Source organism: Saccopteryx leptura, chromosome 4 (assembly GCF_036850995.1).
Source record: "Saccopteryx leptura isolate mSacLep1 chromosome 4, mSacLep1_pri_phased_curated, whole genome shotgun sequence".
In the NCBI taxonomy this organism is placed as follows: domain Eukaryota; kingdom Metazoa; phylum Chordata; class Mammalia; order Chiroptera; family Emballonuridae; genus Saccopteryx; species Saccopteryx leptura.
The window spans coordinates 92,085,934-92,158,022 of record NC_089506.1 but is presented as its reverse complement, the minus strand read 5'-3'; the positions used below and the strand labels follow the sequence as shown (position 1 = coordinate 92,158,022).

The window sequence follows — 72,089 nt, the reverse complement described above, 5'->3', positions numbered from 1 at the left end:
GAGGGCTCATCTGGTTTGAGCACAGCTCACCAGCTTGAACCCAAAGTCTCTGGCTTAAGCAAGGGGTCACTCGGTCTGTTATGGCCCTGGGTCAAGGCACATATGAGAAAGCAGTCAATGAATAACTAAGGTGCTGCAATGAAGAATTGATGCTTCTCATCTCTCTCCCTTCCTGTCTGTCCCTCTCTCTGTTTCTCTCCCTGTCTCTGCCAGACACACACAAAAAGTAATGAATTCCAACTCATTCTAGTAAGGAGGGGAGTGATGAATTGTCTCACATGGCTAAAAGATCCAGGTGTATAGTCTTTAGGCATTGCTTGATTCAGGGTCTCAAATAATATCATCAAGGTTCAAACATTTCCCCTTTCTCTGTTCTACTTCTCATTGGAGGGCTTGATTTTCATGCCACCTCTGTCTACAATTGTGATCCCTAGTAGCTCCCTGCTTACATCATCTTAAGAATTCTGTTAGAAAGAAAATGTCTCTTTATTTTAAGCTCAAAAGTAAGTTCCAGAATTGAGCCTTAGTAGCCAGGTTTGGGGCATGTATTTATCTCTGGACCATTATGTCTAGTGGCAAATATGCCAACTGGCCCCAACTGGATCATTTTCCCACAGCAAGTGCTAGCAGACAATACAGGTCAGCCCACTGAAATGGGAGGGGCTCCCAACAAGAAGTCAGGCTCTGATTGAAGGACGAATGAACCCTGGGATGGCAGTATGAACAGCTATCCATCACAGAGTCTTACCACAAAAATAATCAGGTTGGAAGAAGAAGGAAACGTGCCTATATGTTGTGTTTGTGTATGCAGTAGGCATGCACAGCCACAGTGAAAATAGTCCATAGCATCTTACTTCCTCACACCGAACAGGTTAAAAAACTGGAGATAATCTTCACAGGGTCCAAGCTCTCAGTAATAATATAATATTAGCTCTTTAAAAGAAATCTCTGGGTAACTTCAATCCTGTCCTTCCCTGCACTGTTCCAATATCTCACCTTGGAGCTGCATATTCAAAGCAAATAGGACCCTATTACATTTAGTAGCAGAGAATCTTGAAATAACTCTTTGTCTCTACATCCACTCCCCAAATTGGATGTTTGGCACAATGCAAGGAAATTTACACATGACAGCTCATCAAAAGTATGGGGGAAAAGGTCAGGAACATTAATATGATCAAGATAATCTAAAATTTAAAACCTTAAAAAACATTTTTTTATTGATTGATCAATTGATTTCAGAGAGGAAGGGAGAGAAAGAGAACAACATTAATTTGTTGTTCCACTTATTTATGCATTCATTGGTTGATTTTTGTATGTGACCCGACCAGGGATCAAACCTAAAACCTTGGCATATGGGGATGATTCTCTAATCAACTGAACTAACCGGCCGGGGCCTGTAAAACGTTTTCACTGTGGCTTTCTTTCCTTTACAAAGTCAATAAACCCATTTGTTTCACTGCTTGCTTCATTTCCTTGCTGTCAGCTCCTTCTCTCATTATAGTAACACAGAGACAGTTATCAATCGTGCACAATGCGAGGCCAGTGGCCTGCAGACTGGCGGTGGTGTGCTTGCTGCCCCTCTATACACTGCTGGGGGCCAGAAGGAGTGTGGGGCTGAAACTCTGTCCAGAACTGGGAAGACAGTACTGATGTTATATATATATATATATATATATATATATTTTTTTTTTTTTTTTGTATTTTTCTGAAGCTGGAAACGGGGAGAGACAGTCAGACAGACTCCCGCATGCGCCCGACCGGGATCCACCCGGCACGCCCACCAGGGGCGACGCTCTGCCCACCAGGGGGCGATGCTGTGCCCCTCCGGGGCGTCGCTCTGCGCGACCAGAGCCACTCTAGCGCCTGGGGCAGAGGCCAAGGAGCCATCCCCAGCACCCGGGCCATCTTTGCTCCAATGGAGCCTTGGCTGCGGGAGGGGAAGAGAGAGACAGAGAGGAAGGGGGGGGGGTGGAGAAGCAAATGGGCGCTTCTCCTATGTGCCCTGGCTGGGAGTCGAACCCAGGTCCCCCGCACGCCAGGCCGACGCTCTACCGCTGAGCCAACCGGCCAGGGCCAATATGTTAATTGTATTTTAGTGCAAACATACACTATGTCAGTTAAATTATATAAAATACATCTTAAATATTTAATGATTTTTAAAAATTTAAAATTTATAAAATTAAACTGATTATATTATTAAATATCAAAATTCCAAACAACTTACTTTTTAAACAGTACTTTTATAAGAAAGAAAGAGCTATTTATTTTTCTAGGTTGGACAGTTTCATATAACCCTTTAATAAGTTAGGAAAGACCTGGCTCTGTGGAGGCTCCACACTGGCCACTCAACGAGGATGCATTTTCGAATAGTTGTGCATAGCGTAATTATGATAAACAGAGAAAATAAATGCATCTCTGTAAAGACATTTACTTTCATATCTGCTCTGAGCTCTGTATCCAGTTCATTATCCGACACATAGTAGGCATTGCCTAAATGCAAGAAGCATTTTGAATAAGCAAATGAAAATGAATTCCAATTTATAAGACGTGAAAGTACCAACTGCAAGTAGAGTAACTGCTGCAAAAGTTCTTTGAAGATAACAAAACAAAACAAAAAAAGAGGGAAATCATCATACTGAGCGTCAGCTACACCAATCTCAGTTAATAATCAAGGTTCTGTATAACTCAAGTGAAAATTTTTGAGAGAAAAGGTAGATTGCTTCCTGAGAGCTTCTGTAGTGCTCATTGAATCTTCAGACCTCATTGTCATACTGATGATTCCCTGGGAAAAGCAAGCAGGCTTTTTGGGCCTTCATTATCAGCCCATGTCTGGCCGGATTTGCTTTATATGATTCAGACTCTGCTGCACCTGAACTGTGACTTTCCATGTCAGAAAAGGCAATAAAAAAATCAACAAAGACGGAGACTGGGTAGGAGGGGACATAAGAGCTATGAAAATACTCCATCTCAACATCCTGCCCACTCTCTGTGCTTTAGGTGGAAATTTTCAAATGGTTATAGGATTTCTCCCAACCTCTGCTTTCCAAAAACCTTCTATTGTCTTACCAAAGAATGCTCTCTTGTGTGTGAAGCAAAACCTGTTTTTTGTTTTGTTTTGTTTTCAAGCTGTCTGCCCTCTGTGGCAAGAGTCAGAAATCCATACACTCTGCAGTACTTTTTGTTGGCATTCTTCTCTGAAACCACACATTGGGGCAACAGTTACCATCTCTCAGTTAAAGCAGTGAGCACATTTCTTAACCATTATGGGCCCACTTTGATAACTTTTGAATAATATTAAATCATTTCATTGCCTCGGAAAGTCGGAAAGAAAACACAAGCCAAGCTCTCATTTGACTGTTTAACTAACTACCACTTCTGTAAGTGCAATTAGGCATAAATGAAGTTGTGATTAACCTGTGGTCTGAATGTGAATTCAGAACCAACCAGAACATTTCTTTCCAAAAAGAAAATGCACTCACAGTTATTTTACCCAGTGATAAGATCAGATACAGTGTTTTTTTTGTAAACCTCAGTGTTTAGAATATTTATGTGTGAGTTCCTACTCAAACAAATGTAATCATCATTTTTAAGATTTGTATTGAGAAATAGACTATGAATTAATATAAATATTATTACAGAAGAGGTGACAATGGAAACCTCATATTGATGTGCATCAGTGTCATTTTTTTATTGTTTTCTTCTTGAGAAACCTAAGTTTGTGACATTAGACACAAAATGACAAGATGGTAGCCTAGCTGATCCAACCATATTGGATTATATGCAGAAAACTATACACTTAGTTGCTATGTCAATGCAATAAAAATGTTAAAATTCATGCATTCAATAGTTTAGATCAGACTCAACAAAGGATCACACTAAATTTCCAGTTTGAAAGCATTAACACTTTCTTGAGTATTTCTTACTTCCTACACTTTTAAGTGTACAATAAATTGCACAGTATTCCTGCATTTCTGAGAAAGCCTTATTTTCTTCCCTTTCCTAGGTTATCTGGCCTGGCTATATGGATCTGTAATATATATAGAGCATTTTGTTGTGTGGAAGCTTTCTGGCAATGTTGGAAAAACAAAATCCTTCTTTCATTTAAATGTTTGTTAAATGTATGTGCCCAGTTTTCCTCCCATGGAGAAAGAACCTAAAAAAATCTCTGTAGAAATATGAATTTTAATAGGAATAAAACTAACTGAAATAATCAAAAACTTCTGAGAGTAGGCTACATTTTAAAAATCCATCAGAAAGCCATCATTTCCTTTAATGCATTAGATTTTATGAATTAAAGCTGCTTTCCTGGCCCTTCTGCACATTAGCACTTTTTGATTGCTGGTTAGTAAACATAAACATTCTAATGGGTTTTTAAAATGGTTTTTAAAAATCTTTATAAAGCTTCTTTGGCTTATTTATATTCATACAGATAAAATTATCACACCTGCAAAATTGTACTATCTGTAAGGCAGTTAAAAGCCAGTGTTGTCACCATTTTGTCCAAAAATAAGTGGAGGATAATAAAAAATAAAGTTCACTTTGTTGGTTTAAGATATATCTACTTAGCAAATTTCAATGATACAATACACTATTGTTAATTCTCATCACAATGCTGTACATTATATCTCCAGAACTTTTTTATCTTGCTTAACTGAAACTGTTCCCTCTAACCAATAACTCCTCATTTTACCTATCCCTTGCACCCCTGACAAACACCATTCCATCCTCAGCTTCTATGAGTGACTATTTCCTTTTCTTTTACTTTATTATACTGAGTTATATTTGACATATGCTGCTGTATTAGTTTTAGGTGTACAACATAATTATTTGATATATGTATATATTGTGAAGTAATCATCATAATAAGTTTAGTTAACATCCATCACCACATGTAGTTAAAATATTTTTCTTGTGATAAAAAATATTAAGATATACTCATTCAGAAACTTTCACATATACAATAATGTTAACTATTGTCAACATTCTGCACATTATATCCTTAAAACTCTTTTGTTTTAGAATTAGACCTTTGTACCTTTTGACCACCTTCATGAATTTTGCACACCCCTCCGTCCCCACTTCTAGAACTCTGGCAACCACCAACCTGTTCCATGTATCTCTGAGTTACTTATTATTTTTAGATTCCACACATAAGCAAGACCATATAAGTATCCGTCTTTCTTTCTCAGTTTGACTTATTTCACTTAGCATAATGTCTGTCCTCAGGGTCCATTTATGTAGCAAATAAGATTTCTTTATGTGGTTTCTAAGAGCCTGGTACTGTGTAAGTATGCAGTCAATAAAATATAACTAGCATCAAACAATGTAACAATAATAACAAAAAAATCCTCTTTCTTGAGTATTTCTTTCTTCCTACATTTTTAAGTGTACAATAAATTGCACAGTATGATCTGTAAAAGAAATAGTCTATGAAGAAAGAGTTATTATGAATTGTTCATTGATACTTTCACTCACTTCAGCCCAAAGAGTTGCATGCTATGCTTCTTTCTTTGTCTTTGCAGCTGCCAAAGTATGAAGTTGATAACAAGTTTATATTCTGAAGGACACAAAATATTTTCATGTAGAAAAATTGCTTTACTTGTTAAGATTTCTATCTATAAATCATTTGATATTTTCTATCCTGAGTTATTCTTTATTTCTGATATCTCTATCAGAATTTAAAAGATAGGAGTAAATCTAGAAACAAAGATAAACCCACTGAAATAATACAGTCAGTGGTCAGTTCAGGGTATTATGTCCAAATTCTATAACTGCATGCTGTCAAGAACTAATCAAGTAAAATTAAGACAAAACAACAACAACAAAAACTTTGTAACTAACATGATCAAGAGTTATGAAATAACATAAGAAACAAGAAGGTACTTTTGTATTCACTTGGCCAAGAGAAAGTGAAAAATGTGCTAACTGGCTGGAAGAATCTCATTATTATAAAAAGATAAGGCTAGGTTTTAAAAGTCATCCAGCACATCACATATTCTCCCAACTCTTACCTTACGTGAAGTTAGTCTTTCAATTCATAAAAATGATAGCCTTATTATCTCTTAAAATAAAATTTTAAGCTCTACAAAGCACATGAAGAGACAGAGAGTACATTATTTATTCTGTCTCAAGAGAGCAGCATGGATTAACTAAACCATTTTCGGCAAATGTGTTTTTATGTTATGCCCAACCCAAATAATCCTCTGCTGTTGACAATACTGGTATTCCTTTGACTGAGTGAGTAATAATGAATGCATCATTATATATTCCACAGCCCCAATGTCCTCATCTACATACTGAGGAAATAAAATATGTGTACTTGCCAAAGAGAATTGTAACAAGAATCAAAGGCAAAACATTTCATTAAGTTAGCAAACTGGTTAAATGTAAAACTCTGGATTGACTTGCTTTGATTCATATATATATATATATATATATTTTTTTTTTCTTTATTTACACTGTAATATTAGGTTCAAGTGTACAACCCCATGATTAGACATTTATAGAACTTATGAAGTGATTGCCTCAGTAAATCTATTACACATCTGACATCATATATATTTATTACAATATTACTGACTATACTCCCTATGCTGTATTTTACATCCCTATGACTATTCTGTAACTATCAATTTGTACTTCTCAAGCTCTTCACTATTTTTATCCATCCCCCCAAAACTTCTTCCAGTTGCATCAGTTCTTATCCAGGCTCTATGCTTACATGTTGTAAGCATAGGACTAGTTATTTAATCTTCTTCTTCTTCAGTTTCTACATCACTAAAATGAGGATAATAATATTGCTTACCTCATATAAATGTTATCAGGACTAAAATATTTTACTTAGGTAAAGATTTAGTGTCTAAAATGTAGTACTGTTTAAACATTTGCTATTATTATTGATGTGATGTTAAAAAAAATCTGACAAGAGTTTTTCCTCCTACACAGCATAAAACCTTTATACTGTAGTTAAAGTACATATTCTAGTTGGTGGAAAAAGATCTGGAAGAAAATGATTCTGTACATCAAAGGTAAAAATGATCACCCCAAATCTATATCAATCATCAAAAATTTTCCAACCTTTCATTACCCAAAGCTGTCAATTTATTGTATTACAAGTTCCCCATAATGACAGTGGTCATTATGTTTTGCTAAAAAAGTAACTGCATTTCAATAAACACCTCTCAAAGTATATGTAAAAGTATAGTTATTAACAAGAATCTAAATCACACACACATATATATAGATATATAGACTTAGAGTAAATATTTAGATTCAAAATACTTCTACATCTTTCTCCATAAAATAAAAAAAGAGAACTGGTTAAAAAGATGATAAGTAAATAGATATATAGTCAGCTCTAACAGATAGATGATTGACAATTCTGGACTAATGTGCATTTTTATCTTAATGATCACTTGTCAGTTTGTATAGAACACCAAAGAAAAATAAAGATTTATCCAAAAACTAACTTTTAATGGCTCAAGCAGAAGTAGCTTTGCAGGGGAAAAAAATGCATAAAAGAAGAAACAGGCCAAGTGATTTTAAGGAGGCCTGCAATCATTTCCTACTATAAAACAGGAAAATTGAAAAGCAACAGGCTGTTCAGATTTACAAAAGAAAAAAAAATTGCATATGGATATTTTCATACATATTTAAAATGTTTTATGCATCCACAACAACACACAACACAAATTCATTTCACACATAAAGAGTATGAAATATGAAATGTCAGGGTGTCATTTAATTCATGGTTATATATATGTATGACAAGGAGGTTCACTTTCTTTCTCTTCTAATAAGAAGGACACCACATTAGAAAATATGGAAATGTCTAACACAGCATATTCATACGAGAGTATTTTATAAGGAGGCAAGCTTTCCTTGCTTTTGCGGTCATCGTAAAACTCAGTGACCTGTGAAGGTAAGAAATTACGATTCTGTTACTCTTGGGGCCATGAATCTGGTTGAATTTCTGTGATATCATAAGGCACAAAGTATATATATTTTTTAAAGTGAACACTCAAGACATCTTCTATAATCATATTTTCACTGTGTCAACCAACACAATTGTTTTTACCATAATAATAAAGTCATGGAAAAAGATGAATTTGATGTATTAAAGACTTTGCTATAAAATACAAATGAAATATTTATGCCAGTTGACTCAAAATAATCAACACTTAAGTAGTAAATTTAGGGTGAATTTTAGAAAGAAGAAATTTGTTTTTGATACTTTGGGAATAGCTACATACAAAGGGCAGGCAGGTCATTGAGTGAGCCACTCACATTAAGCTTTGAAAGGTATCTTTCTCATTACTCTAGCAACTACATTCAGAAATATAAAAAACAGAAAGTAGGTAATCCTTAAGGACGTTGAAAAAGCTTGACTTTATTTCTAGATAATTCTCAGTGTAGTGTAAATTGTCCTCATTGTTGGGGTTTAGATGAGAAATAAAGAGTTGTTGGGCGTTAGAATGCTGGTATCAGGTGTTCTCAGGAGACTGTACCCAACCATCTTTGAATGTGTATTCATTCTGTGAACACAAAACACCTTCACAAAATCTGATCATCACCCAGGTTTTGGGGGCAAACAAGGAACAGAAGGCAGAATATAGAAGTTGTGATGTTTTTGTCTCTTAATACATACAAAATTCATTTACTGGTCTGAAAGGTGTAACAGTTCTCTTTAACTTTCAAGCTAATCTGAAGCACTTTATATGAATAGGTTTGATTTCTTCATATATCTGTGGATATCTTATGCATAAAATAAATGGCAGTGAGATCCTAATGCCTTGTGTACTGAAAAGAGTTCTTTTCAGATACACTGCTAATAATTAACGCATCTCTTCCTACCCACTTTCTTTTACGGCCTGCCTGCATAAATTCCAATAATATTTTTGAAAGCAAATTTATTTGTAAAATTAATAATCTGAAAAGTCACCCTCATCCAGACTCAGATTTGCATTTTGTCTCATTTGGTAATGTTATGCGTCCCTCGCCAGTCTTACGGAATTAACAGAGGCAGAGACAGCGTTGTTAGTTTTTCAAATAACAGTGTGACTTAATTCTCCAGTAAAGAAGCTAAAATGGATTTTAAAAATAATGGTGGATGAAAAATTTTGCTGAGCTGATACTGAGCTCTCACTAAGGATAATTTCTGCACCGTTATGTATTAGTTTATTACTTAATTACTTTCCAAACACGTGTTTCTTTCCTTTTTTTTTAGACACAGATTTAGAGTCAGACACTCCATAATTGACTGCTTATGAATGTTTTATATTGAATCACTAACCTTGATGGTGTGTCACAACTTGAGAGTGAACTGCCAAACTCCCGTGCCACCACTGAAAGGTCGCAAGAAGACTTCATCTTCGTATCTGTGCTGAGAATGGCATTTGATGAATACAATCTTAAAAGATTGTTGGCTACATTTGCTATTCAGACTCAAACTGAGGTTTTTTTTTCTTTCCTTTCCTTTATTTTTTAATCCAGTACTCTGAAGAAAAGTTATTTTTACTTTCACAGACATTTAACATAGAATATAATGTATATGTTATTTTCCAGATGTAGTAAATGCTGAAGTCTGCTTTTTTATTTCATTTTTTTAAAGAAAACTGCTTTCATGTTAAGAATATTGTTATGTTACATTCTTAACATAAAGCAAAGCATTCTGAAATAGGTATTTATTCTTGATTTTAATATCAATAGAGAAAGCCCCTCCCCAAAGGTGATAATATATTTAATAATACTGAAATAGTTTGTTTTTTTTCTAGAGTTATTTTCCAGCCACATTCTCTCTATTTTCCCTTTGAACAATGCAGACATTTTTTAAGTTAAATTTTTTTTGGTGACATTGGTTAATAAAATTATATAGGTTTCAAGTATACAATTCTGTAATATGTCATCGGTATATTGTATTGTGTGTTCATCACCCCAAATCAAATCTCCTTCTATGACCATTTATCTCACTTTTACCCTCTTCTGCCTTTCCCCCTCTCCCATTCTCTCTGCTAACCACCATGCTGTTGTCTACGTCTATGAGTATTTTTCTTTACTGAACCCTTTACCCTTTTTCACAAATCTACCAAACACTTTCCCCTGTGACAGCTGCCAGTCTGTTCTCTGTATCCATGTGTCTGTTTCTATTTTGTTTGTTAGTTTGCTTTGCTCATTAGATCTACATAAGAGTGAAATCGTATGGTTCTTATCTTTCTCTGACTGGCTTATTTCACCTAACATAATGCTCTCCGTGTCTATCCATGCTGTCACAACGGTAAGATTTCCTTCTTTTTTATGGATAAGTAGTACTCCATTGAATGAATATACTACAGCTTTTTATCCACTCATCTACTGATGGACACTTGGGCTGCTTTCAAATCTTGGCTATTGTTAATAAAGCTGCAATGAATATAGGGGTGCATATATTCTTTCAAATTAGTGTTTTGGATTTCTTTGGATTTTTCCCAGAAGTGGAATTGCTGTCCCATTTTTAATTTTTTGTGGTTACTCCATAGGTGCTGCATAAATCTGCATTCCCACCAACAGTGCACGAGGGCTCCCTTTTCTCCACATCCTCGCCAACACTTGTTTGTTGATTTATTATGGTAGCTATTCCAATGAGTGTGAGGTAATATCCTATTGTGGTTTTAATTTGCATTTATCTGATAATTAGTAACATTGAGCACCTTTTTCATGTCTATTAGCTATCTGTGTGTCTTCTTTGGAGAAGTACATTTCTTAAGACCAGCTGCTGCATTATAGAAAAAAATACAGTAATGTCTACTTGTGTGGTCAAGATTTCCTGATTACTATTCATGATATTATATTCAGAAAATTTTGGTGACTGACTTGCCTAGAAAGGTGTTTTTTGTTGTTGTTGTTTTTGTATTTTTCTGAAGCTGGAAACAAGGAGAGACAGTCAGACAGACTCCCGCATGCGCCCGACTGGGATCCACCCGGCACGCCCACCAGGGGGTGACGCTCTGCCCCTCCGGGGCGTCGCTCTGCCGTGACCAGAGCCACTCTAGCACCTGGGGCAGAGGCCAAGGAGCCATCCCCAGTGCCTGGGCCATCTTTGCTCCAATGGAGCCTCGCTGCGGGAGGGGAAGAGAGAGACAGAGAGGAAGGAGAGGGGGAGGGGTGGAGAAGCAGATGGGCGCCTCTCCTGTGTGCCCTGGCCGGGAATTGAACCCAGGACTCCTGCACGCCAGGCCGACGCTCTACCACTGAGCCAACCGGCCAGGGCGAAAGCTGTTTTAAAAACTTTTACTAATTAACTCATCCTGTAGTTCTCTGCTATTGTTGAAATATGCTGATTACTTGACTCTGGCAGTAGGTTTATAACTGGATGTTTACATGTTCATTTGGTTTATATTTCATGTTCCCAGTATCACAAGCTCCATTTGACTCTCCTCTCATCTGTCCCTCCTTCTCTCTCTTCTTCTAGACTTCCAGCTAAGTATCCTATTCTAAGCATCAAATGGCATGCTCTTTTTTCTGTTTCTTTAGCTAAATAGGCTGATTCTCATCTTTACTTTGTATATGGGAAGACATTAAGAATGTACCTACCTTGATAGAATAAATAGAAAACCATCCCTGATTCTTACCTCCCCCTACGGACAACTTACACTGGAAGACAGTTTTCAACTCTGGTCATTTATCAACCTATTAACAGATCTCTGATGTGTCGATTTAAAGAATCCATGAAGACAGACCAGGAAATGCAAGCAGGAAACACTGTATAATTAGTAGCGCTATCCAAATAGATCCTTGGCACAGCACTTTTATATCCCTACAGTAGAAACAGGATCCACAAAGAGTAACAATATTTTAATGCACTTTTGCTTACTTAAAGTTATGTGTGCCAGGAGGTATTTGTGTATCAACAAGAAGAATGAATTTACTCACTGCACTGAGGAAAATGATTTGGCTCTAATTAATCAGTATTCATAGTTTTAAAATCAATGATTAGCTATTGAGATTCTACAGAGAATATGCAAATGTATATAGTCCTCTTTCAGTAGCATAAAAATGTAATCACCTGCCGACCTCAGAGTGATGGCTAAACTTTGAGACATGTGTGGAGCCCACCTCTCTTCACCACGGGCCTCACCTGGTCCAGGACTGTCCGTATCAGCGCTGATGCCCCGCCCCCAACCACTTTGCCTTTCATCACCTAAAGCTCTCAGCCTGAAAGTGGTGACACAGAGAGCCTGTGCTGTATGTCAAGAGATTATCAGGATAGTTAGTAATATTTCCTTTCTAGGAACCTTTTTAAATCTCTGCATTGGCAATCCTAAAGCTCTGTTGATTTTTGTTACTTGCTGATAAGGCTTTTAATGGCCAAAGCCTGCTATATTTTTAGATCTTTTGTCACCAAGGCTCTCTTGTCACTCCCTGAGGTTAAAATCAGCAGGCTGTTAGTTTGCCCAATGTATAATCCCCAAGTCCCACGGTACAAGGTCTTGCAGCAATAAAATAGGCCTCCTTATTCTGAAATTTATTTTTGATTTTCATTCATAGAGCACCATCATTTCCACCTTTAAAGCTAAAGTGAAAACATATCTGTGTTAGAACTTTCCTAAGGAAAACATATTTCAAAGCATCCTGTTATTTTTCATTAAAATGATACATATTTAATGTCTATTTGCTTAACACTTCAAAATATAATGCAAATATTTTTAAATTGCTGGTTAACTCCCTTCCCTCAAGAGAGGTCATTAGAATCTTTTTAAATTTAGATTGCAGCACTTCCTTAAGCTAGAGGGTAACAAATCAAATAGGGAAACCAGATGAACTATAGTGAGAAAACAAAACCTTCAGCATACCAAGAAACATTGGGTCATTGACCTATATTTTTTATAGAAACAAACCATGGGCTACCACTGGAGTGTTCTTTAACTGAAGGTTTTTGTTAATAAAAAAAAAAAAATTTTAAATAAATACCTATCTGTGGCTCCCTCTGCTATAGCAGAAGAATAAAACAAGAGCAGAAGGGGGCAAAAAGGGGATTTGAAAGGCCTCACGTGAGTAGTTGACTGGGAAGAAGCAACTATACACATTCAGGAAGAATAAAGAAAACATTCAGGAAGCAGACAGTCAGGCACGGTCAACATATTGTGAGTTTGACATAGGAAAAGAACTCGTGGCAAATCTCAGATTCCTTAAGAGTGAAAAACAAATACCCTGTTAAGTATGTAACTTTAGATTAAAAGGTATTTTTAACTTTTAAATTACAAAATATCATACTGAAGAAGAAAAAAAGAAAAAAAAAAACGTAAAATGGCACCACTCTCAATGGTCTGCTTTCAAAACAAATTTTAAAGACAGGCTTTCCCCAGGATGGCCTGTGACATAGTAGGCAAGGTGTGGTAGAGAAAAAAAGCACATTCTGTTAAAATGTAAGGAACAAACACCATGTAGAGAATAATGAGTTAAAAGAGGTTCAATAAGGTCTTAGAATAAATAACTCAGACGGATGAAAGAGCTCTTTAAATGAAATGTATGAACATGATTTGAAGACATTGAATACATTGATTATGAAATGTGATGAGGGTTATACACCAAAATTTCCTGGAAAAATAAGCCAGTATAACCTAAAATATATGATCTCATCCAACTGTTCATTTCTTCCACTATAAAAATAATATATATTTCCTTCACTAATCTTAGCTATGTTCTCCTACAAAACCTGCTACTTTTTCAAGGGACAGTTATCTCACTTCCAATGAATAAGTATTTCATCAAAGCCTGAAGAGTCAGAAAGGGAGAAAAGTACTATAGTAACTCCAGCACCCAGGAAGGTGCTGGCACAGGCAGTCCTCAAGGAGTGGCTTACTAACTGAAGAAAAACAGGGAGTCAGAGTGGCCAGCGACGAAAGAACCCATCCAGTGTGCTCACCGGGACCTAGATCTCTCCACTCAGTCTACTCTTATTTTCAAAGGAAGAAAATAACATGTGTGTTTGGAATGCTGCATGAACAGCACATTTTTTTCCCTGTCAGGACCTGCCTCTGAAGCCCAGCAATACCAATTTCCTGCTGGTTGTTTTCTCTTTAGCAACTCTACAGTGGTTTCTGTCATTCCCTAAATAGTAAAATTGCGCTTTCTAATGGTGACTTTGATATTGCCAATGCAAAGATTCATTTTTTGGAGTGTTGATTTTCTCTGACAAAGTAGAGTGTGATTATACAGAAAACCTTCCTTTGAGCAGCCACATACTGTTTGGTGTCATATCTCTTATTATACCTTCTCAGTATTTCATTTGCCGTAATTACTACAAGGAGAAGGGTTACAAAAGAAATACCAAGTAAAGAAATACTGAGAGAGTCACCAGAAAGGTAGAAGACAAAATATATTATATTATGTGAAACATGCATTATTTTAACATATTTTATATATATTTGCCCTTTAAATAACCCAGTGTGTGAAAAATGACCATTTTATATCTGACTACATGCTCTATAAAATGTATAATAAAACACATAGACATACCAATGAAATACTTGAAATTCATTATAAAAGAAAGCATAAACATGTAAAATAAGAACCATTACAAAGAGGATATTATGAGGTTCAAATATATAACACATAAATTGTGTGCTTCAGTATTTAAATGGGGTAATATTAGGACATCATGAAGACAGGATCCTGGATGAGGTAAAATATGAACCATACTTTCCTAGAAAAATCAGGTAGATAGATTGGTTAAGACAAGCAAGGGCTTTCTGTCAATGAAAATGGCTTGTGTAAAGGAAGTCAGTCGGACCGAAGTAGAAGCAGATTATTTAACAGCTCTCAAAGCCCATTAACGATTACTAAGTAAGATTTTTCAGTGTGTTAAATTTAACCAGATTGAACATTTTGAGTTTTATTCCACTGAACACCTTTTAATGATTTGCTTTTTAATAAGGCATTTGCATTTAATCATAAATTTGGAATACAACATCTTTATTTTAGTTATTTCTATTGCAATATATTCTTTTAGGGTTTAATGCTTACCCTATAGTAAAAACACAGATTCTTCAAAATAGATTTTAAATGCAAAAGATGAGAGAGATATTTATAAAGAAACATGGGATACATAGAACATACGATAGCAAAGCCAGAGTAGTGTAATACAAATTTTAAAAATGTTATTACTAAACCAACAACTCCAGAAGACTATTCTTAAAAGGAAGACAGAAACAGAAACTTTAGAAAAGTGATTCATAAGACAGCAGCTATTATTGATGGAGAAAAGCTGGAGTTCTAAGGAATAGATGAATCAGAAACAACTTTAGGAGTAGTACATCAAAGACTGTTTTAAAAATTCATCATCTGGGAGGAATGACAACTCATTCCAAGTATAACAAGCTAAAAGAGAAAAAGAAAGAAATGTATTTAATTACAATTAAACATACATTTACAAGAATCCTTAATAATTTTTAAAATTGCCTGCTTTTTCTTAGTAATAGCTTTATTGAGATAGAATTCACATATAATGTCACTCTTTTAAATTGTGCAATTCCGTGGCTTTTTGTATATTCAGTCATGTAACCTTTACTACTATCTAATATTAGACCATATTCATCAACCACAAAAGAAATCCCAGATCCATTAGCAGTCGCTTTCTATTTTCTCCTGATTCCCAAATCCCCTAAATTTATGCAACTGCTAATCTGCTTAAAATCTCTATGTAGTTTGATCATCTGAATATTTCACATGTATAGATAGAATCATATGATAGCTAATATTTTATGAATGGCTTTTTAAAATTTAGCATGTTTTCAAGGTTCATGCATATTGTAGCATGTATCAGTATCTTATTTCTTTTTTTATTGCCAAATCACATTCCGTTGGTGGGATTCAACCAGTTTGTACTGGTTCAGCAAAACCAATACCTAATTCTTTGTTTAATTTGAGGAATCGTTTGTTAAAATGGTACTTTCTGATCAGGGTTCTTTCTAAGGTGAGCACCTGGGCAGCTGCCCAATGTGAAAATCACAAATTTACATTCCTTATTTTTTTTTTTTTGTATTTTTCTTAAGCTGGAAATGGGAGAGACAGTCAGACAGACTCCCGCATGCGTCCAACCGGGATCCACCTGGCACGCCCACCAGGGGCGATGCTTTGCCCCTCTGGGTCGTCGCTCTGTTGTGACCAGAGCCACTCTAGCGCCTGGGGCAGAGGTCAAGGAGCCATCGCCAGTGCCCAGGCCATCTTCGCTCCAATGGAGCCTCGGCTGCGGGAGGGGAAGAGAGAGACAGAGAGGAAGGAGAGGGGGAGGGGTGGAGAAGCAGATGGGCGCTTCTCCTGTGTGCCCTGGCTGGGAATCGAACCCGGGATTTCTGCACGCCAGGCCGACGCTCTACCACTGAGCCAACCGGCCAGGGCCATTCCTTACTTTTTTTCTAACATTCATCTGCACAACAACGCATTCTAAGCACCCATAATAATGTTCATTCCATCCATAGGTGAAAAAAATTGCAAGGGAAGATGCCAATCAATAAGCAATATGGAAATATCTTAAATAACAGTTTAATTGCTTTTGTCAGGTATTATTTAATATTTTTTCATTAAGGCACAGCCAGATAAGACCATGACCAAAAGTCGACAGTACACAAAGTCTTAAATGAGCATCAGTTGGCTTTTTCGACTAGAATAGAAGCTCTGTGAGAGCAAGGGCTTATCTTATTCACCACCAAATCCTCAGGATTTGTACAACAAATGCCTGGCATACAGTCTTTTTTTTTTTTTAATAATTTTATTTTTAATGGGGCGACATCAATAAATCAGGATACATACATTCAAAGATAACAACTCCAGGTTATCTTGTCGTTCACTTATGTTGCATACCCATCACCCAAAGTCAGATTGTCCTCTGTCATCTTCTATCTAGTTTTCTTTGTGCCCCTCCCCCTCCCCCTTTCCCTCTCCCTCTCCCCCCTCCCCCCGTAACCACCACACTCTTATCAATGTCTCTTAGTTTCACTTTTATGTCCCACCTACGTATGGAATAATGCAGTTCCTGGTTTTTTTCTGATTTACTTATTTCACTTCGTATCATGTTATCAAGATCCCACCATTTTGCTGTAAATGATCCGATGTCATCATTTCTTATGGCTGAGTAGTATTCTATAGTGTATATGTGCCACATCTTCTTTATCCAGTCATCTATTGACGGGCTTTTTGGTTGTTTCCATGTCCTGGCCACTGTGAACAATGCCGCAATGAACATGGGGCTGCATGTATCTTTACGTATCAATGTTTCTGAGTTTTTGGGATATATACCCAGTAGAGGCATTGCTGGGTCATAAGGTAATTCTATTTTCAGTTTTTTGAGGAACCACCATACTTTCTTCCATAATAGTTGTACTACTTTACATTCCCACCAACAGTGGATGAGGGTTCCTTTTTCTCCACAGCCTCTCCAACATTTGTTATTACCTGTCTTGTTAATAATAGCTAATCTAACAGGTGTGAGGTGGTATCTCATTGCAGTTTTGATTTGCATTTCTCTAATAACTAACGAAGCTGAGCATCTTTTCATATATCTGTTGGCCATTTGTATTTCTTCCTGGGAGAAGTGTCTGTTCATGTCCTCTTCCCATTTTTTATTGGATTGTTTGTTTGTTTGTTGTTGAGTTTTATGAGTTCTTTGTATATTTTGGATATTAGGCCTTTATCTGAGCTGTTGTTTGAAAATATCATTTCCCATTTAGTTGGCTGTCTGTTTATTTTGTTATCAGTTTCTCTTGCTGAGCAAAAACTTCTTACTCTGATGTAGTCCCATTCATTAATTTTTGCCTTTACTTCTCTTGCCATTGGAGTCAAATTCATAAAATGCTCTTTAAAACCAGGTCCATGAGTTGAGTACCTATGTCTTCTTCTATACACTTAATTGTTTCAGGTCTTATGTTTAGATCTTTGATCCATTTTGAGTTAATTTTAGTACAGGGGGAGAGACTGTAGTCCAGTTTCATTCTTTTGCATGTGGCTTTCCAGTTTTCCCAGCACCATTTATTGAAGAGGCTTTCTTTTCTCCATTGTGTGTTGTTGGCCCCTTTATCAAAAATTATTTTACTATATATATGTGGTTTTATTTCTGGGTTTTCTTTTTTGTTCCATTGGTCTGAGTGTCTATTTTTCTGCCAATACCATGCTGTTTTGATTGTCGTGGCCCTATAATATAGTTTGAAGTCAGGTATTGTAATGCCACCAGCTTCATTCTTTTTCTTGAGGATTGCTTTGGCTATTCGGGGTTTTTTATAGTTACATATAAATCTGATGATTTTTTGCTCCATTTTTTAAAAAAATGTCATTGGAATTTTGATGGGAATTGCATTAAATTTGTATATTGCTTTGGGTAATATGGCCATCTTGATTATATTTATTCTATCAAGATGGATAAATTCCTAGAACAATACAACCTTCCTAGACTGAGTCAAGAAGAAGCAGAAAGCCTAAACAGACCTATTAGTAGAGAACAAATAGAAAAAAACATTAAAAACCTCCCCCAAAATAAAAGTCCAGGCCCTGATGGCTATACCAGCAAATTTTATCAAACATTCAAAGAAGACTTGGTTCCTATTCTACTGAAAGTCTTCCAAAAAATTGAAGAAGAAGCAATACTTCCAAACACATTTTATGAGGCCAACATAACCCTCATATCAAAACCAGGCAAGGACTGCACAAAAAAAGAAAACTACAGACCAATATCTCTAATGAATACAGATGCTAAAATACTAAACAAAATACTAGCAAATCGAATACAACAACATAATAAAAAAATAATACATCATGATCAAGTGGGATTCATCCCAGAATCTCAAGGATGGTTCAACATACGTAAAACGGTTAACGTAATACACCATATCAACAAAACAAAGAACAAAAACCACATGATCTTATCAATAGACGCAGAAAAGGCTTTTGATAAAATACAACACAATTTTATGTTTAAGACTCTCAACAAAATGGGTATAGAAGGAAAATATCTCAACATGATAAAGGCCATATATGATAAACCATCAGCTAACATCATATTAAATGGCACTAAACTGAAGGCTTTCCCCCTTAAATCAGGAACAAGACAGGGTTGTCCACTCTCTCCACTCTTATTTCATGTGGTACTAGAGGTTCTAGGCAGAGCAATCAGACAAGACAAAGAAATAAAAGGCGTCCATATCGGAAAAGAAGAAGTAAAGGTATCACTTTTTGCAGATGATATGATCCTATACATCGAAACCCCCAAAGAATCCACAAAAAGACTACTAGAAACAATAAGTCAATACAGTAAGGTCGCAGGATATAAAATTAACATACAGAAGTCAATAGCCTTTCTATATGCCAACAATGAAACATTTGAGAATGAACTCAAAAGAACAATCCCCTTCACGATTGCAACAAAAAAAAAATAAAATACTTAGGAATAAACATAACAAAGAATGTAAAGGACTTATATAATGAAAACTATAAACTATTGTTAAGGGAAATCGAAAAAGATATAATGAGATGGAAGAATATACCTTGTTCTTGGTTAGGCATACAGTCTTAATGTAGTAAATACATGCTTTATCTGGCTGTGCCTTCAGTACTGCTTGAAAGATTAGAGGTCCTGCTCATTGCTGACTGCTTGTGCCATTGGTGAGGCTTTCAAGACCAAAACCTTATGCGTGTTACAAGTCCTAAGTTCAGAAGAAGATTGCTAAAATCTTCAAGACATTACATTTAAATGGTGATTCCATTTTAATGCCAATCCTTCAAACTACCCTGTCCCCATAAGCAGTATCGATAACTTGTGAAACCATGGAAACGACTGTTGGAACTGGATATAAAGTTAGCAATGCTGGACTTTGAACAGCATTGATAGAAATGTTCATTTGATGAGCCATTTTGCCAGCAGTGTTTGGAGACCAGGACCCTTATTCATCATGGAACATAACAGTCACACGGCCCTTCTTATTCTACAAAGAACTAAGCTATCCTTTCCACAGAATGTCCACCAAGGCTGGAAACATAGGGAAATATCCATATGTTTTTTAAGGATATTTCTAGACTTTTGTGTGTCCATAAACATATACAGCTTCAGTGATGTATATGTTTGGGAGGGAAGCATCATCATTTCATGACTGAGGAACTGGCAGCATAGGGAGTTTACAAACCTTCTAAGCAGCCCTTCAGCTGGCCAAGATGGAAAAAAAACATGTTTTTCTCCCCGTTTGATCAAGTTCATTTAGAACCAGTGCTAGAGCTGCTTTTCTCAGGGAGCTACGCACAAAGGGAGTCCTTCTCAATTCTCATCATTACTCACATGCCTCTGAGCTATTGTGGGTTCAGTTCCAGACCACCACAATAAAGCGAATGTTAAAATAAATGAGTCACAAAATTTCTGTTTCTCAGTGCATATAAAAGTTATGTTTACACTATATTATAGTTTATTAAGTGTACAAGAGCAGTATATTTTAAAAATGCATATGCCTTAGTTAAAAATACTTTATTGCTAAAAAAAAATGCTAATCATCATCTGAACTTAAAATGCAATATCTGTGAAATGCAATGAAACAAGATATACCAGTACTTTCTATCTGAGGGCTCAGGATCAGCAACATGGGCCAAGCCCATTATTGCAGCAATGTATTGTTGGAGAGATATCACCTAGTGACATAGCGGATGTCTCTGCATCAGCTCGCAACCTTGCTCAGGTCCCAGTGCTCCAAGATATCCAAGGAGTATCAGTGAAAGTCCCTTCTTCTCAACTGTTGAGATTATAACTGCCTATACTTGGCCATTCCTTAGTTTCCATATTTACTTTAGCTCTTCTGCAATTCTGTCAACAAACTCCATGGTATTATCAGTTTTAGCAAATTACAGGATGTCAGAACTGGTGACCAGGATGAATTACTTTGCTGTTAGAGCTCTATCCCAAGATATAAGGGCTAGTGTTCCTCTTATTTTTAAGGTGTATGAGCTTTGGCAGGAAGCCTTTCTCGAGCAGGCTCACCATGCTCTGTTCAGTGAATAGAAAGGCTCCTGTGCCACCACAGCTCTGCTCACAAAGACCTGGGCCCTTCTGTCTGTGCTTGGTGGTACAAAGATGTTTGTGAACAGATTCTTCAAAAATAAAATCAATGCAAATAAAAAAAATATTTTTTTCATTGATATTTTAAAACTCTTATAATCTAGTTTTGTGTACCTCTTTTATTGTTCTTATTTAAGTATTAAATGCATAAAGTAATAAACTACCTTTTGGTCTATCATTTCTTTATACTTTAAATGGTCATTATGGCAGAGAACCAGTTGTTGAATTATTTGATTCCCACCACTGTCATAAAACATTGTATAGCTGCACCAGAAAGTATTTATCAACTGATCAGTTTATGGACTTTTGAGTTGTTCATTAAATGTGGGTGGGTGTTATACAGTGGTTGTAGACATTTTTTACTTGCATTTCCCACTTTTTCATGCTTGTTTTTGTGCTCATTGTTAAAGACACTGATTCGTCATTAGACACAGATGCAGACAAGCTAGTTTTTCACTATTAGATATACTGCTATAAACATTTGTGTACACATTTTTGTGTAGATATGTTTTCATCTACACAAGACTAGAAGTAGAATAGTCTTGCCTCTTCTTGAATCATAAAAAAATATCATGATCTTGTATATTAACTAAAGACAACACAAAAAGAAACTTTAGACAGTTTGTAGCTACTCAATGTTCTAGCTTTATAATGTTGCACAATTAAAATTGGTTTTCTGAATTATAATATTCAGGTGCTATAGGAACTTTAGATTGTCACAAAGATATTAAATTATTTGTTTAGTACATTATACTTACAAAGCAGAAAACTGGATAAACAATTTTTTAAAGTTTTCAGCAATAAGGTTTAAAGTGAAATGTAATTGAAATAGAAACAATTAAAAGTATAAATAGAATGTAATGTTTTTTTCTTTAAAATGGTGACCCCATTGATAATATTGCTAAATAAAAATTCATTTAATGATAATACTATTAAACAGAATTTAAACAAATTTAGATTGACATAATAGTAATGTATTTCCCTATGTGTAAGACTCACCATTTTTTGAAAAATTTGAGGTCTAAAAACTGGGTAGGTCTTATACAGTGGTTGTAGATTTTTTTTTCTAGCATTTCCTACTTTCTCGTGCTTGTTTTTGTGCTCATTGTGGAAGACAGTGATTCGGCATTGGACACAGATGAACACAAGTTAATGGATGGGAGTTTTGACAGTGATGAGGAGTTGCATGAATTCTATGCTGAATAAAACTTGAGTTCAATAACTTTATGTAATATATTTTTTTCATGTTTCAGGCCCCAAAATTAAGGTACATCTTATACATGGGAGAGTCTTATATATGGGGAAATATGGTATTTGTGTTATAGTCCTAACTGGTATTTGTACTATTATGCCAGCTTCTAAACTTGAGTAAAAATAATCTGATGATTCTAGCAGGGTCAAAGCAATATATATAAGAAGAAATGTGTTTTATATTGTTGTGGATGTTCTCAGATAAAATTTTGTCAAAATGTAGTATTTTTAAGTGATGTATAGGGCTAAACATGATCTTGCAATAGAGATCTTATTGAATTTCTGATATACCATATAGAATTATTAAGTGCAGGCATACCTCATTATATTGCATTTTACTTTACTGTGCTTCACAGATACTGTCTTCTTTACAAGTTGAAGGTTTGTGGCAACTGTGCATTGACCAAGTCTATCAATGACATTTTCCCAACAACATTTGCTCACTGTGTGTCTCTCTGTGTGTCACAATTTGGTAATTCTCACAATATTTTAAATTTTTTTATTATCCTATTTATTATGGTGATCTCTGATCAGTGCTCTTTGATGTTGATATTGTAATTGTTTTGGGGCACCAAGAACAACACTCACAAAAGACAGGAAACAACAGATATCTGTGTTCTGCCTGTTCCACCAACTGCCCCGTCTCTATCTTTCTCCATCTCCTTGGCCTCCAGATCTCCTGAGATACAACCATATTAAAATTAGGTCAGTTAATAACCCTACAATGGCCTTTATGTGTTCAAATAAAAGAAAAAGTCACACATTTCTTACTTTAAGTCAAAAGCTAAAAGTTATTAAGCTTAGTGAGAAAGGCATGTTGAAAGCTAAGACAGGTAAAAAAAAAAAAAAAAAACTAGGCCTCTTGCACCAAGTAATTACCTAAGTTGTAAATAAAAAAGAAAAGTTCTTAAAGGAATCTCAAAGTCCTGTTCCAGTAAACATATGAATAAGAAAGTGGAATAGCCATATTGCTGATATAGAAAGTTTCAGTGGTCTGGATATAAGATCTTCAAACCAACCACAACATTCCCTTAAGACAATATCTAATCCTGAGCCAAGTCCTAATTTCCTTCCATTCTATGAAGGCTGAGAGAGGTGAGGAAGTTGCAAAAGAGTCTGAAGCTAGAAGAGGTCGCTTATTGAGGTTTAAGGAAAGAAGCTACATTCATAATATAAAAGTGTAATATGACACAGCAAGTATTGATGTAGAAACTGCAACAAATTATCCAGAAGATCTAGCTAAGATAGTTAATGAAGGAGTCTACACTAAACAACAGATTTTCAGTGTAGACTAAACAGCTTTGTATTAAAAGACAATGTCATCTAGGACTTTCATAGCTAAAGAAGAGAAGGTATTACCTGACTTTAAATCTTCAAAGGACAGGTTGACTGTCTTGTTAGGGACTAATGCAGCTGGTGACTTTAAGTTGAAGCCTATGCTCGTTTACCATTCCAAAAATCCTAGGGCTCTAAATAATTATGTTGCATCTACTCTGCCTGCGCCTTACAAAGGGAACAACAAATATGAATGACAACACAATGTTTACAACATGACTTACTGAATATTTTAAGCCCACTGTTCAGATCTCTTGCTCAGAAAAAAAGGTCAGTTTCAAAATATTGCTCATTGACAATGCACCTGGTTACCCAGGAGCTCTAATGGAGTTGTACAATGAGATTAATGTTGTTTTCATGTCTGTTAATATAACACCCATTCTGCAGCCCTTGGGTCAAGAATTATAACTTACAAATCTTATTTAAGAAATATATTTCATAAGGCTATAGCTTTCATTGATAGTAACATGAACTTTGATGTCTTCAAGACTTTAGTGGAGGAAGTAGCTGCAGAAAATATATGGTAAAAATAGCAAGAAAACTAAAATTGAAAGTGGAGACTGAAGATGTGATTGAATTGCTGTAATCTCAGGATAAAACTTTAACAGATATTGTTACCTATGCGCGAGCAAAGAAAGTGGCTTCTCGAGATGAAATCTACTCCTGGTGGAGATGTTGCAAAGACTGTTGAAATGACAAGAAAAGATTTAGACTATTACATAAACTTACTTCATAAATATGTCACACTCTTTAAAAATTGAATCCAATTTTGAAAGTTTTACTGTGGGTAAAATGTTATCATACAGCATTGTATGCCACAGAGAAATCATTCATAAAAGGAAAAATCCATAGATGTGGCAACTTCATTGTTGTCTTATTTTAAGAAATTGCCACAGCCACTCCAACCTACAGCAACCACCACCCTAATTAGTCAGCATATATCAATATCAAGGCAAGACCTTCCACCAGCAATAAGTTACAACTCACTGAAGGCTCAGATAATGGTTGACATTTTTTTTAGCAATAACATATTTTTTAATTAAGGTAAACACATAATTATTTTAGATATAATGCTACTTAGTACTTAATATAATACAGTATAATATAAACATACCTTTTATATGCACTAGAAAACCATAAAAAATTGTGTAACTCATTTCATTGTGATATTTGCTTTATTGCGGTATTTAGAAACCAAACTGCAATATTGCTGAGATATGCTTTTATAGATACCATGTTGTAAATTAATTCTTCAGAACTTATTCATCAAATATAACTAAATATTTATACTCTTTGACCAATATTTCCCATGTATCCCATTTCTCCACTCCCAATGGTAATTGTGGTAGCAGAGTGATGAATGAGTTATAATTATAAATTACTGTGGAACATTTTTGGAGAATATTAAAAATTTATATTCAAGTGATTTTGTTTTGTTGATTTGTCTTTCACAAAAAGCTTTACTTGATTCCTTGTCTTATTAATCTATATCCCAAGCAAGCTCACTAGTTAGCTGCTTCTTCTCTGCAGAAGACACTCAGTGGGTTCACTTGGGGATTCCACACTGCGAAGCCAGAGCTGCAGATGTGATTTACCTGTTAACATGAAGAGTACCTTGTGGCTCTAACTTTTAAACATTTTACTTCTTTATTTATTATTAGTGGTTCTCAGCTTTGGTTTCCCATTGGAATCACTTAGGAAGCATTAAAGATTTGAATGCTGAGTCTCATCTGTGAAGATATTTATTAAATTGATCTGAGATGTGTTCCGGCATCACTGGTTTCAAAACTTGCTGAGATGTTGCTACTCTGGTGACTATTGTTGGAAACCACTGCTTTAGCTAAATCCAGCTATATGTTATTTCTCTACCTTCAAAATCAAGTGCTGCTGGACAGTCACCCGTACAATTTTATTACTAATCCATGACCTTCAAAAGAGGCTTCAACCTTGTCAAATCATGCTACTCTAATTCTCTGATTGACACATTCATGTTCTATCAAAATATATATTTAAACTTCTCCAGTTAATGTACATTTTAATGCCCAGTGCATAAATATACATATTTTGCCTCTTTATTCTCAGAGAAAATGAAGTCACTAAAATTTAATTTTTCGGCTAACAAACACTAAAACCTACACTATCAGACCCATCATCTTTTCCTTTCTTCTGTAATAATGAACAAGTGGTTCCTTTTTCTAGATGAGGGCATTCCCTTAACCTGTGCTTTCAATGCACCCATCCATTTCCACCCCACCATATGCCTCCCTATCCCAAGCTATTCTCTCCTGGATTCTGAAGAAGTTTACACTGGATTATCTATTTCCTTATTGTATGAACCACAACTTGTCAACTAGGTCTTTTCCCAAAAATTTAATAAGCTTTTACTCAACGTACTTTCTATCTAGTAGCACCTTATACTTCTCTTTTTACCTTCTGAAATCCAGTGGGCATTTTTATTCTTATTTATATCTTAATATTGAGGAGTACATTATTTTTCTTGAAAGAGTCCCTTCTCTTGACTTTCATGAAATAATATTCTTTTATTTTACTGTCTACCTTTCTGGTTTTTTCCCCTATCTTTGTCCAGATTCATAATTCTCTACAAAACCTTTATTTATTAGTGTTACACAAAGCCAAAACTTCAGCATTCTCCTCTTGTGACTTTATTCTCTCTTCAGAAATTACATAAATGTCCATAACTTCAATTCCCACCAATACACAGATGACTCCAAAATTTATATATCTCAACCAGACCTTTCTTCTTATGATTTTTTTTCTGTTTTCACCTTTGAGTCCCTCCTATTTCAATAGCTGGAAAAGCTCTAGATTTTACATCCCTTGCAAGCTTACAACTTAGCTTGTCACAGTGAGTGGGACAAAATGCTCAGGAATCATGGTAGATGTTCTTTCCCAAAATGAGATGCTTTAAATTCTCTGCATATCTAGAACATTAAACCTAGCTTCTCAAACTCAAGCTATGTCTTCCACTGGAGGACCTTTGCAGAAATAGAATTCTTTGTATGCCTGGAGTTCAGTTTCCACTACAGCAGAGTCAAATGATTTGTATTTTTCTGGAGAAAGGGTGTGAAAGTGAATTTAGAGCAACAGGAAACAAAAGCATAATCCAATGTAAGGTAATGTAAACTAGATCTACAATTTACATTCAAAAGTACCTGAATGAGCTTAATCAGGTGGTGGTGCAGTGGGTAGAGCATTGAACTGAGAGTCAGAGGACCCAGGTTTAAATCCCAAGTTCACTGGATTGAGTGCAGGCTTGCCAGCCTGAGCTCAGGGTCGCTGGCTTGAGCATGGGATTATAGACATGACCCCATGGTCACTGGCTTGAAGCTCAACGTTGCTGGCTTGAGCTCAAGTTTGCTGGTTTGAGCAAGTGGTCCCTCACTCTGCTGTAGCTCCCCAGTCAAGGCACATATGAGAAAGCAATCAATGAACAACTAAGGTGCCACAATGAAGAACTGAAGCTTCTCATCTCTCCCGTCCTGATTGCCTGTCCCCATCTGTTCCTCTCTCTATTCTTCTCTCAGTCTCTGTCGTTAAAAAAAAACAACTTTTAAGTACCTGAATGAAAATAGACTTTTGCTTTAAATTGAAATACATAATCTTTACCATTAATGTTTGTATTTTGTGCCCTACCATTATAAAAATTACTTAGTAAATTGTACCAGACCAATATAACTCTATTTTTTTTAATTACCCAAATTGTTCATGCATGTTCCTCACAATGTTTTATAAACACATTCCCAATAAATGATCTAAAAGCAATGTGGGAAACATCTTGCCATTTTCTCCTTTATAAAGAGAATCACTCTGCTTCTGAATTTCCTCTGTGGTACCTCACAGGATAGCGATGTTTCACCCTAGGCTAAACTACGGAAATGGATTATGAGCTAGTCCAACCCACTGTGACTCTTTCTACCCCCTGCCTTAAATATGGACCCTTGCTTGAGACTGTAAAACTGCATTGAGGCAAGGAAAGAATGTTAATTTAATATACTTAGAAAAATAAAAGTCAAAGCAACTGAAAGAAATCTCCTCTAATTATTCTCTTATTCCATATAAACTGAATCAACAATTCCCATTTAAAACTTGACAACTGTCTGGCCAATGTCTTAATGTATTGTTTGCTGACCATATGTTTAGTAGTAATCCAGAAGGTTTGTTTAATGGCATAGTTTGTTTTATTTTTACTTACAGGTTTGCAATTTTTTACTTAGCTCTAAGGCAGGGGTCGGGAACTTATGGCTCACGAGCCAGTTGTGGCTCTTTTGATAGCTGCATCTGGCTCACAGACAAATCTTTAATAAAAAATAATAATAACATTAAAAATATAAAACATTCTCATGTATTTCAATCCATTCATTTCCTACCGCTCATGTTCATGGTTGCAGGTGGCTGGAGCTAATCACAGTTGTCCTCTGGGACAACACCAAAGTTTTATTGCATAATGTGTAATGTGCATGGGTCGTTGTGAGGTGAGGCAGTAAACTTCCCTCCTTTTAATCAAGTAGTCAGCTAGCTAATTGCAGAAACCCTTTTGACAAAGAAGATGGCTAAAAGAAAAAAAGATGAGGAGTATCATACTTTTCAGCAGGAATGGACACAGGAATTCACCTTTGTGGAGAGAGCAGGTTCTGCAGTGTGTCTAATATGCAATGATAAATTGCATCGATGAAACGGTCAAATACAAAGCGGCACTTTGACACACACCATACTACATTTGCATCGAAATATCCAGCGGGGGACAGCAGGAAGAAAGTATGTCAAGAGCTACTGTGCAGAGTGCAAGCTAGTCAGCAGCAACTCTGTGTTTGGACCCAACAAGGTGACTGGAACTCAGCTAGCTTTGCTAGTGCTTTAGCAATTGTGAGAAATGGAAAGCCATTCACAGATGGGGAATATGCCAAAATATTCATGCTTGATGTTACCAATGAACTTTTTGACAACTTTTTGGATAAAGACAAGATAATCAAATGAATAAAAGACATGCCTCTGTCAGCAAGATCTGTTCACGATCATACCATCATGATGGCAAATCAAATTGAGGCAACACAAGTGAAGGACATGAATGCAGCACCATTCTTTTCTCTTGCTTTGGATGAGTCAACAGATGTGAACCATTTATCTCAGTTCAGCATGATTGCAAGGTATGCTGTCGGTGACACACTACATGAGGAAAGTCTTGCTGTTTTGCCTATGAAAAAGACAACAAGAGGGAGGATTTATTCAAGTCTTTCACTGAGTTCACTAAAGAAAAACATCTACCAATGAATAAACTTATTTCGGTGTGTACTGATGGTGCTCCATGTATGGTGGGGAAAAATAGAGGATTTGTAGTGCTTCTTTGTGAACATGAAAAGAGACCTATCCTAAGTTTTCACTGCATCTACATCAGGAGGTGCTCTGTGCTCAGATGTGTGGCAAGCAGCTTGGTGAGGTGATGTTGCTGGTCATTCGGGTGGTTAATTTTATTGTTTCCCAAGCTTTAAATGGTTGCCAGTTTAAAACACTACTGCATGAAGTTGGGAATAATTATGCTGGTCTGCTTCTGCACAGCAGTGTGCGTTGGTTGTCAAGAGGGAAGGTGCTCAGTTGTTTCGTAGCTTGTCTGAGCAAAATCCGGACTTTTCTTGAAATGAAAAACGTGGAGCATCCTGAGTTAGCTACACTGAGTGGCTCCTGAAATTCTACTATCTTGTGGACATGACTGAACATTTGAACCAGCTCAATGTGAAAATGCAAGGTATTAGAAATACAGTCTTTTCCCTTCAACAAGCAGTGTTTGCATTTGAAAACAAGCAGGAACTCTTCATCACTGACATTGAAACAGGTTGTTTATTACTGTAGACAAGTCCTGCCTGGGTGAGGACAGCAGAGACACAAAGACCCAACTCTGGGGATCAGGTGCAGTGACAGAGATCCACTTTATTCAGGAAGTAATTTAGCTTATATACATAGGTTCAACCTATAGGGTGTTACAGCGTGTCCTTCATAGCCAATGGCTGAAAAGATCAGGGAGCTGTGTGGTTGGTGCTAAGTCACTTCCTTATAGCGGGCGAGCTTCCTTCTTGGGTATGCCCAGGAGGCTTCTGGGAGCTGGAGTATTCTCACAGCATTGCATCAGCCACAGCTGCTAGGAATGTGCTCTGAGCTCCACCCACATCTCCCTCTTCTCTTTTAATTAAGGCCAATTGGACTTGATGAATGGCAGCTTGCTGTTATTTTAGCTTCTGAATGCTATGCATTATGCAATGAAACCCTAGTAGAACTATAACTATAATACCTATTATACTATATGCTAATAGATTACCTGGATTAAACAATGAGGCAAGCTTCTGTAATGTTTGACTAGTTAGGAAATAGGACGGGGGTCTTAAACAGAGGATTCCTCCTAGGGGTTAGGATGTCATTTCCCTCCCATTGTGTTACAGAGACCTTCTAGGTGCCATTAAACACAGTTCCATTTTGATTGTAAAAAATGGATGTAGGTCCATGCACGCCCCCTTCCTACAAAGGTCCCAGCATCCAAACACAGAACAGATGGCTTGCCATGGGCTGCGTACTGCATATGGTTGCAAGGCACATTACACAAGTTACAACAACATGACAAATCATACAATTTCAACAATTACAGAGGTACACTTCATCAGTCTCTGAGCGCTTTGCCAAAAGCGCAAAATGTCCTCAGCCTTCTTTCTAGCCATGGGAAAAGCTTCCCGGGGCAGAGAAAGGGCCTCTAGCAAAGCCACCCCCCACCCCTATCAGGGTATTTCACATTGTCCAAAATCCATAAGTCCATCCAACAAAGGAGCCAGTGCCCAATCTGGTCATAGTCCAGGAACTCAGTCCATGCACATGGGGTGTCAGCCACCCCCCTCATCCCTGCCATCCTGGCAGGTCTTACACTGTCCCAAGGAGGAGCATGTGGCAATGGCAGTCAGCATTTCCATCTCTGCTCCGGAGAGCATGATGACATCCACTCCTATGTCCCAAAATGTCAGCGAACCCACCAGTGGCTTAGCAGGCACTCCCTGCTGTTCCAGCAGCCACTCGGCAATGCAAGCCTGGCTTCCATTCATCCTCTCGCCGCAGCTGCTGCTGTTTACCTTCTGGAGTCTGTGAATCGCAACTCCGGCCCAATTCTCCTCATCCTCCAAAGATAAACTGAAAACACCAGCTCACACTGCTGGGCTTGAGCCCCAGGCTGCTGCTGCCTGTGTCTGGGTGTCAGCAGTTACTATAGCACACATAAGCAAGAACTGAGTACCAGGGCCTGGGGGCCCATCAGGGGCAATTCTCTGGCCCTGCCAAAACCTCCACATCCCCCAGGCGATGGGGCATGCACGCTGGCTGTGAGGTCTTCTTCTGGAGTGCTGAGTACCTCTTCCCCTCAGGCATAGTCGGTGTGGAGAAGGCCAGGGCTGTGGCTTTGGATGGGTGAAGACTGAACCACTTAGTGGGTGCCCAAGAAATCCTGTCAAGCAGGTTGAAGGGTTCCTGGGATCAAAATTGGGTGAAAAACACAAGCATAACCTCTCTCTTGTGTTAGAAGAGGGTGTGATCCCTGCCACTGTGCCATAGCTGGGTTCTTCCAGCATCATTTTAGAGAGAGGGGTGGGGGAGAGAGAGAGTAAGAGATACAGAAAAATAGATAAGACAGACAGAAAGAAAAAAGACACATGGGGGCGTATGGGCTGGCTCATGGGTCTGCAGCAAGAACACATGTTGGAGAAAATGGCATCTGAGAGGCTGGGGTGGGGCATTGAGCCCCAGCAGGAAATGTGGAAGTAGCGACTTCCACTTTTTCAGGTGGCCGAGCTGATGGTGCAGTTTCTAATGTATCTAGTTTTGTTTCTGCACACTCGGCTGCAAGTCCATCATACTCCGTGGCCCAACACTTTTCTTTCTCTACAGGGGGAGGTGAATACGGAGCAAGGGGCTCCTATGAAAGAGGAGTAGCCTGTAGGACCTTAGGGACCGGCGGAGGGTCCCCAGCAGGAGCACTGGTCAAGCAGGTGTGTATTTCCAATAAGGCAGGAGTGAGGCTGAGAGGGAAGGTTTGTCCCCCATGCACCTCGGCCGAACAAACACGTCGGAGAGCTCGGGTCCAAGTATCCAGGTCCCAGAGGGGCGGGTCCTCAATCCAGGAATTGAGACCAGAGAGAATCTCCCAGTAAGTACAGAGATCCTTTTCACAAACTTTAACTTGCCTACTCTGCAATAGGGCGTGCAGGGCTTGAGCCTGTGGGGCTTGAGAGTGTGGTAGAAGGTTTCCCATTGCAGAGGGTCATTCACCCGTCCCTTGGATGCGGGTTAGGTCCCTGCCCGATGTTGGGTGCCAGTTGTGGACAAGTCCTGCTGGGGCAAGGATGATGGAGACACAAAGACCTGACTCCGGGGACTAGGTTCATTGATGCAGATCCACTTTATTCAGAAAGTATACTAGCTTATATATATACATAGGTTAGCCTATAGGGTGTTACAATGTGTTCCTCAAAGCCAATGGCTGAAAAGATCAGGGAGCTGTGTGGTTGGCGCTAAATCACTTCCTTAAAATGGGCAAGCTCCCTTCCTGGGTATGCCCAGGAGGGTTCTGGGAGCTGGAGTATTCTCACAGCATTGCATCAGCCACAGCTGCTAGGAATGCAGTCTGCACTCCACCCACAACTACACTTTGAAAAACTGGGAGAGTTTAAAGATGCACGCACAGCAAGGGACCCTGCTCAACATCTTGATCTCCAGCAGCTAGTGGGCTTCACATCTCATCTCCTGCAATCATTCAAAGCATGCTTTGGAGAATTTTGTGAGTGCACTCATCTTTTTAAGTTTTTCAACCATCCACACGAGTGTGCAGTGGACAGCGTTGACCTGAGTTACATCCCCGGTGTCTCCGTCAGAGATTTTTAGCTACAAGCTGCTGACCTGAGGCCTCAGATGAGTGGGTGAGTAAGTTTAAGTCACTGAATGAAGATTTGGAAAGACTTGCATGACAGCAAGCAGAGTTGACAAGCAAACACAAGTGGGGAGAAATAAAAAAACTTCAACCCGCGAACCAGCTGACTGTCAAAACTTGGAACGGGCTTCCTGTCACATACCACACACTGCAGCGTGTGAGTATTGCTGTACTGACAATGTTTGGCTCTACATATGCATGTGAGCAGTCTTTCTCACATCTAAAGAATGTTAAGACCAACCTATGATGATCACATTTAATGAATGGAAGTCTCAGTGCCTGCATGAAGCTTAACCTTACCACGTATCAACCAGACTACAAAGCCATCAGCACAACCATGCAGCACCAGAAGTCGCATTAATGGTAAGAAGTACTTTATTCATCATTGGTTAGCAACAGCATAACAACATTATTAAAAAGAACTCAGAGACTTAATGTACTTTAAAGTGTTGGTCTTACGTAAAATGTACACATTTACTTGTATTTAGTGTTAAACATGTTGTATGGCTTTCATGGAATTCCATTTTAACATATGTGGCGTTCATGGCTCTCTCAGCCAAAAAGGTTCCCAACCCTTGCTCTAAGGATTTCAGTATATTATATATTTTACAGGTTAAGAATGTCCCTTTATTATTTGCTTGTCATTTGCACATTTAAAATAAATCCCCTATTTTATATTTGTATTTCAACTGCTTTTGTTAGCTGCCACTTTACCTTTTACTCTAGACTAAAATTGATATTGCCACCCCCCCACAGAGCATAACATAGCTTTACTAGTATTAATACATAATTAAGAGACTGAATTTAGTGTTTTCTGGCTTTCTAAGATTGGATCTTTAAAATATAAATTTAGTTATGAGGCTCTGGTCCTTAGTGGAAATACCAGTGACAACCCAGTCAGTTTCTGGTAGTTAAGTTTCAAATAAGAGTGGGATTTCTTTGTTGGGTTCTGGGCAATTTTTCTGCTGCCAATCAAAAAGCTTCCCTTATATATACCTTTTGTCAAACTTATCTAAAGACAAACTGTTGATTGACAATATAAGATTTGATTCATCAATATGATGCCAGGTCCATGTACAAATAATAAGAAATTTGATTAGTAACATTAGAATGGTAGAATACTAACATTTGAATATTTTAATTTATACATAACTAAAGTCATATATACACACTTCTTACCTAATGCTGAGAATATTTTGGCCTTTTAAATAGAATGTGTTAATGATGAGGATTGAAGCTTTGTGACAAAAATTAATAAAGATAATGGAATGACTTGAATTTATAAGGGGAGGATTGAGTAATTAAACTTAGCACAATTGTGGTGATGTTAAAGATGATACATTAATGAGACTTCATCATAATAAGGTCCTGACACCCCTCCCACAAAGCTCATGTTTCATAATTATATAACCACACCCACTTTAGAGATAAAGAGATACAGAAGAGAGTCTGAGCTACATAGCCTCTTCCATAGGAATACCATTTTTTTTCTTTTTTTTTTTTTTTTTTGTATTTTTCTGAAGCTGGAAATGGGGAGAGACAGTCAGACAGACTCCCGCATGCACCCGACCGGGATCCACCTGGCACGCCCACCAGGGGCGATGCTCTGCCCCTCCGGGGAGTCGCTCTGCTGTGACCAGAGCCACTCTAGCGCCTGGGGCAGAGGCCAAGGAGCCATCCCCAGCGCCCGGGCCATCTTTGCTCCAATGGAGCCTTGGCTGTGGGAGGGGAAGAGAGAGACAGAGAGGAAGGAGGGGGGTGGAGAAGCAAATGGGTGCTTCTCCTATGTGCCCTGGCCGGGAATCGAACCCAGGTCCCCCGCACGCCAGGCCGATGCTCTACCGCTGAGCCAACCGGCCAGGGCCAGGAATACCTTTTATTCCACCACAATGTGAGGACCAGAATGACCCATAGTGAAGATTTAGCTTTTTGTTTTTAATGAGCATGTAGTTTATTTCTGCAACTCAACTTTTGAAGTTCCATCTACTATATACATGTAGTGAAGAGTCATTGATGCAGTCAGTAGTACTCTAATCAAAATAAAACTTCTGTTCATGGGAGACCTCAAGTGGCTGCAATAGTATGCACCTACCCAGTTATAACAATTTAGTGTATTGGCAGGATCCATGAGTATATTGTTAAACTTTTTTCTCTACCCTCTTACTTGCTGCATAGAACACACGAGGGAAAAACAACATTCAGCACTATCTGTATATAATCCCTTTAGCCCAGATTTTCATGAGAACCTAGAAAATAAATAGTGATATTTCCAAGTTTCCATATACACTTTGAGACACGTTTTCTATAATATAAGCGAATACATCAATGATGACACTTGTAAAGTGGTGTAATTTAGAGGCAATAATAGCTAAACTTTATTTTGTATTTTATAGGGCTTTTAATCCTATTTTAATTTGATAGTCTCTAAACTTGGTTTCTAATATTACTAAAAATTTATTTGCTTTTTAAATCAGTTTTTAAAATCTATGGATTTATGGAATTTGAAAAAACACAATTCTTATTCAGTCTTTGCTTGCTAATAAATATCAACAAAATATTGTTAAGCAATTTTGTCTCTTTCCTAGAATTCTCATTTTATTAAATTTTAAATAATAATCATACACTTTGAGCAAGTCAAATTGATGCTTTTGCAAAATAATATATATATATGATTCAGACAAGTATGAATTAAGTGTATCTTCTGAAGTTCATTTGCCACAAAATATTTGTGTGCTGTCGTCCATGTTTTTAACATGTTTACTGTACAATTTTACAATTTTCCTCCATAAAACAATTCATTTTAATGTATCAATACCTTTCTCTTAAAAACAAAAGCAATCCACAAGATCTTCTGCAGAAGCATTGCACCCATATTATCAATAAATCTCTGAATATATTTGACCATATATTTCATTGATTTGACTTAATCTACTCATTTTTTATTAGAAATTAATCATGAATTATATTGGCTATATTATATATTTACATTCTGTAGTATATAGCAATTTAAGTAATTAAGCTTACCCATAACTATGATAGAAATAATGAAATAATTCTGTGCAATACCATGTTATATGTATACTGTTAACAGAAACCCCCAAAGTCATTTTGCTATATCACAAAGTTTTATATATACCCAGTGAGTCAGCTCTATTTTAATTTTTTTTCTGGTCCTGTCCCATGAATCTATGGGGCTGGACTGGAGAGAGAGTCAAATTAGAGCTGTCACCCTGGACTCAGCAAACTGTGACTCTTCAGTTCCAGGACTTTCCTACGGCATGTGTATCATGCCTGGGGTCTTCTTCCCTTCAGTGCATTTTTCTCAAGGACGCTCTTAAGTCCCTCTTAAGAAAAGACTTCTACTAAGTCTTCTCCTATAATCTCAGCTACCTTTAGGTACCAGATAAGCTTAAGCTAAGCTTTGTTTGTTATTTATCCGTGAGGAAAACCATCTTAAGTTCCTGAGCTCTATTTTAGAATGAAGTTGTAGTATTGCTTGATTCTAAATGCCTCTCTGTTGTTTTCAAAGAAGTATATTTTTAAATACAGTATAAAAGATTATATTAAACATCAATACTACAATACGTTTGTTTAACAAATGTTCTTTGAACATTACTATGCACCTGGCAACGTCCCATCTCTAGGGACCTAAAGAGAAAAGAGGCCCCTAAACTGGTGGATCTTATATTCTACTATAGCAGGCACATTCCTGTTCCCCAAAACACTCTTTTTCACAGGCTCTTCCAATCAGATATTCAATCACTATAGTCTGTGCAAAAACTCGCTGCTGACGTTAATCAATTTCTTAACAGTTTCTCTCAAGTAGGAAAGCCAACTTCAGACTTTACTTTGGAGAACCTAAGCAAAATAAAAATGTATAAAAACTACACCAACAACAAAAGTTTCTGAAACAATCACCATTTGTATAAAGAGAAGCCATACCAAATCTTTTTGAATTCCAGAGTAACAGATTTAAATTTTCATTCAATGACAACCAAAATCTCATATGTCAAAGCATCACTAAATAAAATCCCTAGATACATATTAACCTGAATTTGCAAAATAACATTATAGTGGAATGACATTTAGATCCATTTTATACATATCTTTAATATTTCAAAAAAGAATGTAAGAACGGTATTAGCCTACTAAATTGTAGATGATGGATCAGCAGTCTTGTTCCCACTTGCCACGTCTTATGAATCTTCTGCTCTCTGACAGCTTATATTTTGCAAGGGTTGGTTATGAATTTCTCTAAAGCAACTGAGCTGTCTAATCCAAAAATGTTCTTCTGCCCTTTCTTCCCTATGATGAAGTATCTCTCTTTCTCCTAGGCCTCTTTTGAAATTTCTGAATTTTTCCTATGTTTTCCCCTGTTCTTTCTTTCACTTATGTGAGAGTGGAAGAACTAGTTATGAAAAAAATTTCATGTTTCATGAAGGTCAAAGGACACTTTGTTAATTATGATGCAACATTTCTAGCCTAAAGACACTAACCCATGTGTTGCCAAGAAACCAACCTCTCCAAACTTATTAGTACTTTCTTATGGTTTGCTAAGCAGATAGATGTCAAAAAAAATATTGAGTTAGAAAACATATGTTTAAAAAATGTACACATTATTTTATTGTCCAAGAGCAACATATAAACACATATATTTATCCAAATAAGTTGGAAAAAGCAATTTAGCTCTAAAATGTATTTTTAAAATATACAATGAAGGTAATTCTATTATTATATAGAAAAAAATACAAGAAAGGGAAACAGTGGTAATATACTAAATAATTAATATGTGCCACACACTTTACATGCAGTATGTATTTTATTCCTCAATATATATTTATATCAAATATAACATATAATGTATACATGATAAAAAATAAAAATTCAAACAGGTACTATATCTCATTAAATTTCCTAGAGTCAGCATGTGGTAAAGGCTCCAAACTCCTCTCTTGCCTCACGTTGCCACCTTTGTCATGAACTGTCTACTTATCACCGTGGTAGAGTCTACACTGGTCCAGAGCAATGGAAAAGAAAAACACACAACAGGCCCAATCCTGCACATAAATTTTAAGAGAAATAAAAATTCTTCATATGAAATTTGAGAAAAGAAACAGTCATTTCCCTTCCAAGAAAGTGCTGCTGGCCTCAAACTGCATGAGAGGACCCGAAGAACAAGGAGGTCGGCCAGCAGAGACAGGAGAAACAGGTGTGGGGGCAGCTGGCTGACGCTGTGTTAAGCAAAGTCATTTTTCATATTTGGGAGTTTACCAAAAGACATGAAACATGGTCTCTTGAACCACATCTAGACCCACGCTAGAATTTATGAAACATTCACAAATTTTTTTCAAATGTTAGCTAGCAGCGATAGTTCCAGAAACCATACTTCTACTTTCAAAAAGAGTGCTAAGGCTTAGAATGTAAAAACTGCAAAATCCCACCAGCAACAAACGAAGGAAACAACACACTCTATTAAATTGAAGTGTTGAAGATCTTCCAGTAGGAAGATCGTCCCAGAGTTTTCAAAAAATGAGCTCCAGAACTCCTCACTGCTGAATTCTTAAACCGCATGCCGCTGGACTCTGAGCCACACTGTAAAATCTAAGAACTAAAATATGTTTTAATATGCAAATAAAAATATGCAGAAATACACATGCAGCTAAACTCATGTAGACTTATAAAAGGTAATGCTAACAAATTCATGTCAAAAGTGCTTACCTCTTACCTAAAAGCCCTCAAATAAATAAATAAAAGAGAGAGAGAGAGAGAGAGAAACCTTTAAAAAGTTAGATGCCGGTTCCCAAGTACCCAGCCAGTTATTAGATTTATAAATCAGATAAGCATGTTTGGCAAGGCAGCTGCTTCTTATTCTGAAAATTCTGCAAATGCCACTTTGAAGGAGAGATTTCAATTTTTTGAGCATTTAATTAATTGTAAAGGCTACCCATGCTTTTTAAAAATAATACTTTAAATTATATTATACAGTGAGTGTGTCAATATGCCAAGTGGTACCCTTTGGTCTCATTTTCCAATCAACTGTCATGGGAGCTACATTAATGACTCTGCTCATAAAAAAGGCTCCTTTATGTCTGATAGAGTATTATTACTATGAATGAAGAGATTCCTTAAGTAGTTAAAGCTGTCCACAGATCTGCTAAGTGCCTATAAAATGTGCTCTAGTCATTGCTTTTCTTGTGTTGCTGCACTTGTTGTTGTTTTTACAGTGGATGTTTTAATTGCTGTTCACTGAAAAATAAAGTTCTTACAAACCAAAAGCCTTAAAGTAAGAGAACAAACTGAAGTTGAGGATGAACTTAGGCTTTTTTGTGAATTTTACTCATTTCTCCCACTATTTATTTATTTATTTATTTATTTATTTATTTATTGAAATGGCTCTGTAGCTCAGCAAGGGGAAAACAAAAGGAATGAAAATTCATTTAAATACTCTCTTCTATTTATGTTAACATTTCATCATATGCTGTTCAACAATTTACTAAATGTTTATTATGCAGTGTTGCATTCTCAAGAGAATAAATAACTTTCTGTCAGCACTTCTTTTATGAAATCCTATTTTGGTTGTGGATTTTAAAAATTCATAATAAACATTTCCTTCAGGAAGAAGCCAAGAAAGGCAATGCTTTGACATTGTTGATAAGTGAGCTTGTAACTAAAAATTGGAAAACAAACACAGCATAAATATTCACTGTGTGTATGTAGGGAGAGAAGGAGAGGAGAGAGGGAGAAAGGGTGAAAACAGTGTGAAGGCGGGAAAGAAGAAGAGAGTCAGAGACAGACAGAAATTGGGAAAGAGAGAAAGAATGAGATGTTTAATTCCTGCATCTTAGCATCTTATGGATAAAACAAAAAACAGACCTTTCCTAGAGTTTCAGTGTTAACATTCTCAGTTATCTCACCGGTCATACTTGCAAAATAGAAATGGAAAAATTAAAGAATGGAGCATCCTGGCGTGATTTCAGTGGTTAGAGCACCATCGTGTACTACAGAGGTTGCCAGTTTGATCCCAGGTCAGGGCACATATAGGAACAGAGTCATGTTCCTGTCTCTCTCTCTCTCTCTCTCCCCCTTTCTCTCTCGCTAAAATCAATAAATAAAAAATTAAACAAAAAACAGAGAATAGACTAGACAGAGTCCAAGTTACTCTTATCTATAAGTTTCTATTATTTTATTATTTGAAGAAAAAATAAAATGGGTAATAAAAGTCAGATAATGTCAAAAGATGAAGAATGACAATTTCTAGTACTTATATACACATATATACATATATTTATACCTACATATACATATATACACACACACATCCTACCACATTTGGCTTATGGAGGGATAGCTATATATACCTGAAAGTCACCACTTCTCAGCCATAGACTAAAAACAGAATTGAAAGCAATCTGAAATCTTTGTCTGCATGTCTTAGTTATTAGTTTTTTTTTTTTAAGTAATGAGAACATGCATTGGTTGAATATTATTTGCAAAACACTATTATAAGCCTTTTATTTATTTAATATTTTTAACAATCTTGTAAGTTAAGTCTATTCTAACAGCATCCCATTTTTCAAATAGAAAATTGTTTGGTTTGTTTTCATTTTTGTTGTCTTTACTGGGGTGACGATGGTAAACAAAATTATGTGAGCTTCAGGGGCACGATTCTATAACACATCATCTGTACACTGTATTGTGTGTTGACCGCCCCAAGTCTCCTTGCATCACCATTTATCTCCCCAGTACCCTCCTCCACCTTCCCCTGGCAAATACCACGCTGTTGTTTGTGTCCCTGAGTTTTTTTCTGTTTTGCTCAATCCTTCCACTGCCCCATGCAGCCTCCCAACCCCCACAACAGCTGTAAGCCTGCTTTCCACAAACCTATCTCTATTTTGCTTATTAGTTCATTTTGCTCATATTAGATTCCACATAGGAGTGAAATCATATAGTCAAATGGGAAAAATGAGAAATAGAGCCGCTAGTAACTTACCAAGGTCACTATGCTTCCAAGAGGCAGAACTCGCTTCCCAATCAATAGTCAGGGTCAAGTGTATCCCCCACACCAGTCTGACTTGACCTCTTCAAAGAGGAGTGAGAACAAAGATCTCACAAATGCAGGTTTTAATATCTGACCAAAACTGAAATGAAGAACAAAGTTTTTCTGTCTATATAAAATACTTTGTGAATGGAAAATTTAGAAAAACATACACCAAAAAATAAATATTTTCTATAATTTCATGACCCAGATATAATAGTTAATATTTTGGTGGATATACTTAACTTTAACTTATCAATATAGTATTTCCTAATGTTATTAAATTTTAATTGCTTGCATGTTTTTGAATAATTCACTTAATTGTATCATAATTTATTTAACAATTGCCATTTTTCCAACATAGAAACAGAGCTTGTTTATTCAATCCTAGGATCCTCATTGAACATCTTTAAATAATTAAATTAATTAATCTATTTGTATTACTTCTATATGTAGTGTAACAAATTACCAGAATTTTAATGGCTAAAAATAGCACACATTTATTCTATAGCAGTTTCTATTGGTCAGGGAACAGACACTGCTTAATGGGGTTCTCTGCTGTGTCTCACAGGCTGCAGTCAAGGTGTCAGCCAAGCTGTTTTCTCATCTGGAGGCTCAACTGGGAGAGAAATTTATATTCATTTCCTCACTGCTGCAGAACAGAGGTTTTCAGTTTCTTGCTGGCTGTGGACCAGAGATTATCCTCTGCCACAAGATGTCATCTGTCATTCCCTCCCATGTGGCCCTTGCATAGGCGATTCACAAGTTATTAGCTTCTTCAAGGCCAGAGAGTGAGAGCGAGAGCTGGCAAGAATGGTTTTATGTGATGTTACATAATCATGGGACTGCCTTGCCATTATCTTCACCATATAATTAATATAATATAATATAATATAATATAATATAATATAATATAATATAATATAATATAATATAATAAACATGAAATTTACATCTACCACCTTTTGATATAATATAATCATGAGGGTAACACCCATCACTTCTGCCATATTCTATTGGTTAGAAGCGAGTCACAGGTCCCACTCACACTAAAGGGAGGAACTGGATTGCTGAAAGGCATGAACATCAGAAAGTGGGACCCCTGTTCCCCAATACGGTTGTCTTCACTCTTCCCTAGAACTTTCTTAGTATTTAGAGCTGTCCAAGTAAAAACATCACAATGATAAATCTTTTCTGGCAATGACAGCCTTTGACTTAGTGACCTTCAATTTGAAACTCAAACACTAGTTAACGTCCTTGTTCAAGATACCTTGATATACATGGCAAGTCTCTAGGGCCTTTAGTGAGTGGTCCCCTCGTTCTCTCTTGGTTTCACTAATTCTGAAGACTACAGAGTTTTGCAGTGCTTTCAGGACTGCCCCAAGTTAGTTTCATGTGGAATGTTCAATTTCAGTCAGACTTCACAAATACATTTTCAAAATCTGGTGAAAATCTATCTACTTTTTTTGTATTTGTAACAAGTACCCAGATTGTAAATCTATGTTGTTTAAAGACATATGTGACTAACATTACTTTTTTTCCCAGTTAAATTTCTCCATACCATCTGTTAAATAGTTCATACATTTATCATTTATTTATTCACTTAGCCATTCCTTTCCTTAATAAATGCTCCTGAGTTACCTATTCTGGTTCAGCCACTTTGCCAGAAGTTGAGAATATAACGGTGTACAAGATATGATTCCTGCCTCAAAAAGGTGAAAATACATTGCAGAAAAACTGGAAATAAAACCTCACTAAACAACTGAAATAATAATAAGCTATGTAGTAATAAGAGAGTTGACATAAACTAACAAGGATGCTGAGTCAGAGAATAAGATGAGGTTTATTTCATTAGTGCATCCCAAGCAAAGGGGCTTAGGTTGTAATCGTCTGGCTGTCTGCACTAAAGACTTTTCAATCCAGATGTTCAGAAAGCTAAACTTAAACTAGCTAGGCAAGAAGCCATAGTCTTTCTTTATGCACCCTAACCAGCACATGGGCATGCGTGCTCTTAAAACATAAGGCGGCCCTGGCCAGGTAGCTCAGTTGGTTAGAGCGTCGTCCCAGTATGCCAAGGTTGTGGATCCTGGATTAGGGCACATCCAAGAATAAACCAATAATTGCACAAACAAGTGGAAAACCAAATTGATGTTTCTCTCTATATATTCTTTTCTCTCTAAAATCAATCAATTAACAAAAAAAGGCTAATCTGGACTCAGTGTACTAGAAAAAATTAGATTACACAGCTGTTTCTCTTGCCATCTCTCTCTTAGGTACATGATTTTCTTATATGCAGAGACTTGCAGAAAACAGTGGGTGTTTATACAAGCTCTTCAGATCACCACTGACCTGCCTGATCTCTGTTGGGGCTGCACTGCTGTCCACTCTGAGGAGGGAGTGGGTGTGCCGAAGGAGGTCACAGTCAGTGCTCCTGAGTTAACAAAGACATACCCGTCCCAATCATCTCACCACTTGTGCTGGTGAAGGAACTTCCGGCTTTGCTTAATAAGCTCTTTAAAATCAGAAGTGCTTAAATTCTGGCAAGACTTAAGGCCAAGAAATAATAGGAATTGTCATCTGGGCAAATCATCCCTTAACAGAAATCCTATATCTTTCTTCATTTTTGTGCAAGAGAGAACTTCATGGGTTTTTGATCACCACTTCCCTCTCAATATATGCATTTTAAACTGGCACATCATATTCCAAAGCACAATAGAAAAAATGTTATTTAATGATCTGGTGTTATTGTTCAAAATATAATCACAAAATAATCTTTAATAATTCTATTTTATAGACTCATATGTAGACTTAATATGATATAAGCAGTAAAAATATGTAGAAAATCTGAGTACTTTTTAAGAGAATTTTGTCCCATTACAAGCCCACACATTAATTTGGAAAGAAATGTTATCTTTCCATTATCCAGGCTTTGCATTTAGACACATGGTATAACTCTCTGTTTACCTAAATATTTCATCTCTCTCAGTAAAGTTTAATATACTTCTCCCTATAGGTCTTACCCGTTTTCTTGTCAGGGTTATTTTTAAATAATATATGAGTTTTTTGTTGTTGCTGCTGTTGAGTATAAACAGTAGTTCCTATTATATCTTCAGCAGCTACCATTGATTTGAAAAGCAATTGATTTTTCCACACTTATCATATATTTGACCATTATTAACTTCATAATATTTTGACAGTCACTTGAATAAAAACAACACTCACAAAAGATGTGTCAAAGATCCTTAAGACTAGTTTAGATCTCCATTTTTACTAACTAGTTAGTTCAGTGAGTATTTTATTTATTTCTAAGTAATATTACTTTGAGTGTTCAGGAATCTAGACTACTCAATTTCAATACTGAGTACAGAGATTTTATTTTTGATTTCTCATAAGAATAAATTTTGTGTACGTCCCACAAGATTTTGAACATCTTTCTTTTATTCTTTTTGTTCTGTCTTTTGCTACATGCTATAGTTCTTTATGTTTTTATAGTTTTAGAGATATAAAGAATAAACAATTTAAAATTTAAGAAAATGTACTTCTACCTATGTAAAACCAAAGTGCCTCTTTTGATTTCTTCCTGCCACCTTCTCTTCTTCTTATCTAGATCACTATAATTTAATGACAAAATATTATTTTTAAAATATTTATATAAAATTAACACTTATAACAATTATTTAGGCTCAACAAAATGTTTAATTGACAAGTCATTTTATAGAATAATTCCTTATTTGGGGCTTTCAAATTTTTTCTCTTGATATCAAGAAGACACTGTTCTATATAATTTTTCAAGTCTTTACATAGTTGAGGGTATTTTTGCACAAGAAATGAGAGTATAGAGCAAACAACCATTTGCCTGCAATAAAGAAAAGATTCTAGAAATAAACTTTTGACAAAATTTATTAAGTATTTATAAATCTACATTCAGAATTGTACAGTGTGTAGTGTATTTTAAATGGTTAGGCTTAACTGAGTTAAGTATAAACATTTAAGAATAGACAGAAGCAAAGTTCTTTCAAATGCTCCATGTTGTACAAAATCCATAAAGATCTAGGAATCCACTATTCTATGATGAACAAATAAAACATTTAACTGACTCCAGTCTTCCCCTCATGTTCTTTTGAGTAAAACATCTGTGGTTTCATCTGCTAAATCTTTGCTCAGGGTTATAGGTGAATAGAGACTTTCTTCTTTTTGTGCTTAAACATCTTCAGAACCTTAAAGGCCATTTGTGCCCTAAAGTTAGGTCACCCACAAGTAAAGACTTTCCTGCCATGTAGCTCCACCCTCTGCTGAGGTACATAATGCCACACTTTGATTCCTCTCTGACTTTGTTCCCTTGGTCTTTGGTATATGGCTCTGCCTCTATGATTTAGGCCACCCGGGAATTTGTCATGGGTAGAGTCTATAAAACTGTGATTCCCACTTTTCTCAACAATTACGCCCTGAAAGAGGTCAAAATGAATATTCCAGGGCCTTATGCATACTGCCTGCCTACAGCTTAAGTCATGTAATTCCCAGATATTACACTTTTGCAGAACAGCACTTCTTTGGGGAATATTCAAAGTTATTATTTTTCTACTTTCTTAGCACAAAAAGCAATCTAGAGAGGTAACTTTCCTTTCATTTCACCGCTATGTCTGTTTTGGCTTACTTTGCAGTTATAAAGAGAGAAAGTATTTTTTAAAATATATCTTTGATAATATGACTAATCTGTAGTGTAAGCCCCTGCTATGGTTCAAAAATGCAATTTGTAGAAGGAATGAAGAGGGTGACTTCTTTCTTTCTCAAAGGATAATTTCTTTTGTATTTTCTCCTTTCCTCTCCTCTCTGTGTTACTACTTTTTATGGATCCTGGGTAGGCTCCCATTTGGGAGACTTAGGTTTTGGAAAGTAGGATAAAAAAATAAGGAGCCATGATATGAGCAGCTTAAGTGAGTTCTATTGTAGGGATTAGATTGAAATTGCCTGATTAAATATGGAACACCTAATTAAATTTGATTTCAGATAAGCAATGAATAATTTTTTAATATAAGTATATCCCAAATATTATAAAATATTACACTAAAAAATTATTCCTTTTTAATTCAAAATTTAAATGTGTTTTATTCTGTTTTTACTTGCTACAACCACCAACTTTAGATTAGACTAGAGAGCAAGAGTGACATGTTGTTTATCCTAGATTATAATGGTAAAAAATATTAGAGAGACTTAGAAGCCATTTTGAAACCAGATAAAAATGGCATACTTGCATTTTTATTGATTTTAATTTATTGTGTTTATATAGATTCTAGTGTCACCCTGAATGCATTCCTCCTCCCCTGTATTCCCCTCAACATCTCTCTTGTCCCCCCTCACTACAGAACCCTCCCCCTTCCCTTCAGATTTATCCCTTTTAAATGCACACGGGGTCTGGAGAAGTGGAAAGAGGAAGGAAGGGTGATTTAAAATAGGCTTGTTGAGCCCTGGCTGGTTGTCAGAGTGTTGACTCCACATGTAGAAGTCCCAGTTTCCATTTCTGGTTAGGGCACACAGGAAGAGCACTCATCTGCTTCTCTACCCCTGACCCTATCTCTCTCTCTTTCTCTCTCTCTCTTTCTCCTCCTCGCCCACAGCCATAGCTCAAATGGTTCAAGCAAAGTTGGCCCTGGGCCTGAGGATGGCTCCATGACCTTGCCTCAGGCGCTAAAATAGCTTGGCTGCCAAGCAACAGAGCAGCGGCCCAGACAGGCAGGGCATCGCCTGACAGTGTGGATCCTGGTCGGGAGGCATGCAGGACTCTTTCTCTGCCTCCCTTCTCCCACTGAATAAAAAACAAAAACAAACAAACAAACAAAAAACAACAGACTTGTTGAGACTTGAGAGATTAGAATTCATATCCCTAATTTCACTTTAAGAAATCAATCTTCTCCAGGAAGAGATACAAATGGCCAACAGATATATGAAAAGATGCTCAGCTTCATTAGTTATTAGGGAAATGCAAATCAAAACTACAATGAGATACCACCTCACCCCTGTTAGATTAGCTATGATCAACAAGACGGGTAATAGCAAATGTTGGAGAGGATGTGGAGAAAAAGGAACCCTCATTCACTGTTGGTGGGACTGTAAAGTAGTACAACCATTATGGAGGAAAGTATGGTGGTTCCTCAAAAAACTGCAAATAGATCTACCTTATGACCCAGCAATCCCTCTACTGGGTATATACCCCAAAACCTCAGAAACATTGATACGTGAAGACACATGTAGCCCCATGTTCATTGCAGCACTGTTCACAGTGGCCAAGACATGGAAACAACCAAAAAGCCCTTCAATAGAAGACTGGATAAAGAAGATGTGGCACATATACACTATGGAATACTACTCAGCCATAAGAAACGATGACATCAGATCATTTACAGCAAAATGGTGGGATCTTGATAACATTATAAGGAGTGAAATAAGTAAATCAGAAAAAAACAAGAACTACATGATTCCATACATTGGTGGAACATAAAAATGAGACTAAGAGACATGGACAAGAGTGTGGTGGTTACCAGGGGTGGGGGGAGGGAGGACAGGGGGAGAGTTAGGGGGAGGGGGAGGGGCACAGAGAACTAGATAGAGGGTGGCGAAGGACAATCTGACTTTGGGCGAGGGGTATGCAACATAATTTAATGACAAAATAACCTAGACATGTTTTCTTTGAATATATGTACCCTGATTTATTAATGTCATCCCATTACCATTAATAAAAATTTATTTAAAAAAAAAAAAAAGAATTAAAAAAAAAAAAAAAAAGAAATCAATCTTCTCAATGAAAGGGATTAATAATAAAAATGATTGGTTATCACACAACCCCCACAAGCCTCAGAATATGACCTGTAGTGTGTGCTGACATAATTTTGGTATAAGTATAAACATTTTTTTGTTAATTTTAAAGGGAATATATTAGAAAAGAAGAGGAATATATTAGAAAAAGAAGACGAAGTTGTGGCATTCCATCTCTTCTTTCCTGAATGTCTCCTATCTCACCCTCTTTACCTAGATAATTTCGTATCTCTCAGGTCTCAGATCATGTGCTGTAGAGCAGTGATCCCCAACCCCCGGGCTGTGGATCGGTACCCGTCTGTGGGCCATTTGGTACCGGTCCACAGAGAAAGAATGAATAACTTACATTATTTCCGTTTTATTTATATTTAAGTCTGCACAATGTTTTATTTTTAAAAAATGACCAGATTCCCTCTGTTACATCCTTCTAAGACTCACTCTTGACGCTTGTCTTGGTCACGTGATACATTTATCCATCCCACCCTAAAGGCCGGTCCGTGAAAATATTTTCTGACATTAAACCAGTCCGTGGCCCAAAAAAGGTTGGGGACCACTGCTGTAGAGAGCCTTCTCCTAACTACCTTCATCTCCTATTGATGTGTCTCTCCCTCCCTAAAGTGGGAATTCCTTAAGGACAAGGAGCGTTCCTTATTCATCTCAGTATTGTAAGAATCTAGCAACTGACAAAGTTCAAGCAAGTGATATTTATTGATTAAATAAAGAGGTGAAATCTGTAATAAAACTGCATGAAATAGGAATTAATGAATAGATTTTGAAGTAAGGAGAGCCTCTTGAAAGAATTCTAAAATGTACAATTACAAATCATTAAAATAATATCAGAAAATCATTCAATGAAGGTAAGACTTAGCTTCGTCAGGTGGCTATCACAGAGTGGGGAGGGGCGGGCCTTGTGCTCCATAGCCCAGGCCACCGTCTGGGTTGTCTGGTGGCCATGGTGGCCAAGCAGATACTGCTGCTCTGGAAGGTGGTGGTCATAGGTGGTGAGGGGATCAACATTTCTGGCAGGTTTTACAGAAAGAAGTTGAAGTACCTGGCCTTCATCCGGAATTGGATGAACATCACCCCATACCGCGGCCTTTCCCACTCGAAGCCCCCAGCCACATCTTTTGGCGGAGCCGGCGAGGCATGCTGCTACGTGGGGCCAGGCCGCCTCAGGCCGCCTCAATGTCCCTTTGATGGGACCCCACACCCTGTGACAAGAAAAAGCAATGGTGGTTTCTGCGGCCCTCACGGCTCTACGTCTGAGGCCAATACGGATGTCCAACTAGCTAGGGTGCCTGGCTCATTAGGTTAGCAGGCATGACCACTCTGGAGGAGAAGAGGAAGGAGAAAGCCAAGATCCGTCACTCAAAGGCAGGGCAGTGTTTCTCATGAGGCTAGGAGAGAGGGCGAAGAATGTAGGGAGAAAATTGACAGAGGCCCTCAAGATTCATGGACTCCTGGTCTGAGCCCAATAAAATTGACTATTTCCTTAAAAAAAAAAAAAAAGTAAGACCAAAAAAGACTCAGATCATAAAAACTTCAAGTTTTTGAGCTCCGCACTGAAAAAAACAATTTAGTATTTTAAACTGAGTAATGTGCACAAGTTTCAATGTGGACATTCCACTCACTGTCATCTTGCCCAGTCCTCTTTCTTTGGAACGTATTATATTCAACACAGAAAAATAGTTCTCAAATGAGCTTCTCTTATTAACTAATTAAAAAAACTATTAACTAATCAGTAGAAGAGAAGATATTTAAACTCTATGCTGCTGCATGGTTAGGTTTCACTTAAATTTGAATAATTAGCCAGTGGTAACTTAAAGTGCCACTACATGTTAGAAAAGCAAACTTTAAAATAAAAATCTTAAAAAGCATTTATACTATTTAACTCAGAAATTCCACTTCTATAAATTAATTCAAGTATGCAAACTATTTTATCTAAAAATAAATATCAATTCATCATATATTGCAACATAGTTCAGGAAACTTAGCTAATCAGCAAGCAGAAAAATACATCTATGTTCAATTGGATTTAGCTCTTTAAAATAATGTCTAGAAAAACATTACACATGATACAATATATAGAGGATGTTATATTGAGTGGGACACTTGAAACCGTGTCAACACAATAAATTAAAAAATAAAAATTTAAAGAAGCAAAAAGCTAAGGGGGCCCTGGCCGGTTGTCTTAGCGGTAGAGCATCAACCCGGTGTGTGAAAATTCTGGATTTGATTCCCAGTCAGGGCACATAGGAGAAGTGCCCATTCTGCTTCTCCACCCTTCCCTCTCTCCTTTCTCCCTATTTCTCTCTTCCCCTCCTGCAGCCAAGTCTCTGTTGGAGCAAAGTTGGCCCGGGCACTGAGGATGGCTTTATGGCCTCTGCCTCAGGTGCTAGAATGGCTCCGGCCACAACCGAGCAATGCCCCAGATGAGCAGAGCATCGCTCCCTGGTGGACATGCTGGGTGGATCCCAGTCGGGCGCATGTGGGAGTCTGTCTGCCTGCCTCTCTGCTTCTAACTTCGGAAACACACACACACACACACACACACACACACACGAAGCAAAAAGCTAAAAGGAAAAAAATAAATTACATATGTAACTATTTATAGTACATAATTTAAAAATACAAAATAAAACCATACAAAAAAAGGGCCAGGAAAAATAGAGTAAATAGGACAAAATGATAAAAAAAAAAATTTAAGTTTAACATTATGTAACATTTTTTATATGCCAGACATTTTTCTAAGTATTTTTAATATGTTAAGTCATTTTAAACCTATAACAACCTCATGAGATAAGTACCATTATTATTTCCAACTTACAAATGATGCAAATCACAAAGATGTTAGGTAACTTCTTTAAGTGACACAGTTAATCAGTAAGAGAGAGGGTATTCAAACCCAGACAGTCTAGAGTCAGAGACAACACTCATAGACATGATTATAATTGTGTGTCCAGGTTGCCATTTATCACTTTTTTAAATTTTATCTGTGCTATGTCATATTTCATGTAAAATAATTGTATGTAGAAATATAATCCATTACTTAATATCTAATTTTAAAATAAAATTCAATAAATCAGAGCTTTGAAATATTAAAAGTGCTATTTTATCTGAACTTGCACTTTCTTGAGTTCTGTCTTAGAAAAAGTCTTTTGGTATCTTGATAATGAACAACGAGGTCTAAAAATTATGTTGAATTCTTCTCTACAGCAGATAGCATCAGGGTATATTATTTCATTGCAATACCAGGAGGGTAACTGAAAAAGACAAGATCACAGCAAAGCCAGTCTTCTCTAGGCATAGGTGGAGATCGGCCAAGTGAAAAGAAAACAGTTGTCTGAGTTAGAGGAGGAGAGAGACAATTAGGAGTTCCCTAGATTTGCACAGGAGCCTCTTGAGGTTCATGTAACCACTTCCCAGCAGGTGTGCAGTTTGATACCTGAGAAAGCAAGCAGAGCTAAGGGACCTCAAGATAGCAGTTACAAGGTTGGAAACAGGGTTGCTACTCAAGGGAGCAAGGGACGTGTGACAATGCTCCCGCACCTCCCCAAAGAGTGCTGCTCCATTTCCCTTGGCCACAGTCTCTGCGAGGTGTGCTGTAAACACGCCTGGAAATGCATCCGTCCTACTCTCATTTCCATTCTAGCATGGTATTGCAGCAGCCTTGTTACAAGCCATACCAAGTTCAAAATTCTCATATCTAAGCACAATCTAGGGACACATTACTCACAAATCTGAGTTTTCAAGTGATTGAAATCACAAATGTGAGCACTCCCTTATATAATCTACCTTTCTTTTTTATTGTTGCATAATGGACTTTGGAATTATCTAGTCAAAATTAATAACCGATGGCTAAGGTTTATCCTCCTTTTCAAGATGAGCAGACCTCACAATTGCATTTTAGACAAGAATGACATTAAACTATCCGATCAAGGAGGTACCAAGACACCGAGCTTTCTCGTCTCAACGTCTTGTTTCAGAAGTACTTCTAACTATCCCTTTCTAACTCTAAGTATGAGTTTTATCAAGGAGAAAGACTATCTGAACCAATGTGTTAGAAGTAAATTAGTAAAATTTAGTTTTCCTTTTTTTTTTTTTTTGTATTTTTCTGAAGCTGGAAACGGGGAGAGACAGTCAGACTCCCGTATGCGCCCGACCGGGATCCGCCCAGCACGCCCACCAGGGGCGATGCTCTGCCCACCAGGGGGCGATGCTCTGCCCCTCTGGGGCGTCGCTCTACCGCGACCAGAGCCACTGTAGCGCCTGAGGCAGAGGCCAAGGAGCCATCCCCAGCGCCTGGGCCATCTTTGCTCCAATGGAGCCTTGGCTGCAGGAGGGGAAGAGAGAGACAGAGAGGAAGGGGGGGGGGTGCACGCCAGGCCGACGCTCTACCGCTGAGCCAACCCGCCAGGGCCTAAAATTTAGTTTTATATTCAACTTTTAGGCTAAGTGATGTCATAGTATCATAACCCAGAAGAAAAGATACCTCCTGGAAATAATTGTCATATCATGTCCTCTAACCATTAATGTTTCTTCCATTAATTAACACAAATACTTAACCACAAAATACTTAACACAAATAATATATACATATTGTCAAACTCTTTAATCTAATTTTATCATGGTAACAGCTTGAAACAACAAAATATGACTATGTTTTGTAAAAGTGACTTATCAAGTGCTATAGAACCAGTTTTGAAATACCTCTCACAGACCATTATAATTTCAAACATTATAGTTCTCCACCCCACTCATTAGTTAGGTATTTTGCAATGCATGGATATTACCGTATTTTTCACTCCATAAAACATACTTCTCCCCCCAAAAGTGGAGGGGAAAATGCCCATGCGTCTTATGGAGCAAAAAATAGGGTATTTTATTAAATGTTTTAACACACCATTTGGTTCAGAATATTTTTTTTCTTATTTTCCTCCTTAAAACCCTATGGTCAGGTGTGTCTTATAGAGAGAGGGAAAAAAAAAATATATATATATATGCAAGTACAAAGGGTTTATTCTTTATGTGCTTAAACAGATTTTAGATTTATTGTGTTTTATATGCTTAATGTTGTAAACCTTTTTCAAGTGCCTTACTGCAATAGAAATAAGACCTAACTTGACCGTATTTGCTCACAGTGATGCCTTATATAAACATATATTCAGTTTGGGTATTCTAAATGGCATTAGAACTAAATCTTTATAAAGATGACTGTAACAACATAATCCCTCTGTCTTCTAAATAAACTATATATCAACACTGGGTACACTTGGCTAAATTTTCAGTGGTGTCAATTATGGGTGTCAACAAACTAAGCTCCTCTAGAATTTTTCAGTCTTTATGAGCTTAGCATCTTTATATAAGCTTACTCTATCACAAGTTGGCCGTAGCACTTGTGAAAGGGAATCTTGTTACAGATACTTATGCTATTAATGCTCTCTTTCTTAATGATAGTTCCTAAATAATGTTTCACACAGCAGGCTAACACAGCTTGCACTTGAAGAGGAGGGTGTCAGAATGTTTAAATTCTATCCGCACATTTGCTACTGATAATCATGAACCTTGGTTAGGTCATTTAACTTTTCTGGAGTCAATTTCTCAGTTTCAGAACTATCTGAAAGCTCTCAAATCCCATGAAACCTTGTATCTCTGCAAAGCAAACTCTGAATTTCTATTTCTTATTCAATAAATAGCTTTTCACCTCCATTGTTATGCAGGCAATGTGGGTTGCATAGCATTACACACAGTCTTTCACAGAGATCACCATGTAGATACCAAGACATAAACAAAATACAAGAAATTGAAGTAGACTATGATTAGCACCATAGAACAGATATATTTTTTTAAAAACTGCTCTAAAATTTCAAAGAATAGCAGACTTCTATGCTGAATGCTTATATATTTAGCAAATATTAATAAAGATCTACCAGATGATAAATAGTGTGCTCAAGCCTTGGATTTCATGAGTCAACGGAAGGTCTGCTTCTAATATTTGTTAGACACTGTGAAAGAAAATAAACAGAAGTCTATTTGTCACAGATATGACTATTTAAAAGTTAGACTAACAAGTTATTAAATAAAGTATGTTTTATCATACTTTGATGAGCAAATTTGATGAGAAAATTTCACAATGACCTGGAAGGTCATATTCAAATTTAGAATTTTCACTTACTTGCCCCTGGCTTCTAACCCCTATTTCTCCATCTTCCATCATTATTTTTTTACTTTCGGCTCTACTGAGTTCCCCACAGGTCCCCACATGTTCCCTGTGGGTCCTCATATGTGCCCCCAGGAACATTACAGACTGTGTATCTGAGATCTTTTGGTGAAAGCCAAAGTTCCCACTGAAAAGCTGAAGAGGTTTTAATAGATAGCATTAAAAATATTCCAGGCAGAAAAAATAATCAAGAGCTTTGGTGAATGGAAGCTTCTAGGCATAGTTTCCAAATATGAAATTGTTCAGTTTTTCTCGAGTTTCAACAAAACAAAAATATTGATGCTAAATTCATAAGAGTAAACCTAGATCATAATGTCAAAGGCTAAAAAAAAAGTTTATACTTTATTGGTAGGTAAATAAGAGAGATTAGAAGGTTATTGAGCAGGGGTGATATAATCAGAACTGTACTCTAGGAAGATTAATTTGGCAGCCAAATGTGGAATGAGGAATTTAGAAGCAAGAAGAGTTATGGCAGTAGTTTAGGTAAGCAGTAATCAGAATGCTAACTAGGGCCGGGTAATGTACAAGAAGAAAGGGCTGTGTGAAACAGTAGGGAAAAAGAATTGACAGACCTTGATGAGTCATTGGTAAAAGGAAAAAAGGAGAGAAATAAATCAAAGAGCTTTCAGAAGTCTTGAGCTTCTGTAAAAAAATAAATAAATATTGGAAACCATATGCAAGAAATCAGGAGAAGGAGCTAAACTGTGGGACAAAAATGATGCATGGCATTGATGTATGCTGTGTTTGCAACATTAGTAAATCTCCACTCAAGTAAAAATGCCAGTGAGGACTTGAAATTCAGGTCTGGAATTTGAAAGAATTATCAGGAAATCACGTAAAGAGGTAAAACTTGTGTCTGACTTTTTAAAAAAATATTTTTTTATTGATCGTAGAGAGAAAAAGTGAGGGAGAGAGAAAAAAAGGAAATATCAATTTGTTGTTCCAGTTATTTATGCATTCACTGGTTGATTCTTGTATGTGCCCTGACTAGAGATTGAACCCGCAACCTTTAATATAAACCACTCCTTATGCAAATTAATTGTTCAAAGGTCTTAAAGTTTTTCAATGATTCAGGAATTAAACTAAATTCCTTAGTCTGTAGAATTCCCAAAATATATGTGTCATCTGAATGATCTGAAAATGGTTATTTACAGAGTTTGGGCCAGTTGCTTCACTTTGGCAAGGTCTACTTTATAATCTATAGCATAGTGGTCTGCTTTGTCAGGATTTGTTGATAACAGTCCAAGTTTCTTCCCAGCATGAATCACTTCCGAGTATCACAATGTTTACTTCAGGGAATTTTGACTTTATCCCGATTTAGACTTTATGATTTGTCTAACTTAATGCTTACAAACAATGAGTCTGCCTCTGGGGTAACATTCCTCAAACCTATTACCATGTGCCAGAAACTCTTTTCAGCTCTCAGGTGACATATTTACGGGTTGATGATAAAAGCATTGTCTTTTGTTCTCACTCATATGTACTATTATACATACACACATCAACACACACACACATACACACACTTCATGATCTCAAGTAAAAATAAAGATGCGTTAAATGAGGTAGGGCTTTTTGGGGCTTTATGTTTGTTTGTTTTAGGGGGTTTGCTTGTTTGTTTTTGCTTTTCCTCCTGTGTCTACTCACTAACATTTTCTGAAACCCACTTTTCTTTTGCCCCAGATGCACTTCAATATTTGAGTCTTTAGTGAAAATCTTAAGATGACTGCCACTGGTACCAGGATGGGGAGAGAAACCTGGTTGCAGTAAGAAATCTCAGTCTTTCGACAAACAGAAGCCAGAGCCAACAAGCTATGCTCAACTTCTCTTCTGGGAGGAACAAGAGGCTGTAAAAGGTCCTATTAGCACTGCAGTTGAATCCCTCAGTTCACCCCTACTTTAGACAAAATATAGGTGCCAACCCCTTTTTCACTATCAATGCTTCAACTTTCGGAGTTGATAACTAATCCTCTATCTAAATAAATATTTCAATATTTTATGTCTGCTTCTTTACATATATTTTTAACCCAGATATCATGGAAGAAAGTACAATTAACATAGTCAGTATTCTAAGTATTACAGGGTGAATGCAGATCTGCAAATGTTTATAAAGAAAAATATATAAATTTAGATTTCTGTAATGGCTTTCAGATAACAAAAGTATCAAGCCTCTAAAAAGGACCACATGACAATAAAAAATGTATTTATGCAACACAAAATATGCAAGAGAAACAAATATAACCAAAAATATAAATAATATCAAAAACATGCTATGGCATGTATATCAGCCGATTGTATATGGCTTTCCACAGACAACAAAGATCTTAAAAAATGCCACTCTAAGTTCCCTAACTTCTCATGATCTTTTTGGTTCTGAGACTTTTTTTTTTTAGTTTATATTTTTAGTGAGAGAGGAGCAGACAGACAGACAGGGACAGACAGACAGGAAGAGAGAGTGATGAGAAGCATCAACTTGTAGTTGTGTCACCTTAATTGTTCATTGATTGCTTTCTCATATGTGCCTTGATCTGAGGACTCCAGCTGAGCCAGTGACCCCTTGCCCAAGCCAGCAACCTTGGGCTTCAAGTTAAGCAACCACTGGGCTCAAGCCAGCAACCATGAGGTCATGTCTATGATCCTAGGCTCAAGCCGGTAACCCCGCACTCAAGCCAGAAGAGCCCACACTGACACCTTGGCATTTTGAACCTGGGTCCTCAGTGTCCCAGGCCAATGCTCGATCCACTGTACCACCACTTTTTCAGAAACAGTGTGAATCTCTTATCATTAACTCTAGAAACGGGCTTATAGCACTCTATAGCTTACTCTATTAGTTTTCCAATACTATATTACCACAAACTTAGTGACTTAGAACAATATCAGTTTATTATCTCACTGTCATAAGTTTAGTTACTCTCCATAGCACTGAAATCAAGATATTGACCAGGCTAGGCTCTTATCTAAAATCTTAGGGGAAGAATTCACTTTCAAAATTACCCAGGCCGTTGGCAGAAGTCATTTCCTTACAACTATCATCCTGACATCCTTTTTCTTGCTGGCTGCCAATCAGAGTTTACCTTCAACTTTGAGAGGCTGCCACAATTTTTTACTATGGCCCTCTTCATTTTCAAGCCATCAATACCACATCAACTCCCACCCATGCTTCAACTTTCTCTGGCTTCCTCTTTTGTCACCAGATAAAGTTCTCTGATTTTAAGGGCTCATATGATTAGATTAGGCTCATATGAATAATCTCCATTTGTTGTTTGTTTGCTTGTTTGTTTTCAGCAAGTGAGAGAGAGACAGATAGACAGACAGATAGGATGGGGAGAGATAAAAAGTATCAACTTGCAGTTGCGTCACTTTTTAGTTGTTTACTGATTGCTTTCTCATAAGTGCCTTGACTGGGGGCATTTCAGCCCAGCCAGTGATCCTTTGCTCAAGCCAGTGACTGCGGGCTCAAGCCAGCAACCTTGAGCTTCTAGCCAGCAATCATGGGGTCATGTCTGTGATCCCATGCTCAAGCCAGCAACACCATGCTCAAGCTGGTGAGCCCACGCTCAAACGGGATGAGTCCGTGTTCAAGCCAGAGACCTTGGGGTTTTGAACCTGGGTCCTCAGTGACTCAGGTCAATGTTCTCTCCACTGTGCCTCCACCTGGTCAGGCTGGATAATCAGCTTTTTTAATGGACAAATGTGTGATATGTTATGGATTGAATTATATTCCCATAAATATATGTTGACATTCTAACCCCCAATATCTCAGATGGTGACCTTACTTGAAAATAGGATCTTTAAAAAGTAATCAAGTTAAAAATGAAGTGAAGAAGGGCTCCAATATAAAATGACTGTTGTCTTTGTAAAAAGGAGAAATTTGGACACTGAGACAGACACACACACACAAAAAGCTGTGGTGAAGACATATAAGAACTCCTGTGAAGACAGAAGCATAAATGGACCCAGGCAGTTGCAAACCAAAGAAACCTAAGGATTGCTCACCACCAACAGAAACTAGGTAGAGTCAAGGAAAAATTTTATTCTGTCTCAGAGAGACACCTACTTCCCAAAATTGAGACAATAATTTTTTGTCATTAGAAACTTAAAGAGACACACTGAGGACTTGGGAAAGGAGAGCTAAGAAAAGGCAAAATACACAAAGATTCAAAAGAAAGTGTTAGCTGAGGAAGAATATGCAACAAATAAAAATTTTAAATAGATTAAAATACTTTAAAAATAGTTTTATAAAATATTACTCTAAAAATTTGCAGAAATCAAAGATGACCTGAATATTATGGATTAGAATATTACATAATATCTCAGAAAGAGCTAGTATTGAATAGCCACACACTGATAAAATGCCTGGACTTCAAAAAGAGAGAAGGAAAATCACTAACATTCAATTTCAGAAAGAGTAAAATTATATAATAATTTAAGAAAATAAAAGGTCTTTATTTTATTGAACTTAAAATGAACAGCAAATGCTTATGTGCATTCTGAACAGAAAATAAGATGGAAAGGTTCCAAGCCCATAAAAGGGGCTAACATAATGGCAGTGGATGAAGCACTGACCTGGGATAATGAGGACCAAGGTCCGAAACCCCAAGGTCACTGGCTTCAACACAAGCTCATCTGGCTTGAGCACAGCCTCACCAACTTGAGCACAGAGTCGCTGGCTTGAACATGAAATCATAGACATGACCGTATGGTCACTAGCTTGAGCCCAAGGTCATTGGTTTGAGAAGGGGGTCACTGGTTCAGCTGGATCCTCCCCAGTCAAGACACATATGAAAAGCTATTAATGAATAACTAAAATGCTGCAACTTTGAATTGATGTTTCTCATCTCTCTCCCTTCCTATTTATCTGTCTGTTTCTTTTTGTCTCTCTTTCCTTCTTTCTCACACACACACAAAAAGGAGGCTAACATAAATCTGATTTCAAAAGGAATTATATATACCACCTAAAAAGAAAATAATAGACTAATTGCATTTATAAACCAAAAAAACATTAATAAACTAAATATAAGTGCATTTAGTAAATAATATACCATATTTCATATAATGAACCCCAAATATATGGAAGATTATACTAGATAATCTATTAATAAAATTTTTGGCATAACTGATTAAAAGAGAAAAATAGATTTTAAAAAAGCAGGCAACACAAATTTCTGTTTTTAAAATGAAGGAAAATATAAATAGGTCATATAAAAGTTTCTATAGCCACCTATAAGGGAAACATTATAACCTCAAAGAAATAAGAGTAATCCTAATAAAATTGGGATTATTAATGCCATCACTTACTAGTTTGTGAGCAGTTTTAGAAAGCACAATAAAACTTGAAAAATAAATTATTAATATGCTTATTAAATGAAAAGGACTTTCACTAGTTACAATCAGGTCAGTAGTTTAAAAGCCTAGAAACTCATAAAAGCATAAAACGGATTCACAAATAATGTGTAAATTACAAGTTAGATTAACAGAAATATTAGAATAGAAAATGTCTTCAAAGATAAAAAGAAAAAAAACATTTTCTAAAATAAAGGAAAAATTTAATGAACACATCAAAGAAAATATATCTCTTGGAAATATTTATACCCAACAATCAGCATTATGACATAGCCTGGCAATGTTACTGGACTCAATATATTAAATAAGCAGATGACCTATAAGAGGGAAAAAATAAAGTTAAAATGAAACATAATCAAGCAGACAAAAAAAGGCATAGAAGAAATAATAAAATAATAAGGTAATTTATATGTATGTGTGTGTGATGAATATACATGTATTATATATTTTAAGCGCAGGGCAATGTATGACCATTTGAAAAGATATAAAAATTTGATGGAACTAAAAAATGAGTTGACTTTCAAAATTTGAAAAGGTAACCACTTTTTCTAATTTTCCAAAAGTAAACATCCAAAAAACCAGTATGTCTATTCATTTCAAAATGTCTTAGAGATGCTCTGAGGCGCATTTTCCCAAACTGCAGCAAGCTCAGTAAATATATGTAAGTAATATATGTATATACATACAAGTGTATTTCTGATAGTCTTTGGTTGTTGGATTTTAGCATCTGCCTAAGAAAAGTTGTTTAAAAAATTTATGTACATCTTTAATATGGAATATTCTGCAACTCTAATAACAAGGACAGATCTCCAAGACATATTTTTATATGAAAAGGCAAGTTGCAGAGCAATATGGGAAGTTATGTTCCAATTCATATTTTAAAAATAATTCCATATATATAAAAATTCATGCAAGTAAATACATTGAAAATGTACTCAAATTTGAATATCAAATTATCCACGGGGGAAAGAAGAGTAGGGAGATTTGAATTAAAAATGTTTTATTCCATCTATTTCTTAAATACTTGGATCTTTCCAAAAAGTATTTTTATACATTCTGTGTTTAAAAATCAAAAGCTATTTTGAAAAAATTAGCTGACAAAGACCTAAGTTAGATATCTCCAAGTGCCAACTACTTTAATGAGTTGTTAATTAACATGATTATGCAATATTTCTGGTATTTTGTTTTTGCAAAAGCAGAGTAAATGGTATTTTATAAATTCAGAAGGAATGTGATAATCAGTGATACCAAAAGTACTTATCCCATCTATTAACTGATGGCTGAAAGCATATATACTTGTAGTTTAAACTTTTGATCTCATTAAAAGCTATAATACCCTATAGCACTTTAAATAATTATTAATTATATTTAAAGGTGAATGATTTTTGGTCCCTTTTTTAGGAAAAGGAAGACACTGGAAAATTTGAAATAGAGATTGAGAACATCTAAAGAAAAGGAGAGAGAAGTGTAAGACCAGAAATACTAACGATAAGCTCACATACTTGACAAAGACACTTAGAGCCTGAAATGTAAGATAACACAATTTGCTGGTCTTTAAAGAAAGAATATGGATCCAATTTAAAGAACAAAGAGGTATTGAATGCATTAGCTCCTTTTAATATTTTAAAATATAAAACAGAAAATTTGTATTTGTCATGCTTAAATCCAAAGAGGAAGAACAGGAAGAATGCTGATATAAATACAAATACTGTAGCTTGACCTGGTGGTGTTGCAGTGAATGGAGTGTTTGACTGGGACGCAGAAGACCCAGATTTGAAGCCCCTAGATCAATGATGTGAGCATGGGCTCATCTGGTTTGAGCAAGGCTTATCGGCCTGAGCCCAAGGTCACTGGCTTGAGCAAGGGGTCACTCAGTCTGCTGTAGACCCCTGGTTAAGTCACATATGAGAAAGCAATCAATGAACAACTAAGGTGCTGCAGTGAAGAATTGATGCTTCTCATCTCTCTCCCTTCCTGTCTGTCCCTATCTGTCCCTCTCTCTGTCTTTCACCAAAAAAAATAATAATAATACAAATGCTGTAATAGACTTCAGTGGGCTCCTGATGCTCAGTCCTTCACCATCACTTTACTTTTTAAATTTCTGGTGAATATTTTTCCAAAAAAATTAAGCTTTAATTTTGGTAAACAACTAAAGACTGGGGAATTAAAATATCCAAAGAACAACTAACCCAAGCACCTAAGGCTTCATAACAAAATAATGTTAAATTTAAATTCAACACAATTGTCTTTTGATAAAAAAAAACACTAGACCAAAGAAAAGTTATGTGTAAGTTTATCTCTTAATATAAAACAAAGAGAAAGCCTGCTCAGGCTAAACTCTACATGCAAAATTTCACAATGGTCATAATGCTGTGGTATAGTAGATTTCATAAATGGTTCACCTAAGTATCTTCCTATCACTGTATTTCTATCTTCTTGGAGAAGTGGAATATATATATATTATTTTTTTTTTTAAAGGGCAGATTTTATTAACTTTTTTCAGAGGGGAGAGAGGTTGTATCTAATAAAAACAGAGTATTCTTCTCATTAATCTAAACATGCTTTTACTTTTAAAAATAATATACTTGGAGAAATATTAACATATTCTTCTTAGTAAAAAAAGGTGAACAGGAAATTTAAGCACTGAATAGGGAGGGTGATAAGATAACCTTTAAGGTCCCATTCAACCCTGAGAGTCTATGATTTAAACCAAAGGAAGCTGCAGTTAAAATGCAGACATTGACTCAAAATCTTTGGCTAGTATCAGACAACCCTTATAAGCTGGATTTTAGGTTTATATATTCCCCTTTATTCAATTTAATCAAGAATGAGATTGCATTTTAAATAAAAAAAATTAATAAAAAGCCTATTGAAAAACAAATGGTTTTATTCAGGAGAGATAATTCACCACTGGGAAATAAAAGGGCTCTTTAACATAATACTGTCAGTGAATTTCATAGCCATCCAAAAAAGCGCTTTCTTTCTCATCATTCATTTGCTTTTGCTCAACTTTGTTAGCAAATAATTATTATTTGAAGCTCATTTGCTTCTGTGATTGGTTACTGGATTAGTGAAAGAAATTAATACACTTATTTTTCTTTTGATACAATTTCAACCTTACAGAAATTATGTTGAATAGTACAAGGACATCTCATAGAGCTTTTCTCATATTCAACAACTCTACATTTCAGACTAATTCTTGTTTTATCTTTCTCTCTAAACACACATGTGCTTGTACACACTTTTTTCCCCTACCATTTGAGAGTTCATTGGAAATATTCTTTTATTCCTAAATACTTCAATGAATATTTCCAAATACAGACACTCTTCTTACATAACCACAGTACAATTATCAAAATCAGGAAATATAATTCTGTAAACCAAAGTGTGTGTACAAATTTGTGAATGAGCAATTCAGATAATTTATTTGGCATATCTTCTTAATCCTTTAAAGGTATTTTTAATTTATTGTGTTGACATGGTTTTAAGTGTTCCACTCAATGTAACACCCTGTACACACAACATCATGCCCCTCCTGCCCCACGCAAGTCTCTTTCCACTCCCATTTTAGCCCCTCAGTCCCCTACCCCTACCTCCACTCCCATTTTTCCCCTGGCTATTGCTACTCTGTTGTCTGTATATATGTGTTATGTATACATGTTTCTGACTAATCCTTTGACTTTATTTAATCCAGTCTCCTCTTCCCCCTTTCCTCTGACATCTGTCCATCTGTACCCTGTGACCTTGCTCTGTTTCTATTTTGTTCCTCAGTTTATTGTGTTCATTAGATTCCACATATAAGTGAGATCATATGGTATTTGTCTTTCAATGATTGTCTTTTTCACTCAGCATAAGAATCTTCAGATCCATTCATGCTCTTTCAAAAAGTAAGATTTCCTTCTTTTTTATGGTCACATAGTATTGAATTGTGTATATGTACCACAGCTTTTTTATCTACTCTTCCACTGATGGACACTTGGGCTATTTCTAGATCTTGACTATTGTAAACAATGCTACAATAAACACAGGGGTACATAACTTCTTTTAAATTAGTGTTTTGGTATTCTTAGGATATAATCTTAGAAGTGGGATGGCTGAGTCACAAAAAAGTTATATTTTTAAAAAATTTTTATGTTTTCTTCATAAGTACATCCATTTTTTTCACTTATGATTTTAATTTGTGTTTACATAGATTCAAGTGTCCTACCGAATATATCTCTCCCACCCCCTTATTCCTCTTGGCCCCCCATGCCCCTCTCCCCAATGCTTTCCCCCTTCCCTTCAGGATTTGCTGTCCTGTTCTCCATATGCTGTTTTATGTATATATAATTTCATTAATCTCTTTCCCTTCTCTGATCCCATCTTCTCTTCTACTTTCCCTCTGTCTGCTTTCCCTCTGGTCCCTTTGATCCCACCTCTGCCTCTGTTTAGTTGAGGAAAAACTATACTGCTTTCCAAGTGGCTGCACGAGTCTGCATTCCCCTGAGCAGTGCAGAAGGATTCCCTTTTATCCACACCCTCGCCAAAATTTGTCATTTGTTGATTTGTTAATGAAAGCCATTCTGGCATGTGTGAGATGATATCTCATTTGGTTTTGACTTGCATTTGTCTGATGATTAGTGATGTTGAGCATTTCTTCATATGCCTATTGGCCATCTGTATGTCCTCTTTGGAGAAGTATCTATTCAGGACTTTTGCTTATTTTTTTAATAATTTTATTTAGAAAATTAAATTTAATGGGATGACATTGATCAATAAGAGCACACAGGTTTCAGGTAAACATCTGTATGGCATTTAAATTGTTCATTATGTTCTATCCCTATCACCCAAATTCAAATCATTTTCTGTCATCATATATTTCTCCTTCTTTACTCCCCTAATCCCAATCCCCTTTCCTTGGTAGCCACTTCACTTTTATCTATGTCCATGAGTCTATCCCATTTATATGTCTCACCTATGTGTGAAATCATATCGTTCTTAGCTTTTTCTGATTTATTTATTTCACTTAGTATAATGTTCTCAAAGTTCATCCATGTTGGTATAAATGGCAATATGTCATCATTTCTTATGGCTGAACAGTATTTCATTGTATACATGTACCACATATTTTTTATTCATTCCTCTATTGAGGGACATTTTGGTTGTTTCTACTTCTTGGCTACTGTAAATATCGCTGCAATAAACATCGTGGTGCACATGTCTTGTCTTCCCGGTGTTGAGTTCTATAAGTTCTTTATAAATATTCGTTGTTAACCCCTTATCAGTGAATATGTTCTTCCATACAATGTGTTACTTTTTAATTTGTTAATGATGTCTTTTGCTGTGCAAATACTTTTTAGTTTGATATAGTCCAATTTGTTTATTTTGTCATTTTATCCAAAGAGATATATTGGCAAAAATATTGCTATGAGAGATGTCTGAGAGTCTACTGCTTATGTTTTCTTCTAGAGTTTTTATGGTTTTAAAACGTACATTTAAGTTTTGTATCCATTTTGAGTTTATTTTTGTGAATAGTGTAAGTTTGTGATCTAGTTTCATCATTTTTGCATGTACCTATCCAATTTTCCCAACACTATTTATGAAAGAAACTTTCTTTACTGCATTATATACTCTTTCTTCTTTTGTCAAATATTAATCGACTGTAAAGGCATAGGTTTATTTCTGGGTTCTCTGTTCTGTTCCATTGATCTACATGTAATTTTTATGCCAGTATCATGCTGTTTTTATTATTATGGCCTTTCATTATAGTTTGATATTAGGTATTGTTCCTTCTAGGCCATTGCAGCAGACAGTACCAGGATATTTCTATTAAACATACATATATGTCTGTATTATTTTTAAATCCATTTATAGCTACAGATTTAAACATACTTACTTTTTTATATTTTATTGAAGTTTTTGGGGTGACATTGGTTAATAAAATTATAAATACAAAGAATAGACAAGAAATAGATTTATATATAAGTACAAATATGAGTCTATATTGGTGTTTTCCAACTTGGGGCCCACGCCCCACAGGGGGGCAATTAGATAGTTAAGGGAGGCAATTTGAAAATGGACTCGACACGACTTTAACTCTTTCACCCCGGGCCATTTAAATGCAATGCTAGATATCGGTGCCAAATTTAACAAAAAATGCAATTCTTAAATAATTGTGGTAAATAATTATTAAGTATAATTTCATTTGACGAGACCAAAATATCAACTGGGTGATTGGCATCGTCAAGTAAACTTCGTCCTGGGTTCACCGCGGAGTGTGCCGTCTGCCGCGGGGAACCCCGGACGTTTTAAAAACTCGCTAAACAACACAGTTATTCTCACCTAATTGGCCCATCGCAACTTCTGTAGTGTTTCACATCATTCAGTTGGTGTTAATTTGAAATAAATGTCAGTCAAAACTGTTGTAAAAGCTCGTTGATTTAATAAATATACATATATATAGTATAGATATAATTGGTAAGTATTTGATTTTATTTTTATCAATATTAAACTCTTTATTAAGTACTTCTTGAATCGGGGCTAGAAAGCACTAATATTTTATAAATATTATTGGGGCTATAATAGTGCATGCACGACAATTTTAATTTTAGAAGCATAACTTTCCAGAAAATTTTGTCAAGTGGAAAAAATATAGATACCTTTTGATTTGCGGTGGTAGTGTAGTAAATGTGTTATACACATTTAAATAAATATGAATTTTTAGTATACGTTTACTCTGTCACATTGAATATATTTTAACACATATTTTAATATTAGTTTTTAATTGATCTTATTTTTATTTCTTATAGCCCATAGTAAAATGAGTGGTGCAAGCAAGAAAAAAACTCGTCAATATTCGGAGGAATATTTAAAATTTGGGTTCATACCCGCTGTTCACGATGAGCAGATTCCTTTTTGTCTTTTATGCCAGCAATGCTTGACCAACGAATCAATGAAATGAGGTCGTCTTGAGGCACATTTGAAGGCGAAACATAGTGCTCATATTAATTCAGATTTGAGTTACTTTAAAACTTTAAAGAAAAATTTTGAAAAAAAGAACAACATTAAAGTCTCTATTTACTGCTCATACTTCAACTAATAATCGTGTTCTTGAGGCTAGTTATCAAATTTCTTTATTCATTGCTAAAACTGGAGAAAATTACACTATAGGAGAGAATTTAATAAAACCATCAATATCAGCATTTCTTAAAACGGTTCGTGAAAAAGATGACAAAGATGTAAAAGCTATGCCACTCAGTGACAATACTGTTAGCAGAAGAATAGATGAAATGAGTGAGGATATTGAAAAACAACTTATTGAAAAGCTGAAAACAAGAAAATTCTCCTTGCAAATGGATGAATCAACTTTGAGAGACAGTGAGGCAGTATTGATAACTTATGTAAGATATATTGATAAAGGACATTTTGCTGAAGAAATGTTGTTCTGTAAAAGATTAGAAAGCACCACTACCTCCAAAGATATATATAATAAGCTAAAAAACTACTTAGATGTCAATGATATACCAATGAAAAATATAACATCTTGTGCTGCAGATGGTGCTCCCAATATGATGGGCAAGAAAAATGGCTGCTTAAAATTGATGAAAGATGCGAATCCAGAAATGATTCTTGTGCATTGTGTTATTCATAGGGAAAACTTGGTAGCTAAAAACATCTCGCCTGTTCTGAATGAAGTATTACATACAGTAATAAAGTGTGTTAATGCTATTAAAGCTAGTGCCAAATGTGAGCGTCTTTTCAAGCTATTTTGTGAAGAACAAAATGAAGACCACGTGAGACTTTTACTTCATACTGAAGTAAGATGGCTATCTAAAGGAAACTGTTTGAAAAGATTTATGGAACTGTTTGATACTCTTAGTGATTTTTTAAGCGACAAACCTGAAATGAAGTATCTGTTAACAATAGATGGTAAAGCATTTGTGAGTTATTTAGCCAATATCTTTGAAAAACTAAATATATTAAATAAGCAACTTCAAGGAACAAATAAAACTCTTGTCAATGCAAAAGCAAAGATATTTGGTTTCATTACCAATATTGAGTTATGTCAGAAACATATTAACAACAAAAACTTTAAACAGTTTCATTGGCTCCAAAAATGTGAAGTATCTGATACCGCTTTACTTGTTATTGTCAATCATTTGAATATTCTATCGGCTGATTTAAAAGAAAGATTTTCTGATTTAAAACAAATTGATTTCCCAACATGGATGATGCAGCCAATGTTAGTGGATTTGTCTGATATATCAAATATGCAGTATCAAGAAGAACTCACAGAATTGCAAAATGATGAGTCAGTTAAAGCTTTATTTAATATCAAAGGAGCAATGGCATGGCTTTGTGAGGAAACAGAAATCAAATACCCAAATTCAACCAAATGTGCAAGAAAACTATTGCTACCGTTTCCATCTTCATTTTTAGCTGAATGTGGATTTAGTGCTGTAAATGATTTACTGGTAAAAAAAAGAAATTGGCTGGATATAACACAACGTGGAGACTTGAGACTAAAGCTAACCAAATTGGAACCTAATATAAAATCTCTGTGCAGCAAGCATCAAGCACAAGGATCACACTAAATTGAAATAATAAATTAATATAGAAAAATATGTATTAAAATTATTTGGAATTTAAATTTCTGTTTTTCATTATATGTTTTGAAATTTTATTTACTGTGTTTTGTTAACAATTTCATAGTGATTTCTTCCTAGAACCTATCATTTATGTTTATTAAGTGAACAAATCAATTTTTTAATGTTAAAAATTATGTATGTTACATGGGGGGGACATAAAAATTTTAGAAAGGTTAAGGTGGGGCATGGCACAAAAAAGGTTGGGAAACACTGGTCTATATAATGTGTGCACGTATATAGTATTTGTGTTCATACCTATTAATCTAAATCCAGTCTATTACCACATGAACCATTCTTATTTACTTATTTTCTTAAGTCTACACTACATAGAGAGAACTTTCAGTATTATTAATCTATGTTCCTGCAAAAAACAAACCTGAAAACTACTGCTCAAAATTTATTAGATCCTTATTTTTTGGGGTGGTGTAAAACATATATTCAGAACAATGCACATATCTTACATGTACAACTTAGTGAGTTTTGACAAGTATACACTTTCATACCCTCATAAAATATAGAACATATTCACTATCACAAAATATTTTTTAGCACTCTTTCCCTGCCATGCCCCTCCCCTCGGCAACATAGTTTAGTTTTGTCTGCTATGAAAACTCATATAAGTGGAATCATAAATTATGTGTTATTTTCTTTCTAACATTTTTGCTCATCATAAAATCTATGAAATTCATACTTTTTATTGGGCTTAATGAGTCATTTTAATTACTGGGTAGTATTTCTCTACATATAAATAAATAAACCAGTTTCTTTTATCCATTTTCCTATTGATTAACATTTTAAATATCTCAAATTTTTTTACTATTATGAATAAAGTCTTCATGTACATTACAAAACAGATTCTTTTATTATTATTTTTATTAGATAAATAGTTCTGCTACAATGTCAAGTATGTGTTTATAAAAATTATTATACTATGAAAAATTATTCAGTAAAAAGCACAGGACTTATGGAGAAAATGAGGTTAACTGCACAATACTCAAATTTGTTTCAATAAAAAATAAACAAAAAGAAATCAATGTTATGAAAAACAGTTATACTGTGTGTGTGTGTGTGTGTGTGTGTGTGATGATGGTTAAGAATATAAATACTACAATAAATATGGCACTTTACCCTGAAATTAATAAGGGGGATTATAGAAATGGGTATTTGAAGGGTTGCGACTTGAGAGTTATCTGTGTGGTGGAAGGAAAATTTTCAGATATTAAAAAAACAAAACAAAACAACAGAAAAACTGAGCCCTGCCTGGATAGCTCAGCTGGTTAAAGTAACGTCCGGAAGTACAAAAGTTGCCAGTTCAATTCCCGGTCTGGGCATATACAGGAACAAATAGATGTTCTTGTCATGTGCACTCTCTCTCTCTTTCTCCTCACCTCAAAACTCAATCAATAATTTAAAATATATATATAAAGAAAAGCTGAAATACCAGATGTGGATGGGTGTGGTTCATAACACACTAACAAACTCTGAAGTAGCTGGCAGATGTTTCAGATGTGTGCATATGTATTTATATATTTCTACACAGCTTAATTCAGCTGAACTTGGTGCTTTCTACTCTGTGTTTCTCATAGGTGAAATTGCACATAAACAAGTAAAATACCTTTATTATGCTTAACTTGTTCCTTAAAGTGTCAATAGCATTAAACAAATTTGCATTTTTAAAACAAGTATTATAGCTGAATTGACTGTACCTAGAAATGCAGAATTTCCAAGTCCCAAAGTAAATATATATTGATATTTAACTTTATAAGAAACTGTCAAATTGTTTCCAATATTGTTTATAATGTTTTAAAATCACACTAGCATTGATCTCATTCGTTTTTACTCTTATTTTATTTTTATATGTATTTTGTGTATAATTTGATCTTCTCTTTCTAACTTCTTAACTTTGAAGTTCTTAGTTTATTTTAAACTTAATTAAATACCACAAATTTTCTTATAAATACTGCTTTAGTAACTCTCTACATATAATGATATATTGCATTTACTTTATCATTCAGTTTGAAATCTTTTATTTTTTTATTCATATGTTATATATTTGTATGCTGTTTAATCTCTAACATTAATACGATCTCAAATATCTTCTTAATGATTTATATTTTGGTTTTGATAATATATCATGTGTGTAAGATTATAATTTTTTAAAGATATAAACTTTTATAGCCCCAAATAGTCTATTTTAGTCAAAGTTTCTCTAATGCTGAATATGTATATTATAAATATTAGGGATGTTATGTACTACAGATACAATTAAGATTAAGGTGATTGAAAGTTTATTCACATCTGTATTTTTACTGACTTTTTTTCTAGTTTTTCTAACAAATACTTTCTGTCAAGTCAGATAATGTCTATTAATCCATCTTTAAGTTCAACAATCATTTTTTCTGCTTTCTCCAATTTACAAGGTCATCCTGTGAATTTTTCATTATCAGTTTTTGCACTTCTAAGTTCTAGATTTTTTATTTAGTTCTTTTTTTAAAATTTTTAATTCTCTATGAAAATTCCCCATCTGTTTATCATTGTGAGTATGTTTCCCTTTAAGTCTTTGAATGTATTTGAAATAGCTATATTAAAATTCTTTCTTGCCAATTCCAACATCATATAATCCATGATCAATTTCTACTTACTACTTTTTCTGGACTATGAATGACATTTTCTCATTTCTTCCCATGTCTAGTGGTTTGATTGTATGCTGAACACTCTGATAATATATTGAAGAGATTCTGGATTTTATAAATATACTATAAAAGTATTGTTTTCTTCCTATCAGTCAGTTAAATTGAATATACCAAAGCTTCAAATTATCTCCCCCTTGCAATGGGAAATAGCTAAAATCTTTGATTCTTTCTTCTTCTATTACTTTTTTTTTCCACAGAATTTCAGATTTATTGGGTACATATACACAGGCAGCCGGCTTGGCACTGGGAGCCAGTTTAATGGACATGGTCCCCACCTTTCAGCTCAGAGTCTCACAGTGGGGCCATAATGGGGATGTGATGGAGTCCCAGTAGGGGCTTTGGAGCAAGGAGGCAGGCACTTTGAGAAGACTGAACTTTTAAGAATGAAATGCCTCTTTGCTATTTCCTTCAGCCTTTCTGTTGTTGCTTTCACCAGTAAATTGGAGTGTTCCTTGAGTGTTTGAGTAGATCAATGTATACATTATGTACAGATATTTAAGCTGCCCTTTCTATAGGTTGCTCATTTTGGGCATTTTCCTCCTTACTTTTAGATGTCCTGGAAGCCCCAAACTACTTTTAAAGCCATTATGATTGCAGCTATTGTTTCATTTCTAGCCTCCATCAAATAAAAAGCTATATAATTTCAAATTACCTATGAATTTTCCTGTCTCAGGTCTCAACTCCCTTCCAATTTTTGCCTACTTCAGTCACTCTCTAGTACTTTCAAATACTTGTTGCTGTTGTTAATTTATCTAGAGTTTATAATTTTTGTCTTCATGAGTCTCAGTCAGATACAAGTTAGTCCACTATTACTAGTATCAACCATGTCATAAATTTTAACTCATTTATTTAGTCAACAAGTATCTATTACCCTCATACTATGTTTTAGATCGTTCTGAACACTAAGAATACAAAACATGTAATACTGTAATTTAGTGACTTGGGGTGTTGAACACACAATACAAATATAGATGATGTATAATGAAATTGTACATCTGAAACCTGTAGCCTGATCAAGTGATGGTGCAATGGATAGAGCATTGGACTGGGATGCAGAGGACCCGGGTTTGAAAGCCCGAGGTAGCCAGCTTAAGCGCCAGCTCACCAGCTTGAGCACAGGGTCTCTTGCTTGAGAGTGGGATCATAGGCAGGACCTCATGGTTGCTGGTTTGAGCCCAAAGGTTGCTGGCTTGAAACCTAAGGTCGCTGGCTTGAGCCCAAGATTGTTGGCTTGAGCAAGGTGTCACTTGCTCTGCTGTAGCCCTCCGGTCAAGGCACATACAAGAAAGCAATCAAGGAACAAGCAATCAACAAACAACTAAGATGCCTCAAGAAAAAATTGATGCTTCTCATCTCTCTCCCTTTCTGCCTGTCTATCACTATCTGTCTCTCTCTCTGACTCTCTGTCTCTGTCAAAAAAAAAATTGAAACTTGTAACATTTTATTAACCAATGTCATCCCAATAAATTCAATTTTAAAAAAGACTATAGCCTAGTTCTTTAGAGGAAGGAAGTCATAGTATAGAACTATATGAATAACAACTGTCAATTTGGCATGCACTCCTCAAATTCACTTAGGTATCTAAATATAGATAACTTTCTACAACCATCACCAGGAAAAGACATAAAAAATACATGTAAAACTATCAAAGGACATTACTCAATGAAGTTCTGTGATAATTTAGTTTTTATTTATCTCAAAAAAGTTTTACCACTCTCCAAATAGTCCATTTTTATGTTTGCC

The 72,089-nt window shown here is 36.0% G+C and overlaps 1 pseudogene; it reads left to right on the top strand.

Annotated features, from left to right (window-relative positions):
• Nucleotides 1–31,733: 31,733 nt before the first annotated feature.
• Nucleotides 31,734–48,932, top strand: LOC136404196 (large ribosomal subunit protein uL13-like; annotated as a pseudogene).
• Nucleotides 48,933–72,089: the final 23,157 nt, after the last annotated feature.